Source organism: Drosophila hydei, unplaced genomic scaffold (genome assembly GCF_003285905.1).
Source record: "Drosophila hydei strain 15085-1641.00,03,60 unplaced genomic scaffold, DhydRS2 tig00008114-arrow-pilon, whole genome shotgun sequence".
NCBI classification, from domain to species: Eukaryota; Metazoa; Arthropoda; class Insecta; order Diptera; family Drosophilidae; genus Drosophila; species Drosophila hydei.
This window is the reverse complement of record NW_022045827.1, coordinates 4,286,293-4,347,240: the sequence shown is the minus strand read 5'-3', so window position 1 is coordinate 4,347,240 and position 60,948 is coordinate 4,286,293. Positions and strand designations below refer to the sequence as shown.

At 36.5% G+C, this 60,948-nt stretch overlaps 4 protein-coding genes across 6 annotated transcripts; 2 read left to right on the top strand and 2 right to left on the bottom strand.

Annotated features, from left to right (window-relative positions):
- Positions 1-1,670: 1,670 nt before the first annotated feature.
- LOC111599494 lies at positions 1,671-30,719 on the bottom strand. 3 transcript variants are annotated; one of them, XM_023315162.2, is made up of 12 exons: positions 30,689-30,719; positions 16,422-17,111; positions 16,286-16,366; positions 16,117-16,230; positions 15,319-15,515; positions 15,126-15,246; positions 14,926-15,060; positions 14,605-14,784; positions 14,068-14,211; positions 12,166-12,752; positions 10,692-10,858; positions 1,671-1,785 (listed from the first exon to the last, which is right to left on the bottom strand). In XM_023315162.2, the coding sequence occupies exons 2-12, from the start codon at positions 16,821-16,823 to the stop codon at positions 1,715-1,717; spliced, it is 2,199 nt and encodes a 732-aa protein (XP_023170930.2). In that variant the 5' UTR covers positions 16,824-17,111; positions 30,689-30,719; the 3' UTR covers positions 1,671-1,714. The 3 variants fall into 3 exon arrangements, with proteins under 3 accessions (XP_023170930.2, XP_023170929.2, XP_023170931.2); XM_023315161.2 differs by lacking the exon at positions 30,689-30,719 and adding an exon at positions 21,668-21,803; XM_023315163.2 differs by lacking the exon at positions 30,689-30,719 and adding an exon at positions 21,668-21,803 and having other exon boundaries at positions 14,605-14,736.
- On the top strand, positions 24,851-25,509 carry LOC111599495. Its single transcript, XM_023315165.2, has 2 exons — positions 24,851-25,119; positions 25,173-25,509. The coding sequence occupies exons 1-2, from the start codon at positions 24,859-24,861 to the stop codon at positions 25,281-25,283; spliced, it is 372 nt and encodes a 123-aa protein (XP_023170933.1). The 5' UTR covers positions 24,851-24,858; the 3' UTR covers positions 25,284-25,509.
- Positions 30,720-34,490: 3,771 nt separating the features above from the next.
- Positions 34,491-35,278, top strand: LOC111599482. The gene is made up of 2 exons (XM_023315150.2): positions 34,491-34,974; positions 35,035-35,278. The coding sequence occupies exons 1-2, from the start codon at positions 34,573-34,575 to the stop codon at positions 35,167-35,169; spliced, it is 537 nt and encodes a 178-aa protein (XP_023170918.1). The 5' UTR covers positions 34,491-34,572; the 3' UTR covers positions 35,170-35,278.
- Positions 35,279-49,481: 14,203 nt separating this feature from the next.
- Positions 49,482-50,861, bottom strand: LOC111599464 (glutamate--cysteine ligase regulatory subunit-like). Its single transcript, XM_023315134.2, has one exon. It carries the CDS (start codon positions 50,708-50,710, stop codon positions 49,859-49,861), a length of 852 nt encoding a protein of 283 aa, XP_023170902.1. The 5' UTR covers positions 50,711-50,861; the 3' UTR covers positions 49,482-49,858.
- Positions 50,862-60,948: the final 10,087 nt, after the last annotated feature.

Genomic DNA, 60,948 nt, shown 5'->3' with positions numbered 1-60,948 from the left:
GTTTGTGTTTACCATGCAATCAGGGAGAGTGAGAGAAAAATAAAGAATGGCACAATTAAAATCGTTTGTAAGTGACAATTTGGATTTATTGTGCCTCGTTCTTTAGTGTAAAAACACACAGTTTTCACATGAAACTCATTTCGACTATGAAAGTTAACAAATTTTGATGAAATTTGGTTGTCAAGAAGCAGACTTCACTGCTTGAAGTTTTTTATTGAGCTCAGTTGAATCTAAAAGCAGAATATAAAGAATTAGTCGAGATAGCTTGAAGTGAAAGAATAAATTCAAATGGTTCTTTGGCTACATTTGAGTTTGAGAATATACATTTTGTTCCCGTGAAAGTAAAGTTCCTCAGATATAAAGAAAAAATATATTTTTGTGATCTCTTTTAACTGCTCGTTCTATGGCGTCTTTATTTGCTCCTTAGTAGCGTAGGGAGTAATTTCATAGTGTCTAGATCTGCGGTAACAGCTCTCGCAGTCTATACTATATGAGTTTGAGAAAACTTTTTTTGTCTGTCCAATTTACATCGCCTAAGTTTGATAGAAATGTAATTAAAAATTATAATAAACTTATTAAAATATTTTAAAAAATTCGACGAACTATTTAAACAAATAGCATAAAAAAGTTTATTAGGAAAAAAATGAAATGGCTTTTTGCTTTTTTTAGTGTTAACTAATGACATTAAACAGTCGTGACAATACAGCCTAAAACATTGCTATTAGTCTATCAAAATTGTTAAATTCATTAAGTTTGAATTTTGTTCGATTTGTAATTTTAGGTTGAGTCCTTAATCAAAACTGATGCATTAATTTTGTGCGCCCTTTAACTATGCGCGCAACGCAGCTCAATGCAGCTTTTCCACATTTGTTCACGTGGCTGGCAGAGCTCTAAATCTTTAAAACCTATTACATGAAATGCATTAGGCTGCATAAATATCTGCTGACTGTAACATAATTCAGAGCCTGGCAAAAGACATTACTGGCACACACACGAACACACACGCACACAGAGAGAGGGAGAGAGAGGGACGTAGTCATTGGAGTCCTTGGGAACTTGGCTGATTTTGCGCTGCTATCTTTTTGCTGGCAGAATCTTCGACACTTGGTGCTTTTGTTGCGATATGCTTTGGCCCTAAATTCACACACACACGCACATAGGAAATGTGGCTGGCTTCTTGGCACAGCTCAAACTTTACGTAGCTGCTGCAAGTGATGCGTGTGTGTGGAACTTTAACTTTGCAGTGAGAAACAAGTTTGTCGATTGTCAGAATTTAAAATATATTTATTTGGTAATATATTTAAACATATGTATGTGTAAACTTAACAATAATAATAACTTATAACAGTTAAGGGAACTAAAATATATATAAATTTATTTTTTACATTTCATTCACATTGAGCTAAAATTATAAATTAGATGAATATGCCGCTTATTCCAGGACACCAACATCAACATCTGTGCAGATTTGATCGCCGCTCACTTTGGCCGCTTTGGAGGCATTAGGGATGCTCGTCAAAACGTTACCGGAGGCCTCCACGGGGAGGAAGTGAGTCGACTTGAGACGCCTGAACAATAAGGATCGCGCTGGGTATACCCTGTAGAAGCAGTCAGCAGCAGTGCCCTATGAGGTACGCCTCCATGGCCTCCATGCGATGTTATTGCGTTATTATTATTATTATTTTTAATTATTCAGTTTTGTTTTCTTTCGAAATTAATTCAAATCATACATTAGCTTCTCAGCATTGTTCGGTTCTTCGCAATCGAATGAAGCCATCATGAGTTCTGCAAGGAAAAACAAGGGAAGAAAAAATGGAAATTAGTTGTATAAGACAAATAAAAGATAATGGATAAAATAAATACTAAATAAACATTTGCTTTGCCTTTAAAAATAAAATATAAAATTGTTGTGATAAATTAATATGACTCTTCGCCTTATTAAAACTCAAACAACCCCTTTCCCTCTATATATCTTTTGCAAGGTATACAAAGTAATTTCATATACACTCCAGAGCTTGTCTAATCGTCCCAAATATATGTATTTAGTTTTAGTAAACGGCCAACATGCGCTGCTTGACCCGTGCTTAGTTTGGGCCGTCCTCTGCCTTGTTGACTTGTGGTCAAGTGTGGCCAAAGAAACCGGGCTTGTAACATTTTAATAGTAAAACAAAAGAATGGAAAAAACATGGTTTAATAAAGTTACAACAAACTGGCGACGGGCCAAAAATAAAAAGAAAACGATGAAAGATTGAAAGATATGTGCCTCGAGTGCGTTGTGTGTAGTGTTGAGTGAGTCGAGTGTGTGTGTGTGTGTGTATGTGTGTGCTGAGTGCGGCAAAATGTGGCAGCCATGTCCAATTCACACCATGAGACCATTAAAATTCTAGAATGATGCAAAGCGCCTGCCTGCTTGTTGGTCAGCGTTGGTCAACAGATGTGTTCTTGACTTGCCACAGAATGCCAAAGAGCCCCTCCCGCCCCCACTTGCTCTATACGATTTGAGCCCGCATTTTAGTATGCTGGAGCAACGCACATGCTACGAACAATACAACAAAAAAAAAGAAGAGTTTAAGAGAGTGAGAGAAAAAAGGGTTGCCCTTGTTTGTGAAGGGATTAAAGCGTTGGTTATGCTATCTACTACTTTTTCCTTGTTCAGTTTTAATAGAGTCGTGTGGGTAAATATTTGTGCACCTCCTGCGTGCGTTGAGGATTTGTGAAGCGTTTTGTATTGCCGCTCTGCTTTTTGCACATTGTACACACACGGCCACAGCCTGTGTGTGCTCTTGACGAATATTTTGAGTGTTGGGCCTAACAAGCGGCTCTCAGCTCTTGGCCTGGTCAACAGCAAGTCGAACAAAAAGTAACACATTTTTTTGTGTTCAGGTTTTTGGCAGCAGCTGTCTCAGCTAGCTGCTAGTGCAGGCCACAGCCTGATTGCACTACAGATTCAAATAAATTGAAACCATTTTTGATTAAGAATTGTTGCTACTGATTGGCTGGCCAATGACTTGCGATAGCAACTGATTGCGAAGCAAATATTCTGCTGCATTCAGCCCAATTTTATGACATAAATTTGCATAAATAAAGTGTTAATTCCTTGATTGCTTTAATGCAGGCAAAGGCTGCCACTGTTTTCTTTGAAGCTGCTCTTCATTTATTTTACATATATTAATTGAAGCTTAGGCGTTATAGCTAACTATATTTGAGCTCTCTCAGATAACTTACTTAATTACCCAGATCCTAGCTAAAGCTTATCATAAATAACAGATTAATTAGCATGAGTCAAAGACAGACTCATAGGCATAGGCATAGGTAACTAAACATGCGTATACTTGTGTATATACACATACATTTACACATACTTCTAATCATATATACACACATACAGATGCATGCATGTGTACGTGTATCTATACAAGTGGGCATTCATAGGTATGTACATATTGACATGCGTGAATGACATACATTGATTCACATACTTATAATTATATGTACACACATACATATAGAGATGCATGTATGTGTATGTGAATGTGTATATGCGGATACGCATACATGTATACATACGTGAATGTATGTATGTATATATAGATAGTTGAATGTCTCATGATACACATATACATATACATATACATATACATATACATATACATATACATATACATATACATATACATATACATATACATATACATATACATATACATATACATATACATATACATATACATATCCATATACATATACATATACATATACATATACATATACATATACATATACATATACATATACATATACATATACATATACATATACATATACATATACATATACATATACATATACATATACATATACATATACATATACATATACATATACATATACATATACATATACATATACATATACATATACATATACATATACATATACATATACATATACATATACATATACATATACATATACATATACATATACATATACATATACATATACATATACATATACATATACATATACATATACATATACATATACATATACATATACATATACATATACATATACATATACATATACATATACATATACATATACATATACATATACATATACATATACATATACATATACATATACATATACATATACATATACATATACATATACATATACATATACATATACATATACATATACATATACATATACATATACATATACATATACATATACATATACATATACATATACATATACATATACATATACATATACATATACATATACATATACATATACATATACATATACATATACATATACATATACATATACATATACATATACATATACATATACATATTACATATACATATACATATACATATACATATACATATACATATACATATACATATACATATACATATACATATACATATACATATACATATACATATACATATACATATACATATACATATACATATACATATACATATACATATACATATACATATACATATACATATACATATACATATACATATACATATACATATACATACATATCCATATTAACAAGTGTATACATATACATGTATATACACATATATTTATACATGCATCCATACATAGACATATATATGTATAGCATACATATACCCAACATACATTCACACATACTTATAGAGGTACATCTAGAAATACATATAAACATACGTTTGCACCTGCAGACATACCTATACTTATGCACCTACACCTGCACATACATCCACACCTAACACTACTTACACCTCGCTTTAGACCTTGCTATCTAATGATATAACACACACACACACAACACTTACACTCACACACACACATTGCCACATAGAACTGTATAAATTAGTTGAATTTAACTTGAATCGAGTTTTCTGTTCTGGGCTCCTTTTTGGTGTCCGAGCAGGCAATTTGTTGCTGGCTGGTTGGTTGGTTGGTCTGTGGCTTTTGTATGCTGCATGAATAATGTCTTTCATATTTGGCTAACAATTGATTGGGATGATTGTAATGAAAATTCAACGTGGCCAAGCTCTGTCTGCTGACCTTTCCGGCCGAGTGTTAAATGGCCTCTGGCATCACATTTTATGTGTGCGCATAAAATTGTCATACAAATTGGCATTAAATTTTGAGCACTTAACAAGGCCAACACAGGCATACTGGTTGAGCATTTCGTAAGTGCAGCTACAATACTTGAATATTTCAATTTGAAATTCCTTGGCGCTGTTAAAGCAAATACACATTATTCATTTTTCTCGCCCGCTCAACGTTTTGCTGATTCATTTTGTTCAGCTTTGGTATTTGCTGAATTCATTTAGTTTTCACAGACCTTGTGCTGGCATGGGCTTCTGTCCCAGGATAACCTTAAGGCTGCCAAAGGCTGGTTGACATTAAGCAATGTAGGTGTGCTGTTGTGTATGTGTGTGTGTGTGTGAGCAGGATATGTGCTGGCACGTCCGACGTTAACGCCCTTCAGACTGACAGTTGTTACAACAGACAGGCTTACAGCCAGCAGCATGGCATGGGTCTGACCAAAGGAAGCCTCTAGATTGCTTTCATGTGGCAGCTGAGGATTTTTTTGGGCCAGGCTGCAAACTGATGTACACGCTTCTTCTTCCTTAAATTGTGGCCCAAATATATATTTTCTGAAGACAGTAATTAAATTTGTAAGCGCACAACATGACACAGACAAAGTTTTCGTTGTTTACACGAAGGCAATTAAGTATAAAAATAAAATGTGAACACATTGAATATGCATTCTTTGTAATTACTATATTTAAATGGAATTTAAATTTCTAATAGTTTTCATTTGCATTCTTCATACACTAAATGGGTTTTCATACTTTTCTTATATCTGCAATTTAAATTTCTTGCTACTGACGCCAGGTAAAATGAGCTGGAACTTATTAATAATCGGAAAAAACTGTATATAATTCTCTACTCAGCTGCTGCTAGGATTATGTGTGCAAGCCAGGTAAGCTTTGTAGAATATGAGTGGCAAAAACTTCAAGTAATCCGCTTAAAACACAGCAAAAAAACAAAGAATAAAAGAAGCGCTACGGAAAATGAATCTATATGAAAAGAAGCTGGGAATAATAGTGCTTTGGTAGCAATTTTGGCCTATTTTTTATATTGAAAATCCAATAATCAAAATACAGTAAAATATTAATGAAAGTTGGATTTTTTGTTTTTTAGAATATTCTGGGTGGAAACCAATTCACTTCTGCAGTCGCTTGAACCAATTTTAAATGCACTTTTATCACGCAGAGGTGTAGACTTCTTAAATGAGCTGTCTTAAGGCTTTTTCTTCTATTAATTGACATAAATCATAATATAAAAAAATATTTTTAGGCGCTAAATCAGAGCTGTCAGGCATTTGTTCCATTAACTCGATTTCTTTTTGAGACAACTGTCAAATCTCCTACTATCGAATACAAAAGGCAATCCTTTCCAAATCTCAGCTTCCCCTAAAATCTCAACTTTAAACTCACTTTAAAACCCAAACGATTCCTTACAATTTTTCATAAAAATTCTTTTTCTGCTCTGCTCTTTTACCTCATCTCAGTGAGTTGCTTATTGCAATCAAATTCGTTGCAGCAGAAAACTGGAAAAAAAATGTTAATAAAGCATAATAAAATGCCTCGAGTTTTGCGGCTGCCTCGCAGTATGCACTTGGCTGGCTACCTTCAGCCACTTACGGCTTGTCAATAATGCCAAGGCAAATCCTTGAAGCTAAAGTGCATTTTCCAAATTCCAGAGCTGTGCAAATTACTTAGATAACAACGAAAATGACTTGACTGGAAAAATATTTATTTATAGCGAGCTGCAGCAGCATCAGCAGCAGCAAAAAAAAAAACTCGCACTAAACGTGACAGGAAAGTTTTTAAGACGCCTTTTGCATTTCACGTTGCTGACGTTGACTTCAAGTATTTGGCGCAACTTTCAAGTTAAAGGACACTTTTGGATTTTGTGGCTCGCACGAAACTGATTTAGAAGTTCCTCTGCTAGCTGGACTAAGCAAAAAACTAACTATCACAAAATAAATGGCTCTGTGAGCGACAAAAACAGCGCCAACACAAAGGAAAAAATTGCTTTAAAGCTAGCTTCTTTTAGCTGAACATAATGTATAAATATGGTATATGCAGTAGACGAGGTGTGTTCTAAAAGTTGTGCGATATTTGATTTTTGATGCAGGTGTATTGAGTATGCTTTTACATGGATTTTTGATTTTTATGCTGTTATGTTGGTGTTTATGTTTCTCTTCTTAGCATAGAGTTTCAGTTTCTGTTTCAGTTTTTGGTTCTTCTTCGATTTTTGTCTATTCTCAAAAATGGAGCCAAGAATCTGTATCAAATTTGATGTCCAGAAACGAAGCACTCATGATGCTGCATCTACCGCAATCCCCAGAACGGATTTCCTGTGACTTTTCCATTTGACCGAAACTAAAGAGACGCTCAAAAGCTGAAGCTATGCTACGATTGAGCGGACAAAGACAGCATCAAAGTTTTTGCAGAGCTTTGAGTACAGGAAAAAAATAGATAAATAATTATAATATAATAAATCATTTTAGATAAAAAATAGGTTTCGTATTTTTAATTAAAAAAATCTATTTTTATTCCATTTCTTTTTAAGATATATTTCTCTTAAAGATATTTCTTACTAAAATTTACAGTCAAGAAATTTTGCATTGCATTGCATTGCATTTATAATATTTCAAGTTAGTTTTCAAATATGAAATCTATACAAATCTAAACTCTAGACCTAGAGTCTTCAGTTCATAAAAAGCAATGATTCATTAGATTGATTGATTCACATTGGTTCTCGTAGAATATACATGCATTTCGCTTACTTTTTATATATAAATCCCAATCTTATAATATTCTCGAGCGTACAGCACGGTCTCTAGTGCAACCCCGCGCCACAGAGCTGTTTGACTTGCTGTTCAAGCTGTTTTCACAAACTGCTTTTCCCAAAAAGAAATCAACATTTATTTATTTTGAATTCTGCATCAACTCAAAGCAAGGCAATCGCTTGAAATAAGCTTTGCTATAACAGCTTATAAATACTTTGCTTTACTTTTTTCTTATTATTATTTGAGGCACATTGTTCAACTGTTTTGGCAAAGTTTTATATCTTCGCGTAGTTGGACCATGAACTGAAATAAGTTCATAAATTGCATTCACCTCACATTAAGCTGCACATCAAGCGTTTAATAAACTTTTGGGCGACATGTTAAGTCTGAGTTGCAGCTGAGGCTTCGCTGTTTGAAGAAAATGAGAGAGCGGGAAAAAAAACACGGGAAAATTCCAAACTGAGCCATAACTTTTCATTCTTTTGCTTGACGCTGGCAGGATGCGTTTTTGCAACGAAGACAACTTCATTTTTTTGCTGTTTTTTTTATTTTGTGAACGACTTTGTTGTTTGTCGCCTGCGGCAAAAGCCTTCAAAGTATCTTACGCTTCCTGGGTTTATAATGAGTTCGGTCTATATGGACCTTTCATTTCAGCACTATGGGTCTATTTCTTCCTTTTTTCTCTCTCACTTTTGATGTCGTCTTGCAACGACCTGTTTGTGCTTGTTTCTCTGTGTGTACGAGCGTGTGTGTCTATGGGTGTCTGTGTGTGTGCACAAGCCGTGAAAAATATCTTAACGTGCTGGGCATGCTGACAGCTGAAAGAAGGATTTAAAAACTTTTTTCTTACGCCTAGGCTGCAGTGCACGTGGTGTCACTGCCTATGGCTGTTGTTGTTGCCCATGTCCTGCCGCATGAACTCAAAGGACTTCCATGTGCTTATGTATTGTGCATAAGGCTTTAAGTGCAGGAGGGACATTAATTGATATCTTTATCCTCAACTAATTCATTAATTTCCTGTTGCCAACACAGTGGGAACAGTTAAATTATATATTTAGTTTGGGAGCCATAAATTCATAAGCTGCTTAGCTAAATACACATTAAATAAAAGCTTTTGCTGAAAATTCGTTTTCAGCGTAACGAGGCGAAAATGAATTGTTGTTAAAACATAAAGAAAGAAATGTTCGAGGCAGGGGCTATGCTGGGAGAGCTAGAGTTGTAAATAACTGAACCCTTTTGTGGTCATAAAGTTTATTTCTGGCATTTTATTGCGGTTATTCATTCAAATTAATTAGCAACAAATTGCTGTGCCACTGCTCCCGAGGGATAGAAATTGCTTGCCCAGGATTGTATAATGGTTTTGCCACAACTCTCCGCAAGCTTAAAGAGCTTGAAAATGCATCTGCCCCTTGCCAGGCATTAATTATAATAGTTTTTAGCCACTTGCACTAAGTAGCCGAAAGAAATGAATTTACGAATGCAATTGCACTTAGAGATGTGCTCGTGACACGAACATGTAAAGATTGAGGAAGCACGATAGAGCAATGGTGGGAGGTTTGATAGCGAAAGACTGTGGAGCAATGGAAAATGAACTGAAGATGTAATTAGCTGAAAGGCGATGCGGGAGAGGCTCAGTCGGAAGAGAGGGGACAGCATAAAATTGCAACTTGATGCGTTTTATTCACAAAGAGCGCATATGAGCCAGAGGATCACAATCTGCAAAGGCTAATTAAAATTGCAGGATGGAAGCTGAGAGCCTCAAGCAAATTGACGTATAGCAGCAAAGTCGCCATCTATTAGGATATAGTCGTTCCAACCTTCCAAAATGGAATACCTTTATGTAGCTCTGTGGCGCGGACTGAAGTTAACTGGCTGTGAGAAACTCAGTGCTACATAGGGAGATATAGATAAGGGTATCCAAAGAATCTTGCAACTAGAGCCGAAGGCTGAAGAGATTACTGGGCTGTCGGGGAATCAGATAAATTTTCATAAAATAGAAATAAAAGTAATTAAGTCTAAAATTAAAGATATTTATATATATATATACTGTCAAACGGGCCAACTCATTAGTGACAGAATAAGCTGCAACAAATGAACTGAATGTAAAAAAAAGAAAAGAAAGTAAAATGATGCTTGAAATGCAGCCGAATTATAGCCACCCCAAATATATATAAAATTTCTGCTAAATATAAGTATTTCTAATGAAATGCTAGACTCAATTTAACTTAACTGAAATAATTAAACGTTTTCAGTTATAATTATGTAAATTGTAATCAAATAATTTGTATGAATGCGATTAGTCGTGCGAGTAATTTCATATAATTTTCAATTTCTCACGCGCCAAGCATTTGCGAGCTTTAGTCACTCTCTCCCTCTCTCTCTTACATTTTAATTGCCTCGCTCAATGTGCACTCGGCCAGCTGCAGCGCATTTAGTTTTACATTTAAAAAATGTAAGTAGCACGAATACACACACACACACACACACATACACATACACCCATTCCCCTTACCTACACACACACATACACATACACCCATTCCCCTTACCTACACACACACATATGCTCATTCATGGAGGCACTTTTCCGGGCCACTTGAAGTCATTGCCAGTTGGCCGCGGTGCACTTAAAGTTTCCACCAAACAAACTAAAATGCCGACTTGAGCCAGTGGAAAATGTGAAAAATGCGATAAAGTACGTGGAAAGTGCAAAGAATAAGTAAATAAAAAATAGAAAAGTAGAGGCAAGTGTTGCCTAGTGCAAGGTTTGATTTACAATATTACTTACCCGCTTCGCTAAGTTTTGTAGTTCGCTGCATGTGGGTGCAGAAGTGCTCGTACTCGCCGCTAGATGGCGCCTGTGTCGATTTCATCGCCTGCATGTGCTTGGTAAAGGCGCCGACAATGGCCGCCATTCGATCGAAGGCAATCACATTGATGTGGCCATTTGGTAAGCTGCAACACGCAAAAGAGAGCGGGCAAAAAGCACATTGGCTACTATAGTATGCAAAACTGTTAGCGGTATATATATGTATCAAGATGGGCGGGTGGGGGTTGCGCATGCATATGTATAATGTGTGTGCCTGGCCGATAAAATATGCCAAAGCTGGCATTTAATGCATATTTCACTCGTCTATGCAGAGTGCTATTAAAATCAGCGACTGCTCGGTAATTGTGGGTTTGATTAGCGTTTCCACTGCCCGATTTATGGCCGCACATCAATTGCTTTCAAATGCTTTGCAGCACTGTGAATTGTTGAACACATGATTTGAGATATGAGCTTAAGAGCGAAGTGGCAGTTGTTTATAGGGGTTTCTAGATAACTCAATGAGCTATATAAAAGTGAATTATAAGATAATAGGAGAGATTTTGATTGGAACTTATGGATGAGTTCAATGTTTTTGATAACATTCAGCAGTTAGAATTTTAATTTAATTTTAATTTTCAATGTAAAACTCTTGTTGAATGCATACAAATTATTTAAAAAAAATTATATTTAATTCTGATTTGAAAAGTTTGAGCAAGCCTCCTTTTTGAACCCCTTTAGAGCACCTTTGCATCTCTTTATGTTAACCTGGCTAATTCTGAAAGGGATTATATCGTATCTTTATTTGAATTGAATAAAGAAGTATCCGAAAATTTTATTAGTATTGCGTAAAGGCACATAGTTAACATACGGCGATTCAATGTGTTGCCAAATTATGAAAAATTAACTATGTTATTTCAACAATATATTAAACTCAACCTGCTATGTATTGCATGGTTTGTTCTGCATATGAGGCTTTATAATATTTACAAGTTTATCAAGCTTCAACCCAAGTTTTTGTATTATTTTATGTTTTCATGCAACAAACCTAAATTTTTTTTAGCATTTTTCATGTTTGGCCTCTCATATGGCATATGACAATGCGCTATTCGTTAATTTTTAATGCTTGAATAACAATGAATAATTGAAGCGCGCAGAGGATATGGGCGTATACTTGATATGGTTGAACATGATTTTAGCCATGTCATTTACACTTGCAAATGTTTCAAATGTTTGTTGTTTATTTTGACACTTTGTGGTTAATTAAATAAAATACACACAGAGAGACAAACGCGTGCCAAACATAGAATCAGTCAAAATTTGTGCAGGCACCATGACGTAAACGCAATATTAATCATGCAAAGAGAATTTATTTATTTATATTTTTCGTAGACTTTTTCAATCAAATGGCACAGGTAAAGTGAATTGGTTGAAAAAAATGGAGGCGAAAACTCACCATTGCAAACAGTTTTCCCGTTCGGCCAGCGCCAATTTAACAATATCCGCAAACACTGGAATAACAACCCAATCATTGGGCTTGCCACAAATAGTTGGTGTTGTTGTTGCTGTTGGTGTTGGCGTTACTGCGGCTGTGGCTGTGGCTGCTTCCACATTGCTGCTGCCAGTCGAAGGCACCTCTAGCGTTGCCTTCTCCAATGACGCTGGCATTGCATTGAAACCGGAAATGCCTGTTATGCCAACTGGCTGCCCACTGGCACTTGTCGATGTCGATGGCTGCTCAACCAAATCTTCTAGAGCACCGGATGACGTGGAGGTGGAGGAGTTTATTGTTGTTGCTGCTGCTGCTGCTGCTACTGCTACTGCTACTTCTACTGCTGTTGCAGATGATGTTGACGATGAGTTTTTCGTTATCGATGCTGATGATGCTGTTGATGATGATGCGGCCCTAGGCTGCTTATCAGTCTTTAGACTTTGCTGCTGCTCATTTAGAACGATTGCCTGCTTCTGCCATAAATGCCCGTGTCCTTCGGCATGCCGTTGCATGCAATCCAATTGTTGACATGTCACTTGCAATTTGCTCCACTGTAATAAAATGGAAATACGTACATAAATGAACAGAATTTCCTACACTCCCACATACTCTCTGTCACTCTATATATATATATGTGTGAACATGTGTGCGTGTGTGTACTTGTTGTGCTTCATCCAAATGGAAAATATCTTTAATTCGTTTTATTTGTGTTATTCGTGCCTTGTTTCGGGGCGCTGTAAAAGTTTATGATTTTGTTTGTGCGCCGCGTTTATGTCTGTAATTTGCGCTTAAGCTTTCTATCGCATTTTATGGTGCGACATTTGGCTTTAGATAAGATTTTAATTTGGATATTCTTAAATGGGACAATAATTACAACAAATCTAAACTTCAACTTCAATCATTACATTTGTATGCCATGTGCGTTCGACTTTAGTAAACGACTTAAAGTTTTGAATAATTTTTATGTTCTACGCTGACATATTTATGGTTATCGTTATGCTGTATTCCTAGTCATAAACATTTCACTAGCCTGCAGAAAATATATAAAAAATAAAGCCATACAATGCAAACGCAGCTTCGCGCCGTTGCACAACTTCTTCCATAGGTCTGTGAATTTATGCAATTCGGTTTAATATTTTTTTTCAACCATTCGTTTTTTTGTGCGTCCTTTGTGCATTGTGCAATTTACTCTTTTCACGCAGACAAACCCAAAAAAAAAGGGGGAAGGGGCGAGTGGAAGTTAAATGAAAAGAATTCTCAACCTGAATTGTATAATGAATACAATGAAAATGGCATTTAAAGTATCTAAAGCTGAGGCAACTGAATTTTTGTTAAGAGAGAAGAGTGTTAAAGGCGCGCACAGCTAGGGCAGATCCATTAACTAATTACAAAAATTGTTATGAAAACTGGCTTCATTTAGTGAACGCCCAGCCGCAATTGAAGCATTTGCGGGCGACCTGCCAAGTAAATAGGAAATAAAATAAAAAAAAACTAGAGAAATATGTAATTTTGATGAAAAATGTGCCAAAGCAACCTGGGCTGATGCAAATGCGGTTGCGTGGGCGTGGTCAAAATTTATTCTTTTCATATTTATTTGGTTTTTGCCTTGGCAAGCTTAACAAAAGCAAATAAAAAAATGCTTGATTGAAATTTGTTATTAATTTTTGAATTCTTAAAGAGAAGCTTAGCTTAGGCAGATAGTTTCTTTCTTTAGGAAGTCATTCCTAATATTTGAAGATTGATCTAACATCTCGTATTTTTAGAAATTTAAATTGAAATTCTAAGTTTTTGCTAAGTAAATTCTACTTTCACCGTAAGTTGAACTAGTGAAAAGGCAACATAAAAATAAACAATTTGGACACTCACCGTTATTTTAAGTCTTGCTATAGCAGGTGACTCAAGGGACTCCAAGATGGCCGTGGCGCTATTGTAATTGCCGACGAGCAGACAGTACTGGGCGACGCCGCTCCAGAGCTCAACCGTTCGGCTGCGGTCCTCAATTCCGGTGCACTGAAAATCAAGTTGTCAGATATTGTTTGTTTAGGAAAGTTTTGGCTGGTTGGACATGGATGGCATGACAATAGCATATGCAGACCACGTGACTTCACTAAAACTTTAACGAGTCACTTACACGGCCAACTGACAAACTGTCGATGGGAAAGTTACGAGCGGCATAAATTATATGCCAGCCTCGTCCTGCTCGACTATGCACACAGATGCGGCACATGCGTCGGTCCATCAAGGGACACGTATGTCGGTCGTTGTGCATATTTGACAGCGCATGGGATTTTAATTCAATCCGCAGGGTCGACAGGGCCGGCAGGGTCGGCAGGCGCCCATTCGTTACGAATATGTTAACTTGGCCGACTCCTAGTAGAGAGAGATGTCTATAAGCTACCTCACCTGCAGTATCTCATTGCAGACAAACAGACGTAGACGTGCCGACCAGTCCAGATACGTTTCCAGATTGCAGGTCTTCTTCGGATCCTGGGCACCCGGTGGTCCACCCGACGATATTGGTTGGTCCCATTTTTTCTGCAAAAACCAACACGACCCGACGATTTGTTGTGTTAATGAGGCTTGCTAGTGAAGGTGTGTGATTATGTTAATGTAATTAATATGCTTGTAGACCAGGCTAAGTAGTAAGCTTTGGGCATTTCACAACTTGCACAAATATTCAATTTTGAGATATAATTTTTAGTAACTTATCTCAGCTTCTCTTACCTGCTTGTCCAATAGCACCATGCTGCTGCACTGGACAAACTCCTCCGGTCCAATGTGCTTGGCCAGTTTCTTTTCCAGTCGGCACAATATTTGTGCATATTGAGTGGCCGTTGGGCAGTTGATTGGTGCAACGACCTGGCGTAAAGTGCAGCAGTAAATTTGTAATGTTAACTGTTAATATGAGGGTCAGCTCAGCTCACCTTGTCACTGTTGGTCTGGCAGGCACGTAGATCGGCCTCGTGCTGCTCTAAATCAGTCAAACGTTGAAGTAAGGCACTTAGTACTTGGGAGACTATGGCTTCTAAATGTGAATTGGAACATCTACAAACACGGTGGGTGTAATCCATTAAGTAGATTTCCTCGATAGTAACAATCAAATTAAATCCTGCTCACCTAGCAACGATATGTTTTACATGATTCATCATGCGCTCGTCACGATAATCGTATGGAAACTTCTGCGTCCACTCGGCCAGCAGGGCAACTAGTGTCTCCAAACACTTGCCCTCGGCCACCGATGCCAACAGCTTGCCGAGCAGCTCGTGGGGTCGCATAAACAGACGTGACGATAATAAAAATGAGAACAGAAATTCCTGCAGAAGATAAACACAAGTGCGAGATTAGCGTAACTCAAATAGGACCCACAGCCACAACAATTGAGCTGCGAGAGGGAAAAGTATTCCATTAGCTTCATTTGTTGGTTATCGCCTTGAGTGTGTGGGCTTACTGCCGTTTCCTAGGGCTGTGCATACTCAATTTCCTTGCAATGAACTAATTATTTTTTGCTCTTGCTGCCATTTCCTTTTCACAGCAATGTGTTCTGACTCTTACCTCTGTCCCTAGCTCTGCCTCTCTCTTCGCTTTCCCTCTCTCATTCTCACTCACTTTCTGCTCGTTTATTGAATTATTTTCTTATCTTTCTTTCACTAGTTTACGGTGCTGCGCACTATCTGCTCTTTGTTTTCAGCGTTCAGCTTCTGTCATGAAATTAGATTTCAACTGAACTTTAAGTTTGGGCGACTTTTGTTTTAAAGCAAAATAATTATGAACGCTTAAAAAATGTTAAAACCATTTTTTAATGGGACTCTGTATATATGCGTGTATCTCTCTATATATAAATATCTGCTATAGGAACTCAAGAGTTGAAATCTCAATATTGAATATAAGCTATAAATACATATTCATAATTCTTACCTTATCTAAATCCATGACATTTTTGGGATTGAGCACCTCGGGGAATGAGTCAAGTGGGCCGGAAACAATTTTACCATTTATATACATGATGCCGCCGGAACCCAAAACAGAGCTCTGCAAATCAGCACAAATTTATGCACAAGCCATAAATTTATTTTTAAATAGGTACCTCAAAGTTGATATCACATTGGCTGCGCTTGTGCGTATTTTTGGGCACATCATATTGAACCGGATCATCTTTGGCTGCAAGCTGCAAATGAATCATAATCAGGATCAATTCATTTCGAATCAATTTCAATTGCCACCTGGTAGTGCTGCAAGCCCAGCTCCAAATCGTGTGCATTTAGCTGCTCTGCGCTGTGTCGACGTCGCAGCCGCATGCCCTCGTTGGTGAAGCCCAGCTCGAGACCGAGCTGTGCGGCCTCCGCATTCGAGTTGCTGGTATTGAGCAGAAAAATTCCCACATCCGGATGCGCAGCGGCGTCCAGGTCGTGTCCACAGCAGGCATCATCGGCGCTCGTCTCGCTGTCAGAGCTGCTCTCCTGGCATCTGCTGCTGCGTCTTCTGCTTCGATGACGCTGCCGATGGCGCCGGCATTTATCCTTATCACGATCCCGCGACCCACGCGACTTTTGCAGCACGGCTTGCTTGCAACGCGTGCCGCAGACAATGGCCGATATCTTATTGGCATAAAAGTACATCGCCATGTGTCACGTTCTTGGTGCCGCCCGTAGCACGGTCATGTGTGTTTGCTGCTGGACTCTGGCTCTCGCTCGGGCTCGGGCTTCTGCTCTGGCTCTTGCTGGTTAATCGGGTTGTGCGATGCGCGAATTTAATGCACAAGCACGCCCAGTACACCTGCGAGGCTGTCGCTGCTTCAATTCGTAATTCAGGCAATTCTATCGTACGCACGTAGCTAAATTCGTCAGGTGCTGGCGGAATCACATGTCATTTGCGTCGAGCGCAATTTTTCATGTTGGGCAATTTTACACTCTCTGAAAAGACCGAAAAATTCAGACAGTGAGAAAAGGCTGCAAGCAGTTTATGACTCGCTGACGCGGCAACAAGTCAGCGTTGTGGTCAATCGAGCCACATTACTCATACGCCGCATGGCCCATAAAAATACACACACACAGAGAGAGAGAGAGAGCGATTTTCTGGCAGGCAAGCACTGAGTAAATCACATCCGTTAGGCTAGCACTATTATCCCTTTGGGGCCACTTGGCACTCATCAAGCCACAGATTTCTCTATGTGTGCGTGGGCCATCAATAAGGGCGTTACTTGTGAGGGTGGACAGCCTTTCAATTCAATGTTTTCCCATCAACTTGCTTCGATAGGAATCATTGAATTGAGGCGAGAAAAATATTTCAACTATGTAGATTCTTACACTTTAATATTCACTTTTATCTAAATATATTTATTGATTAACATCAACTTAGAATGTAATACAATTTTTTTAACAGATTAATGCATAATTGAGTTCTGAACTTTCACCTGCAGGCATTAAAATTCAACAGCGCGCAAAAGTCATGTGACATAATATATATATATATTCATTTGATATTCGATATGCTGTGCCATGCGTGTATTCATAAAAAGAAATCTGCACACGTGCGACTGGCAGTACATATTTATTTATGACTTAATGGAAACGTGTGTGTGTATATGATTCTTCTCTGTTTTTTGTCCACCTGCCCACCTGCCTGCCAGCCCACGTGCCCAGCAGCCCTCCTGCTTATGCAAATGAGTTTTCGCATTGCTGCCTGGGCAAGAAATCAAATACATCTGTTTACGCTCAAGTATGCGGAGGAGTTGAACAGTGATGCGACTTGACAGCTCAAGTATGACATACAATCGGCGATAAATTAGAAAGCAGCTGAGTCTAATTCTGCTATCGGAAGTCTAGCTAGGCAGCAGCTATTTATTTTGTTTATCAAACAACGGCAGCTCTGACAGTAGACACGAAAAGGGTAGGTCTAAATATGCAGGCATATTATTGAAAAAAGGCAGTTGTTGCGTGGCTCCGGCTCTATCATTGTGTACATCTAAAACTAAATATATATATATATATAGATTTACACATTTACATATTGTGTAGCCTACATTTCGGGGCTGGACATTGTGATGCTCAGGCAAGCACATAACTCATCATATGATATGTGCCATAAGCTTGTATACTTTCCGCTGGGCACGCTGCCAAAAACTTTCCCCTTTTTTTCAACAAAAAAAATAGAAGAAGATTGGCAATAAAATAAATCTTATGACAGAAACTTATTAAAATTCCAATCATGCTTACGGCGAACAGCGAACTCAACATGTCGAGAGTAGAAAATGAAATAATATATATATATATATATATACATTGCTTTTCAAGAGGCTGTCGCCTGGAATGTTTTCAATTTGAATATTGACAACGCACTTGTCCGGCATTAAGGCAGCTAATCCCAGACTCAACTCATTTCAATATTTTCACGATTGGTCGCATAGCGCAGAATAAAGAGGGAAATCAAATTTGCTTGACATATTTTATGGCAACGCGTCCAACATTGTCTACACTTATCTGCTCAAGAGCATGGCAAAAATCAATCAATTACATATGTATGTATACACTTTACATTTGAATATAAATATATATCTAACAGCACTTGTCCAGCCCAAATTGTAATAGCGTAAATAATGTAGGGGCAAGTGGCAATGGGCGTGTCATTGCCAACTGCCTGATTATAGAGAACAACAGCATGGGGAATTACGAATCCCAAAATATTGTTCTGATGACTTTTGAATATAAATATGATTTTTAATCAAAATAGCTTCAATTTTTAGGGTTTTAAAAAATATTTCAAAATACTTGTCGTAAGGGGAGGAGAGGTTCATGAGCTACTGCAGTACAGCTACTTCAAACTGCTGCCACAGGCAATCTCTTTATCAATAACTAACATATTTAAAGACACTTTTAAAGAATATTTTCGCAGTTGCAGAAATATCAACTGCATTTAAGGAAAAAGACATACTTAGTCTTAAATAACTATAATTAAATGAAAATCGTAGGTTGAGCTCGTAGTTTGAGCTAGAAAAGCTGAATAAAGCTCTATCAGTTATTATATTTATGCATTCAAGTCAGCATCTAATAGCCAAAAACATTTGCTGAACTTTGCGCTTTTCTTCATAGTATTATCTTCATGTATTAGTTGCATTGTATTTTCTATAGTTTTATGTGTTAAATTTTCCTCTTACGAGTTTTAATAAAATTAATTAAAGTTCTGATAACATGGCAAACATATATATATATTATGCCATGACGAAATGTAAACATAATCAAAGTGAAATGTTTGTTTTAATTAGAATAATTTTCTTTTTGATCTCATTAACTGCATTTTATAATGTGCAATGCATTTTGAGTAATAATTAAAACCGAATTAGCATATTTGAAATTTTTTTTATTTGTATTTAACTATTTAAATATAAAAATTTCTCAAAATATATTTAAAATTTTTGTTTTGCTCTTATTAGATTTTTGTTAAAGTATCTAAATTAATATTTTGAATAAAATATATAAAAATTGATATTTTGATTTAAATATTTAAAAATTTATATATTGCTAATAATCAATATAAAATTATAAATTTCTTAAGATTTCCAATAATGTAGTAAATACATTTATTTATACATTAAATTTACGTTATCTCTCGTGAAAGTGTTAGTTTCTGTTGAATCTGGGAAATGTTATAAAAAATGCAAAATGTTGATTGAAAATTTTAAATTTTTATGTTAAGCTGATTTTTCAAAGAATTCGGCGAGCTTGTACCAAACTTCAACAGGGAATCATTATGGCTGGCAGGAAGGACAGCAGCTGCTGTAAATTTGTCGAATCTATTAGCATAAAAAGCGAAGCTCAAGATAAAATCAAACTTATGCTGACGATGTTGTCAACAAGGCTAACAACAAGGCAACTGTGCCAACAACAACACCAACAACAACGAGCTGCTGTAAACAAATGATAATAACAACAAATTGCGTGGTTTTTCTTGGCAGCAAGAGAAACTTTTTATCAGAAATAAAAGATAAAAGTCTTTGTTTTTTCTTTTAGCTTGCAGCATGCAACGATTTTAGTCGTGTTTTTGTTTTTTTTTTTTTTTTCAATTTGTTTCATTAGTTGTTATTTAAATTGTTTCAAAGACTCGTATCGCCTGGTCTTGACTTAACTTCTGACTCTTGTCTGCTGTCGACATAAACAAGTTGAGGTTCTTCTCGTTGCGCAATGTGTTTACAGTTGGGCAACATATTTCCTTTACGCTCACATATTTCAGAAAGGTTTTCCGTTTTGTTACTTGCTTTTGTTATGCTTCCACTCTGTCGATTATCTGACTCGATTTGTTTTCATTTCTCTTGCTCACTTATTGTTATTTCTAAATCTTTTTGCTTTTCATATTTGCAAACTGTTTTCTCGTTTAGTGGTTTCAGTTAGCTTGATAAGACCAACATGAAGTGTCGCCTGCGTTGATGCGTTTTACAATTAAATAAATTATTTAGTCACCCTTGTTTAATTTGTCCTGCGTCTTGTTTGATGGCTCAAGTCCTTGACAATCATCATTTGCATTAGATTTAATTAGCATTCTTTAAGTTCCCTCTTTTCTGTCTTTGTTGTCTTGGCCACTCGAGGGCGCCAAATGAGTGCTAATAAAAGTTGAAAAGTTCTAGAAGTTTCATTGACTTTGTCTCGTCCTTACGCCATTTAAGCGCTTTTAATGATGCTGGCCTTTTTTAAAGTGTTAGCGCATTGCGAATTGCACCTTTTACAGTTTGTCCCTGACACATTTCGGGCTGCGGCTGCTGCCATTGAGGCTTGGCCGACAACATTTTATTAGGAAAAAACATTGAAAAAGTTGTCGTAACTTTTTTTACATGAAAAAAAATGCGAAAAATGAAAATTTTTTCGCTTTCGTTGAGTTATGGCAGCCGTTAAAAATATAAAAAAAAAAATTAAACAAAAGGCTGATTGAATCGGAGTTTCAAGGGTCAATTTTAATTGAATTTTAAATTAAAATTAATTCTTATTGATTTCTAAATAATTTTAAAAGAAACTAAAATGTCAGTTTGAATGTAATTATATATAAATTTTTCTTTTCATATATTTAATTAAAATTATTCTTCTCACTTGTTTTTTCTTAATTAACTTAACCATAAAATTTCCACTTTCTTGCCTTTAACCAATTTTTTACTTAATTTCATTAGTTTCAATTGGCATACTTTTACCATCCAGTGGCTATATACATTATTATACATATATACATAAGAAAATAAGTTAGGCTTATGACCAAACAAATAAGCAAATTGTGTTCACTTATGCACAAGCATAGACCCTAAGCATTTATCTCGCAACACAAATTTCTTTTAACGCCTGCTTCAAGATTCAATAGACTTTAATCGAAGCTTAATATTATCTTTTTTATATTTCTTTTTCGCACATAATCTGGCCAACGTGCGCCATATGCGGCGTATGCGTGTTTTTCTCTGCTGAGTATACGGGTTAATCGCATGTTGCATACTTACAGGCGCAATCGGTTGGAAAGAGCATTTTTCGCTTATAAATTTATTTTTATTGTGTCAATCGACTCTTGATTGCAGCTGCCAGCTGTTGTTAATATTCATAACGGGCACTGCTTTAAGAATTCGGAAATATTTTTTATTGTACTTGAAAACCTTGGATTATTACTTTATTATCTTTAAATTATTTAACTTTTATTTGGAAGCAACTTTTTCTGACATTTATTTCACTGATTAGATTATTATTGAGTAATGTGCAGTTTCTGCTTTTTTTGCGTTTGGATTATTTAATTAGTTTAGTAATTTAATTGTTTTCATATGTGTGTGCTAAGTCTTATCGCTGTGCCTATGCTTTAAATTCCTATTAAAGTTGTTCACTCTAGAGGCTGAAATGCTTTTGGATACCCGCCAAATCGAACCGCACACTTTGAAAACCGACAATGGACTAAAAGTGGCAAATGTCTTGTGGCAGCTTATGTAGTTGAAGTGCTCGATGATGGCCTAACAGCCTTGTTGCATGCGGCAATACTGGGAAATTTCCCAAAGGAAGTAACGAACAAGTTGCAAGCCAACATTTCGTCTGCAACATGTCGTACAACGGCTCGTATTTGTATGTGCGGTTTGTAAATTAGTAGGCCTACGTCTCAGATCTTAACTCTTACGTGGGCCATCTCACTAAACTCTGGCAGCTTAGCTTTTAAGCATATTATGTAATTGATATCTGTGTTGCCAAGTGTCTCCTATTGTATTTGCCCCTTTAGCCAACTGTAACGGTTCACTTATTACCCACGCAAGCTGCCAGCTATGAGGTTGTCAAAGATTTCTCTTAACTAAATAAATAAATAAAAAATAAATAAATATTACGATTCATTGTAAATAATATTTGAAAATAATTTTACAGTTTTGACTTATTTTGAAAATGTTAAATGAAAACTCTGGAAGATTTTTGTTTTGTATTTTTTTATTATAATATTCGCTAATATTCTCTTTTATTTGCAACTACCAAGCGTTCTTTGTTACCCAGTAAGTTAAGCGGGTTATGCATAAGAACTGTTAAAGCTTAGGTGATGTTTAGGCTTATATTGATTAACATATGGACAAATGATATTTGTTAGAAATTTCATGTTAAATCGCCCTAAAGCGAAGGTCTGCAGGCTGTAATCATGTTAATTGCTGCCTGATAGGTTGAGGGGTAAATAATTTCGACGATTATTTGTTCAGCTCAAGTATCGATTGCTGGGCTTGCAGACATGTTCGATGAACTGTTGGCATGTATTTATATCTTTATGTGTGCAGATCGATTATATGTGCGTTAAGCAGTCTTCTGAGCTGTGTTGACTGAACCATATGATGTTGTTTCCCATAAGTGCAAATGGAAGCTCTAAATGCAATTTAGACTTATTTTGTAGAGTCAATGTGGTATTTAGTCTTAGTATCTAGTTTTCCATTTATTTTGTTTATTCTCTTTTTTGAACGCAATAAATTAATTCGGGGTTTTGAAAAAATTTAAATTTATTTTATTTACTTATGTTTTTAATTTATTTGATATCTTAGATTTATATAAAAAATGTTATAATTAAGAGTATTATAGAGAAATAGCTAACACATTCTGATATTAAGAACTTAAGAGCGTTTAGTGTTGCTCGGGAATTTTAGTATAACAATTTCTTTAGTATGAAACGTTAATCATTTTCAAAAATATGAGGCAGAAAAACTGTCAGATTATTGCCTCTACGGTTTAAGCTAAGCTTTAACTCTAAAGTGCAGTTAAAGAAGTTTGAATATATGTATGTTTAATCCCTGGACTGCAGGCGCTCAGATATTTAATGAATGAATGTATGCAAATAGCATTGATATGTATGGGTAGGAGCATATCGTGGCGCAGTGTCTAATCCAAATTCAATTGCTTAATCTGGTGTGACAGACGGCGACTGGCGAGCGACGTTGAAAGATGCTTGATGGACTGACGGGTGGCTGGCTGGCTCGAGGGTGGGCCGATGGCTCTCAACAAGCTTAACGCATCAGGGCATTTGCTTGAGTTAGCTATTGAATTACGCAGATAACTAGACATACATACATCATTGTATACAAACATATACATATATATGTATACATGCAGACACAGCACTCTGATGTGTCAACATATCATGTTGCAATTGGGTTTCGGGCGCTAAGTAAGTTGTACTTGTAGTTTTATCCGTGCACGAATGTCAAATGGAGCTGGCTAAGATGCTTACATAAAGTCACACTGTTGACCCTTTCATTTTGAGCAGAGCTGCTCTTCACTCAAGTTTTATGTGTGCACAGATTTTTATTGTGTGACCGAGAGAAGAACGTGCTCCAAAGCTGCGTTGTCTTAAGCACATTTTGTCTTTTCAGCTTAAAAGCTTCTTTTCTTTTTTTTTAAGATATTAATACCCAGGTTTATATATCTACAGTAACGTGTCTTTATAGACGTTCACTTCACCTTTGCTATAAACATGTGTTAATTAATTAAAACGTGTGCGTTGGCATTTAAGGATAACAAATACTCAAAGAGTGCTGCAGTGTGGTTTAATTAGTACGGATGACAGGATGTGTGAATATTCAGCTTTATTAACTCCATGCTCTTTGCATAAAGTCAGAGCGCGGTTGGCTTTGAAAACATTTTTTCAATTAGCCCAGCGAGTGGCATCTGGCACACAGGCAGCTAATAATGAGTTGACAAATATCAGATGCCAGCCGAATTTTCGCTTTTATGTGAAGTTCTTTTTGAGGTGGGACAAAGCTTTGGCTCACTCGCGTTGCCTGCGATACGCAGTGAAAATTGCTTTTTTGCTTTGTCGTCAGCATTTTCAGCTTTTTCCATTGTCATAAACAATAAGCACTGAATGTGCAATATGAATATTATTATTCTTATTGTTAACATTCTGCTTGAAAGGAGCCAGAAGACAGCAAGAGGAATTGCGAAGGTTTCCTTAATCATAACTATATATATACATATATATATATATATATATATATATATAAAATTAATAACAAGCAATCCTTACCTAGCCATGGCGTAGCACAATTGTTTCTTAAGCCACCAAATCAGCTGCAAAGAAATTTAATATGAAACTGCAGCTACATATGGTTATTTATCATGCAAGCTCAGGCAGTATATAAGAAACTGAATTCACTCACTTTTTCTATTAATCGAATACTTTTTATACAGAATGCATTTAACTGTCAGCACAATATATTTGATCCTGTGCCTGGTCAACTTGGCAGTGGCTGGCAAGAAGTACAAGGAATATCATCTGCCTGCCAAATATTCAAGCAGAGACGACGTGATTATTGAGCCGTTCCTGCAGACCACGACTACCAAAATTGAGAAAGTGACATTCATAGAAAATACGGTGGAAAATGTTGAACATGTTGGACTTCCCGATGTCATTGAAACTTCATCTATGCGCATGGAAACGCTGTTGAGAAAGGTATTTAGCAATCGATTTTCATGTACATGCTCAGCCATAACTATTTTCCTTAGATGAAACTGGACTCTTTCGCCCAAAAGTGTCTAAAAAAGGGCAGAAGCTGCCTGCATATGCTGGATTGCTGCTCAGTCAACTGCTCACGATTGTTGAAAAGGTGTGCGTAGTATAACGAATGAAATTCCAAGACTCTTTCTGTACTTTATAACTGAAAAAACAAAACCATATACTACTCTGAAAGTGCAGTAGTGCAGCTGTTACTCTACCTACGTATTCTAAATGTTGTTATTCGTGTTACAAATAGGCTACATTATGTAAACATATGTGAACTGCAACGAAGCGTGCAATAGAAATAAAGCTGAAAATTGAACTTAAGCTAAATAGACAAATCAAATAAATACAACATTTGTTGGAAATTTCTTAAAAATCACCCTTTGTAAGCAATGCAAACTTAATATTAAGTATACGCTATGTACACTGATATTCAAGACTGAAACCGTCTCTGCTTTCCTTTATTAGCTGGATGGCAGAGCACAAAGCGTTAATGGCAAGCGGAAATGGTGTGCAAATCAAGTTTTATGGCCAACAGGGACAACGTACATTGAATGCCCATTCAGATGGACGCAATGGGCCAAGCAGCTGGCGTATGATAATCAAGACAGGTCGGACCAGAAAATGCATATATAATGGGCGAATAAGCTGAAGTGTGGAGTACATGAAAATTGTGAAGCAGCTGCTGCTGCTGCTGTTGCAGATGAGTGGGCTAGGGAAACATACACTCGTATTTCAATTGTGCCAGTTCGGGCAACAGTTTTATAAATTAATAACAATAATTTATACACAGCAGTGAGTACAGCAAATCATAATAAATTCAGTAAAACTTTCAACATGCACAACTAGAACTACAATTACAGCAACAATAAGTTGCATTTGGGTCCTAAGTCGACAATTCTCACCCGCCGTGCTCTGTTGCCTTGCCTAGCCTTGCCTTGCCTTGATTTTCCATGTAAATTTATAACCATCCCCCTGTTTGGCATTGCTTGGGGTTTGGCTCAGTGTGAAAAACTTGTTTATGAAAGCGAAAAATGAGCGCTTCGAGTTAGTTGTTGTTGCTTATGGGTTTTCTTTCTATTTTTTTTTCGTTTTGCTGCACCCCCGCACCAATGTTGCCACAATAACAACACGTAAATCTGGCACCAGCTGACAAGCACTGAGTTTTCTCTTGTTATGCCTCTCGGCAGCCCGTGGCGCAGCTCAAAAGTTGAAAAACCCAGCCCAGCTCAGCCACACCCGGATCTAGCGCAATCCCATTCATTGAAATATTAATGCTAATGGCTAGAGGGAAACATTTGCTGATTGTGTTCTCCAGTTTGAATTTTGTGCGGTATTTCGGCTCGAGCCCAGCACCAGCCATAGCTGCCAGGCAGCGCCCTGCTATGACGAGTTTTCCAATAAATTAATGAATCTTGCAATAGCTGCTGCAGTTGCAGTTGCAGTTGCAGTTGCAAGCAATTTCCGGAGCACATGCCAAGTATCGACAGCCAAAGAAGATCTACAACAAGCGCCCAGCCATGTTGTGCATGCCAAAGTGCTTCACATAATTTCTAATGTTCCACAAATATTGATGAAAAACTTTTTGCCTACTAGCTGCTGCCCCATGTGCCATTGAGCGCACGGCTCAATCATAATATGCACACAAAATTCATAAGTTTTTGATGAAGAAATTGATGAAATTACATTGCAGTGTTTCTAATTGGCCACATTCCTTAGAAGCTAAACAAAATGTATGAGTATTTGCATTTGCAATTGTGAGAATAACCCAACTCTTTTCTCTTTCGTTTAGCCACACTAATTCCACAAAATTGTATGTTATTGCAGCCTGGGCAGAAGTCTGTGAGCTCAGTGATGGAAATATATGGATATTTAAAGTAAGTAGAATGCTAACTTTGCAGTAAATATTTTTTATTGTTCTGACTTTGCATTAAATAATTTTCTGTAAAAAATGCTTTTGATTTGATACCTAACAATTATTTGTCATATTCCATGCTCACTTCATTATGGCATTGATAATCATCACTTGAGGCCTTCAAGTGGACTGTGGACTGTTGAGCATCGCCAACAACTGAGTACTTCAAACACTTGTGACCTATGATCTTAATACTCATAAGCCATTAGATAACAATTTTAAGTTCAGCCCAAAGTGTAGTAAGTCGTATGAGTAATCATCATAATCAATTGTTGTTCAATCTAGTAGCTCAATCTAGTTCTTCTAGTCGCTTGGAGTATCAAATATTTAGTGACAATTCGCCATGAAGAGTTGTAACTCATATGGCACAATTCAGCACAGATCGCTTCAGCTCGCTCATATGAGTGCAGCAACGATCGCTATTCACATGCACTCCAAATACATATTTTTGTGGCCACTGTTGTTGACTGACCAATTGAAGTTGCTTTTTGCTGTCTTTTTTAAAGTTTACACAGAGTATCCTCAAATGTCACTGGTGTACATGTTTTGTGTTTTGTGTTTTGTTACTTGGCACTCAAGTGCGACAAGGCCACATTAAAATGGCTGACCAACAACCGCACGGTCACGTGCCGGCGAGTAAGTTGGGCAACTTGTGCTCCACTAAATAGAGTTGAGTGAAGTAACATAGTGTCAAACATCAGCGCTCTAAATGGCTAAGTCGAGGGACCATGACAAGCAGTGAGAGTCGTAAAGCTGGCATATCTTGACTGCTGCTCTCGGAGTCACCTGCAGCAACTCTAAAGGAAAGAAAAACTGTTCAAGTTTCAGTGCCAAAAAGTATGCTGCACACTTTTATGGACGAACGCATCAAGTAATTGAATTTTGATGAATTCTGTTTTATAACATAGTTGTTAAGAATTCAAAAGCCGCCTCCAGCTGCTGCTGTCGTCGACGTCGTCTTACACATTCGCATCATTTTATAGCTGGCCCCTAAATTTGTATAAAAAATGCACAATTGCCGCCAGCTGTGGCCTGTGAGAGACATCAAACTGGAAACTTTAGTTGTCGGACTGCCGAAAACCTTTGCCAGCTGCTGTCGCAACTCCGTGCGGATCAAGTCACGTGACATTTGTCAGCGCTCCTAAGTGCACATCAGTAGGTGTAAAAGTTTTCGCCAAAGTTCACGAATCTTGGCTCATTTTAATGAGCTTTTGCAGCAAAATTAAATGGCAGACAAAAGTTTTTATAATTAGCCCTAGGATTAGTTTAGCCATAAGGAAACTAAAACCGGCAGCTGCAGCTGAAAAATTTCCTCTGCCAGATTGATGCAAGTCGCATTTTCCGTAAGTTCGCCTTCCAAAATAATATATCAAATTAAAATGTATCAAAGCATTTTTAAAAAGTCTTGAAAAGAGTTAGACCTAGTCTCTCTGGGTAAACTTTCTAAAAGCAGCCAACTAACATTTATTCACTAAGAAAATGTTCGGCAAGCACGAATGAATTTGACAGTCAAGTAAAATGTTGTAAAGTTTGCCTTGGCTTGCCTAAAACATGAAAATTTACCTAATTAGCCTAGTTTATTTCACCTGATGACAGAGATAAGAGGAGAAGAGCTTTGACTCTAAATAACTTTTTAAATATTACTATAAATTATAAGTTGTTAGAGATATTTTTCATTTAAGCCAAATATGAATCTTATTTTTAACTAAGTTTGCAGATGACGGGGTTTTTAAAATATTTAATAATAATAATAATAACTATTTTTATTCAAGTAATTCTTCATTTAAACTCACTGTGAATCTGATTTATTGCCAAGTTTATTTTACCTGATGTCAGACGTCAGAATATATAATGTATAGAATATATAATATACAGAAATATATTTTTGAACTTAGGAAATATGTATTTATACTCAAAAAAAAAATGTTTTTAAAATATGATCAACAAATATTTTTTTATTTAAGCTATTCTTCATTTAAATACAATATTAATTTAATTTTTAACAAAGTTTATTGTTCCAATTGACAGTATTCGGATTATATATACCAGAGCATATTTTACGGATTTTTTGTTTAAGAGTTCTTTGGCTCAAAAAAGTGTTTTTAAAATATAGTAAGAAAATTTAAGCTATTCTTTATTTTATTGATCAGCTTTTTGAGGCTCATTTGCATTCCATTGGATATTTTATTCATGTTGGCATTGTTGGGCATGAAAACTACAATTAAATCCATTTTATCTGGTTTTTAATTTGAGAATTATTTTTGTATATATTGCCTCTTCGTTAGCTGATTTTTTTTGGTCGTGCAAATTAATGCCAATTGCAATTCGTAAAAAGGGAAATTCTTTTTATTCAACACGTGTGCGAGCGACAAACGCCCAATAAATTTGCATGTAAGAGACAGCAAGGAACAGGGAGCAAGGAGCAACGAGCAAGGAGCAAACAGTAACCAGGAAAAAAAGGACATTTACAAATTTAATTAATTCAATTGAAATGCGACTATACGACATGGCGAATTGCAATGTGAGTCCTCGCTCTATAATTTATTTGGCTCTCTTTTTATTAAATTCCCCTTTTCGAGGTTAATTTGGACTTCTGTTCTGTTATTGTTTCAGCTGAATTTTAATTGCAATTAAAGTTTAATTGGATTTGCAATAGGAACAAATATGAGTCGAGAGTAAACGAAATTAGGAGTGCAAAGAAATGGCTTCAAACAGATGATGTATGATGCAGGTATAGCCAACAGAATCCGCTTTAAATTTTAACAGTTTCCATTAAAAACAAACAATTTACATAGTGTAATTAATTTTCTATTAAATAGCAGCTCGAGTAATGCGTAAATGAAATAATAAAGGAAAAATTGTATTTTGCGCAGTAATAAATTAAATGAATTTACATTAATGCAAACGCTGTAAATTATATTGACACTATAACAAATGTCCGTCTGTCTGGCTGGCCGATAATTGAATGCATTATTGTTTCGGCGAGTCAATCAAGTAAAATAAAAACGAATTAAATACTAGGTACCGGACTAATTACCATTTAAGTTTCTGCCAGAGTTCAATAATCAACTCGCATTCATATTTATCTTAAATATTGCCGCTGCTCCCTTGTCTCCTAATGCAGCATTGCGTCAGATAGATGCAACAGATTATTATGCTAATTATTGGAGTGTTAATAATGAAGCCTCTCACTGCACACGAAGGCTGACGTCTACCTTTACCTGACATTCCCGACATGTAATTAGACAGTTAATTATCAGCTCTGTGTGATTTATATGCATTCGGATTCCATTTGCAAATGCAAATCGGCAAGGTAAACAGAGGAAGCCTATTTGGTGTAATTACCTTTACATTAGCTGCACACGCGCTAATTACTATGTGGGCATCATAAAGATCATAATACAAAGAGATGATATCGTAGAATTTCCCATTGTTAGTGGCAGTCGGGGCAACCTTTGTGTTCGACTTCGTTTACAATTAAGCGAAGCGCTAAATTGAGAAACCCTAAAAATGTATTGGCAATTAAACTGTGACTTTTAAGGATTCGACAGTTCAAAGCGAACCAAAAAACTTTTCATTTCTCATTAAAATCATCTGAGAGCCTACCTTAACGAATAACCAGTTGCTAGGCAGCCTCTGCATTTGCTTGGATAAGCACAACTTTAATTGTAGCTGTGCTCATGGCGACTATACCCTGGATTTGGGACTTAACTATGTTGGTTTCTCTCTGCGAAATTGATTGATAATCCCTTTCATTTGCACAGCTGCTTATCGAGTTAAGTCTTTCAATTCTGTAAAGTTATTGGCTGCAGCCACTTTTGGTTGCTTTAAGCAGTTTTCTGTGTTGAGCACTGTTTGGAGTAGGGTATCGTTGGAAGCAAGCTCGAGTGTCTTAACAATTAGTAGCCAAGATTGAGGCCTTGCTACAATTTAGTAAAAGGTTTTTAAGGTGATGTAAACTAATTTAAAAATAACTAAAATAAATAAATAGGTATAGATGTTGGGTCAGATATATATTCAAAATATCAAAACCTTTTGGAAAAGTAAAGTCTGATTCATGACTCATGATTCGCTCGTAAGTCTGTGCGGATTAAGCATATAGTATAGCAGATATATTCTATTCCCACTACAGGCACATCATTGTAGATATATTCTCTTCTATCTATAGGCACAGTTTTCATTCCGTCTTCTTCTCCTCGCCATAAAAGCCGAAGAAAACTGTGGCAAAAAAAATGTTTTTTCCTCTCTAAATTGCGCTCAACGACAAAATGCCCATTCAGCAACTTGACACTGCCTGATAAATGGTCAGAAATACAAAAAAATGAAAGAAAAGAGCGAGGAGGTAGACTTTTCAGTTTGAGTTTTTTTTTGTGTGCATGCAGCATGTGGATATTATCGGGCGAGCAACCTACGCCTCATTGAAGTGAAAGTATTGCAACATATAAGCCAGACAGTAGCAATAACCATGACAGTTATGAGTTTTTCGCAAAGCGAATGCGAATCGAACGAGCTAGCGGTAGCTATTGAAATTAATTTGACGCTTGATATGGACTCTTGAAAGAAGAGAGAACATAAAACTCTAGATGCAATTTCGAATCATTTCATATAGCCTCGGAGTAATTCTTGTGCTTCATTGATTTTCATGGCCGCGCTACGAATGACAAAATATGACCACTGAAGGGCGTTGCCATCTGCCTGAGTGCTGTGGCACTCGACCATTAGCTGGGGCAATAATGAAAACCGGATAAGCTCATATGCGCAGACAGCCACTAAATCGCCTGAGTCAACACATCGTGTTGGACATAATATTGCATTTGCTTTCGGATCAAAATTAGCCAGGCCAAACAAAGATAATTGCCTGAGTGGCAGCCGGCCAACTGGCCAACTTGTTTGTGGCAGCAATTCGGGCACATTTCATGAAATCCTAACCAATGAACCCTAAAGCTTAATTCCCACTGAGTTTCATTCATTCAAGTAGCAATGCAATTTTCTAGCATAATAATAAGTAAAGACTTGAACTTGATATTCGACAGATATCTGGTGCAACAATTACATCAAAAAAGTCTGCAATATATTAAGGTTTTTAAAGTCTGACATTTATGTATTTTTTGCCTGCTTTGCTTACCTAAAAACTTGGTCCCAACTATGCAAATGACATAGATTAATTTAAAATTTAAATTGTTTTACATTAGTTTCCAGGTGTATTTAATTATATGCAAGTTGTTGCTGCAAAAATAAGTTGGACGAGATAAGTAATGGACAACAAATTCCATTTTAATTTATGTAGATTAGTGACATATTTTACTCTGAGTGCTTTTTATCTACATTTAGTAAGCTTTGTACTTTAAATATATGTATATGTATACAAATAAATATGTATATATGTATATATATGTATAAATATATATATTGTTATATATATGAGTTTCCTTTAGCTGCATAGGACAACTAAAAAACTTTTTAATATATCGCTGTATGTGTATGTATTTTGACCAGGATGTAGTCCCGACGTATTTTTATACGTATTTTCTTTGTGTAGAAGGAGAAAGAGAGAACCACGAAGAGCCACAAAGATAGAGAAAGAGCGCGAACGTGTTAATTAAATAAGCTAAAATGCTCGAGGCTCATAAAATCCAATCAGAAAATCGATGTCAGATAACGCAAAGGCAGCCAGATAATAAAAGATGAGCTTGAAATGATTGCAAATACATTATAGGATTTTCGCTGTATCAACATAATAAGGGATATGGTTTTATGACATATCTTTGCTGTTCTTGTTTCAGCAAAACATAAACAAAAGCTACACATTACTTTAAATACAATATAAACAATGATTAGTTATTTTAAAAAGCATGTTTACTATAACACAAATATTTAATTATATATGTATCTGATTAGTGATGAAGTTATGTTGCCCCAAAGGCATTCAAGAATGTTATTAGAGGCTTGTCCGAAATGAGTTTAAATAATTTAGTTGAATCGCCTTTAATCTGCACATGATACAAATAAATGTGTCAGAGCCGCTCACAATCTATGTCAAATTTATTTGTGTCAAAGTAACTGAGTACAATAGGAAATTGGCCACTTCAAGTTCGAACCCAAACGGCTTGAGTTTGAGTTGAGTTGGGCCATCGTTTGTGTGTGTGTGGCCTAATTTGGCATGTAACCAAAGTCATTAGGCATTGACTTTGGCTTTGGCTTTGGCTTTGCCAATGGCACAGCCTTTGGCATTGGCATTCAGGGGATCAATTCGTGTGTGGGAATGGCCATATCGACTGCAAAGACTCCTATAATCTTGGGGTACGCAACCCGTAACCCGAATGAACCAAACAATCTCACACATGTTTGCATTTAATCCACTTTTATTGCAGCTTTGGGGCATGCGACCCTCAGTTATTATGCTGATTGTGTTGACACACCCACACACACGCAGTGATTTCATTGTTTGTTGTGCGTTGTTGTCGAGCTGGATATTAAATATTTAAAGGGCTCTCAGGTTGTTTTTACCTTGACCAAACCGTCAAGCACACTCACTGTCTAAGCTAAATTTATAAAAATTCAATTTGATTTGTAAACACATTAAATTGTACCCGTACATGCCTAGAATGCCGATTTATAGGCCAAATTTAAATGCATTTAAATGTCAAACTCAGTCGTCGCTGTTGCTTGATTACCTCTGTGTGTCCGATAGTTTGGACAAAGTTTTAATTCATTCGCCAGCTGTCGGACCTTTCACCTTAATTTAATCAAAGCTGTTTGTCTGTTAGCCATTGACTGCCCCAAACTTTGCCCACAACTATGAAACTAAAATTCCATATGTCTAATTTTGGGAGTGCATAAAATGTAAAGCTTGTTGGCGAAGAAAAGTTGCTGGCTTTTTGGTATCAACTACAATCGATGAAGCCATTAAATATATATAGAGAACAGGTATTGCTTAGATGTGTGGATGAATATAGAAAAGTTTCCTGTGTATATGAATTTTTGTTTACAAAAAAATAAAAGTTTTAAAAAATGCTTTAATTCTAATAGAAGCAGAAAAGAAACTAAAAATAAAAATGAATTGTCATATTTTGGTTAATTATTGTTCTTATAATAATGAAAGTAATTTTAGAAATATTAAAATAAATATTAATGTTGAACGCGAACTGCTTATATTATCAGTATTTATGGCAGAAATTCGAATAATACTTTAAAATATTTTTTCTTTATTCGTTAATTTAGTTACTTGGCTATTTATAAAATTTCTTTTTTAAATTATTAATAAATATATTTATTTAATTCTTTTTTAATTTTTTTATTTATTCTTTTTATTTGACTTTAATTATTTTATACAAATTACTACATTTATTTTTCTCTCTTCTCTTATGTTAATAATCAAATTTAAATTGAAAATCTCAATGAATTCGTCCGAATCTAGTAGCCAAAACACATACGCTTAGGTTTCTTTATAAATTTATGTAAACAAAATTTTGGTATGGTATAATTTGGTCATGCAGCCCAATGAATCTAATCGAAGAACTGTGCTTAAGTCCCCTGACCTATTGGTCACTGGCAAATCAAACCTGAAAAAGTGCGACCTTAGCAAGGATACACAACGTATGCGTCAAGAAGGTGGCGAAAATCAACGCAAGTTAAAGAATCTGAATAGGCAATTCGAGCGTGATATCTTGCGTCTGGAAAACTCAATTAACAGTATGGACGTGTCCGACAAGACTGTAGCTACTGAATGGATAACCAAACTGAAGGCACGACCACCCAATCTGAATGAAGCACTTGCTCGAAATTATATTTTGACTCATCTTCTGCAATTAACACATCTGCAAATATTCAAGTGCAAACCATTTTGTCGACCGCCCCCTCAAAACTCGCTCTCGAAGATCAAATCAAGAATTGTAAGCTACGTAGACTTGAGCTATCCGATAAAAAAATACTATTAACTTTCAATTTTCTAGCCCACGATTTGTGGCAGAACGAACAACATTGATGATCTCTACGAAAATATAAGGGACAACGGCAAGTTCCTTAATAAATTACCCTTGCCACGTGATGGGGCGTTCTTCGTAATACATCTGCTACCAAATATATGAGTATTTCAATTAGTGACATTTGCAAAATGCACAATTTACTCAAATACAAAATATTTTTAGTTTTTAAAAATGACATTGATACCATATTAAACTCTAATCTTAAGCGAAAGCCTTATATCTCTAATTGGCAAATATCTAAGGTAGTTTATACACATTTTCTGTAAGATTGCTTTCACCTTCAACTGCAGCAACTGGAATGGAGCATATGTTGATTATTTAATCATAGTTTACATTTCCGGAATATCGAAGTTGGCTTCGTAAATATTAACGAACAATCAAACTCGCAATTATTTGGCTGCAAATATTTGCCGTCCCCATGGCCGGAGATACATGTGTGTGTATATATTTAGCATGCACTGTTTCCGGTTGATAGTTTGAATATTCAGTTCAAATCAGTATTTGCTGTGCACTGGAGCTTAGATGCAAAGTATTTTATAAAATAAAAGAAGCAATTGCTGCTGCTGTATCCTACATTTATTTAAGCATATGTAATTTTAGTTAACTACATATATCGATGGTTCTACAACTTTTTCAGTATATTTATTAGTTTGCTTGTAAGATCTATCAAAACATTTAGCTTAGCAAAAGGGAAAAAGTCGAAAAAGTCGTATTACTAATTGCAACTTTTAATTAAATATCGAGTTTCCATTTGAAGATACGCATCGAGTGCAATTTTGGTAAGAGTAATGGCCGTCTGGCCGGGTCCTTCCAATTCGATTCTGGCAAAACATTTCCGTTTTTGAAATATTGCTTTCCATTTCTTTTTGCTTTTTATATTTGCTTTTTTCTGGCTGGTTGGCCAAGTTGCGTGGCGGTGACCCAATGTAACCCACAGAGAGGTAGTCCCTTGTTGTTGTGGCTCTGCGTTGCACCCACTGGGAAACAGAGCGAAGATAAACAAACTGGCTTTAAGCAATCGATATGATACTGAATGTTTTCAACAACAAGAAACGAGCTTTATTTCTTCTTCATTTTCAGTCACAAATATTAATTAGCCTCAGAGTCAAATGACACGAGTGCTTAACTGACATCGCGCTAATCAAATGTCAATTACCTGCCCAGCTTCTCTTCAATGTCAGCAGTCACGAATGGGATTTTTGCAGCTTTCGGCGCCACACATGGTTCACTGACAGTTTTCCAATTGTGGAACTTTGGCATTCAACCTTTTGCGCTCGTTGGTTTTAAGTTTTTGACATTTTTCCACACTTGCCAGCGCGCCGACATGAACTTTGAAGGCAGGCTTCATTGTCTTCGTGCTCTTTTATATCGCGGCCTTAATGGAGTTTCGCCTCACATGTCTCTTTTGTTGGCTTACGTATTTCATAGCCTGATTGCTTGTTCCACAGAAAAGTTTCCTCCTGAAATATTCAGCTGACAGTTGCCAAATTTCTGCTAAATTAATTTTGAAAGTGTGCACGATGAACATATTTAAATATCACTGTTTAATACATGCCTCTAAGCTGACTTTAAATACATTAATTAACGAAAGTTAATTAATATGTAAATTGCCTCTGCCTTAAACAAATTGTCTTACTGGGCAAATTAAGTTTGATGCAAACTTATAGATACATATATAATTCTATTATTCTATTCCAATTCTATTATATATAATTCTATTACCGGTCAATCCGGATGGAAGTTCGACAACAGATCGCCTGCAAAGCATCGTAGAACTAACAGTTAGGCTACCATAAGAAAACAAATTTTTGTTGATAAAAATTATTTTTTTATTCAATACAGTTGGTTTTGATAGCGATACAAAATTATAAAGATTCTCCCATTTTTCAACAACAATTTTATAGTACATCTCCTCTATAGCCTTAAAAAAAGGCGTCAGCATTGGCAATTGCCATTTCATCGGAACAATATTTCTTTCTAGCAAGCATTCTCTTGAGTTCCATGAAAAAGTCGCTGGGCTCCAGGTTTGAAGAATGCGGTAGTAATTCATGGAAATTTGCCATCGTTTTCTTTGATTTGATTGTCTTGAGCAACACTTTCTTTTACTTCAAGTAGGGACGTTTTTCTTCCAGTTCCCTGTTGTTAAGCGAAGCCTTAGCTTCAACAATGTGTTTTCGCTAAAAAGCAATGAGCTATTAACGCAGAAAATTCTTTTTTATTGAAATTCTTCCAACTATTAAATGTTGCTTCATTCAAAATGCTCTACCCCACAAACAAGTAGAATAGCAGCTGAAATTAGAAATCACATAGATGTAATATTGCAGCATTGTGTGTGTGTTAGCCTATGAACTTTTCAGTCCTAGTTACCTCTACAACTGTGGACGATATTTTAGCTTTACTTCCAATACGCCACGCTCTGCTGAGGAGGTCATCTAAAATAATGGAATGAAAGTATTCCGAAGCAAAGAGACAGGAGAAGGGATTGTATACGGTGTATTGTGTTAACAGCAAAGTTTATAAATAATTTGTTGCTTTTGCAGCTAAATTTATACAAGCCGACGATATATATGAGCAGAAATCTGTAAATATTTGTTAATGAACAAACATTCTGTTCATCTTTCATTCAATGTTTGTATACCCATTTAGTCGTCCCTTAAATATACATTTTCCTGCTAAAGCATTAAATAAAGAAAACTTCTTCTTGTTCTCTTATATGTCCTTTCTAAGTATTTTGGCTTTTCGCTTTGTTTTCCTTTGCCTAGTTATATTTATGTTGGGTCTAAATCTAGCTCAGCTGTTTAGATAAGTGCAGCCTAAATTTGGGATTAAATTCATTTCGCTTACTCTACAAAGCTGTCGCACAAATATTTCACAGTCTTTTTTCTGTTTTCTCTGCTCTGTGGGCCCAGACCCAATTTCATTGCCAACAATTTGCAGTTCATTTTGGGCTTTCGCTTTCGCTTTGGCTTTGTTTTTTGTAAATTGTTTTGAAATGTAATTTTTTAGGCTTTTGTTCGCTTACCTATTTAATTTATACGTATTTTATTTACATTTGCTCTTCCTTTTTATTCATTTTATTTCAAGCCGCAAATTAGCGCAATCAATTTGAAAATACGTTCCATTTTCATTTGGCTTTGGCTTTAGGCATTCCGTGGGCCGACGTAATGAAATCAATTCGAATTTAATGCTGCCCAGTTCACAATTTGTTTGTTTCTTCATTGAAATTCGTTTCAAATTTATTTGCGGAATTTACGTCGGACGAAAACAAATTAAATTTTTGCACTTGCCACGAACCAATATTTATCTAGGCCTCAAAGGCTGTCTGCGCCTTCCAATTTGCTGTCTAGACTGCAGATGCAAAGCAAATCGTTATAACATTATTGAACTTTGCACAAGCTGCTGCTTAGAATAGAAAGGTCGTTTCCCAAAATAATCACTGAGAAAGCGAGAGGGAGAGAGAGGGAAGCAAATCGATTCTCTGATAAATTACAACTCATTATGAGTGTTAAAGCAATCGAAAGAGATTTACGCTTAGCAATGTCTGAATGTTGATTTAATAGTCAATCATTAAAGGTTCTGATTGTTCTTTATATTTTATACAAGTTTTGTATGATGACTTCTAGGCCACATGTTGCTGTTGCTGCTGATGCTTCCACCTTGACCAAAAAAGTACCTTGTGGCATGCCCGGGTAACAATTACAATTTAAACTTGGCAAAAACGAGTTTTTGGAAATTAATTTGCCATTTGCCATTTGCCATTTGCTGGTGTGGCACTGGCATCACGTAAATAGAACGCAACGTGGTGTCGCAAAAGGAGACGTGCCACTTCCTGCTTTGTTCTAGGAAGCATCTTGTTGCTTCTTCTCCGGCCCAGGCACATGTGGTTGAATGGCAATTTCAAAGTCATTAAGATGCGAGGGTAAAAGCTTCGGGAAAACGTTATTTGAACTCATATTAAATCTTTATGGCTTGCCACAAAGCCATCATTCATTTTTTCGGGCAGAGCGTTGCACGTGCCCGGCCATTCCATTAAATGTAGCATACTTTTTAGCGCTCGCTTCAAAATAATTGAAATCACCTGGTAAATGGCAAAGCTAAATTGCATTTTAATGAACGTTTTTGCCGCTGTTGCCAAAGCACAAAGAAATAAACAAACACAAGCATTTCCAACTGTCGAATGGACAACTGGGCAAACCCGTCTAAACAAGAGTTTATGCCCCAACCGGGCATCCTTCATTGTGTGTGTGCCTAGTTGATATTTGCTCTGAGCAAAGAGACAACACGACTGTCGACAAAAGCAAAGACTTCGGACTTCGATTCGAGCTGCTCTGCCATGCTAGTTAATGGAATTTTCTGCCACAGATGGACATCTGTGACACGAACGGCCTGAGGCCAAATGGGTTTTTTCTCTGCATATTTCAAAATTTGCAATCCTTTTATTTGCGGCAACAGAAAGGCGAGTACTTGAAGGCAATAGCCTAGGGTGTGTGCATATTACCAAATACTGCGTTGGTCAAAAGATGTTAAGCTAATTGCATATTTAATGCGAGCACTTAGAACGCCTCAAACCACAGAGCAATTAGTGCTGTCATTAAAAATGCAAAATAAATAATTCAAAAATAATTCGAAAATTTTCTTATTAGTTAATTTGCTTAATAAGATAAGTTTACAAATCCTGACAGGTAGCCAGCCAATTTGATCGACTCTTATATTATTCAATTTAAGCTTTAATTATAAATGATCTATGGCCACACCGTAATTCCAGTTACAAGTTTTGTTGTCGAAATTGTGCAAACAACTGGCAGCTGCCTGATTATTATTACAAGCGCCATTCCGCATGGCCAAATTGTAATTTGAATGCAATTTGCATTCAAAATGCAATCGAATTTTGTGATTAGAGCGCGTTTCATTTTGCAGCCAATATGGAAAAACAGGTGCAGCGCGAATGGGAGTGGGCTGCGATCATAGAGCTAACCAAGAATTTTTGTTTTACTTGATTAAGTGGCAAACAATAGATATAACTTTGTTGACGTTTTATTCTTTGCCAAACTTTAGTTTTTACTTGACATTATGATAAATGATGCGCTATAAATTCCTATAAAAATATCGTGCCTGAAGTTGACGGATTGGCTTTTCGAACGGCAATAAAAATATTCAACTAAAAAACTTTAAATTTATCGTAAGTTAAAATATTTTGAGAATTTAAAAATATATAAGTAAATTCACTTAAATTTCTCTTGTTAAAGCTCAACTTTGATTTCTCTCATATTTGGGGAAATGATTTATATTAATATTTAAAAGTCAACGCTTCAATTATTTCAATGCTTGCAAATATTTTCCTCGTTTCCGAATGCGAAAGAAGAAATGTTTTCCTTTGGAATTGAAAATGTTTTGATAACGAGCAACCGCAGACTGCAATTATAATTATTTTTTGCAAAAAATGTGTCGTTGTCACAACAATAAAAACCTCGCAATAATAACCAGCATTTTTATAAAAAACCAGAAGAAACCAAAGCACTGAAAATGTCGGCACATGACGGCAAACTGTTGATTTTTTTCAATTTTTTTTATTTTTATTTTTCCTTGTGCGTCTGACTTTTAAGTCTTTAATTCAGAACACAAAGTGACATTTTCTGTTGCTCTCGTTTTTATATTCTTGTTTTTTTATATATATTTGGTTGTCAAGTTTTTGTGCTATGCTCCAATCATTTTTGAATATTAATCGAGCGTGAGAAGTGTTCTCGTTGCCCCGCGAATCGAAGCGCGGAGGCATAAGCAGAGACAACAAACGCAGTATACGCAAAACGTAGCAGCATCTCTGTGAACGACTAACAAATGCTCTATATAAGAAATAATAAAAATCGAATATGTTATATGAACAGCAAATGTCTTCGAGTATATAAAGAGTAGTTACAAATTTGTATATTATATAAATGATATATAAAAAAATTTGTTTTTATTTTTTATATTATATTTTTTGGTTTTAATTATTGATATTTATATATATATATATATTATATATTTATTTTCAATATTTTAAAATGAAGCCAAATTTGTATGAATTACATTAGTAGGCGTTTAGGTTTAATATTAAAATGAATTTATGCTTAAAAAATTTTAAGGAATCGACTTTGACGTAATCTGCTGCGTGTGAGCTCTGGATTTGTATATGGATTTGTGAGTGTCTTTTGTGATTTCTTTCTAATGACTTCAATGAAATCTATTGCGCATAAAAATAATTCAAATAGACTTCATGTGCACAAGATATTTCTAAACTTGTGGAAATAATGCAGAGCTTTTTTGACTAACTGACACATAATTGCTTCATTTAATGATTTAGTCTTAAATATATTTAAATGATTTACCCAAAACTCAATTAGTTAATGCCCTTCAGCTACTCACATTCTGCCTTTAAGGCAACTTTTGCTGTTCATATTTAAATTCATTTCCGAGTACTGTTTGCTCGTGTGTTGTTGTTGTTTAATATAGCGAGGCTTCAACAGCATCCAGTTTGTCATACGGCTGATGTGCGGCATTCAGACTGTCAAGTGTCACTTATTGAAATGTCAATTACCATTTGCTTATGCGGCTCGAGTGTGGCTGTCCGGAACGTCAAAGGTTGTTTGTAACGTGTCAGGTGTAAGCAGCAGAGCTACAAACGCTGGTTTGGATAACAATTCACAGCGGCTGATGGGAGTGAGGCTTGTATACTGAAGCATTGCTTCATACGCGAATGATTCATTTGCTCTCCATGTTTGATGCCAACAATGGACTATAAATATAATTATAATATATTTGCTTATAGTAAACGTGAGCTCGGTTCTATCAAATGTTGTCAGTTGAATGTTTAATGTTTTACATTTGTTTTTTAGCTCAACAAGCTGCACAATAAACTCTAATTGGTTAAAGGACCAGCTCCTAGTTGACCAGGCACTAGTTCCACTCAATGGTTATGTTCGTTGTGCCCTACAGAAAATGATGTTGGCTCTAGCGACACACCTCGAGAGACTGCCACAAGAGCCACTTGCTAAATACATGCATGACGGCATAGCATTGTGGCATTGTGGCATTGTTGTGGCCCCTTCAGCTAATAGCATGAGGCAGGTGCAGCTTGGCTCGGCATGGTTGATATGACAGCTGCCCAGTTTTACTATACAAACACGCAGGCAGCCAAATCAAACCAAACAGAATCGCCCACTTTCAAGCAGCTTTTTTGCTGAGCTCTTGCGGACGGCGAAACATCCCATTTTACAAATGCAATTGTGATTCAATTGTTGATGGTTCGCTGTGGCACTTTGCTAAGGGAGTTCATTTGAAGTTGCTAGCCTGACGCTACCCTGTGATTGCTCAACGGGGAAGTGTCGGAGTTGCTTTGACCATCAATTAAAAAGCCAATTTAGAGTTGATTTATTTATTGATTCAGGAAATGAGCCAATGCAGCACAACCGTCCAGTTATTCTAATTTTGTGTCAACAAGCACTCGTCGTGTGATTACAAGCGTTAAAATAAATACAGCGAATTTGTTTGTACAAAATCAAATATTAAAATGTAGCTAAAATGTTTACACATATTTCATTTATTTATCAAGTAATGATAAATGAATTGCTATTTGTTCAACGAGTGGAATTTAATATAAATTTAAATTGGGTTCCCATTCAACATGCGCTACGAACCCCATTCAATCTTCATTAATTGATATGCTATGTAACCAAGTATTTTATCAAATCTTTAAGGTAATTGATAAAAAATGTTTTACATTTGTCTTTCACACTGATTTGCCTTTGTTTCCAGTGCTAAACTTGCCTTGAGCAGTGCAAACATTTGGCACGCCATTAGCGAACGACGTCTGCTTGCCAAAATATTTGATAGACGTTGCCAAAAATGTGACTAAATTAAGCCTATTACCCGACAGACAGTGTTTTCGCTTAAATTGTTGGCAAGCGTTTTATAAAACACGAAAGTGCACTCACAGCAAGCGCTGACGGGCAATTTTCAACTTTTTCTGAAGGCAAACAAAAAAACTGCTGCGCTCAAATGTAGGCTACAAAAAGTTAATGCAATGATTAACAGTCGACTGCGCGATACTTTGTCTTAAGGCTTAAAAATACTAACTATGAGATAGCATAGACCAGGCCAATAATAAACGCGTTCAATACGAGTAAAGCGGTTGATCTTTCATAGAAGACAATCAAATATGAACTCTTGGAATTCAGCTAAGGTAAAGGTCAGCAAATTAAGCAAATTAAATTAAGCTGCGGATCAAACTGGCTGCCTACCTCTAGATTCCGATTTATTCCGATTTATAGACTACGGTCCAAGGCTCTTTAAAGATTTCAACTGACAGCTCTGACTACTCCAATCCTATTGCTTGAATTGGCCATTTGAATTATATTAAAATTTATATTTATTTTATTATTATTATTATTATTATTAATTATTAATTATTTATAATTAAAAAACTACCTTTATTTTCGAGTTAATTTTCAATTTATGTTAATTTGTTGCTGCAGCTATAAAAGAGTTCAGCATATTTGTGTTTTTGATTGAACTGGCATCGGGGTCGCAAAGCCAGTTTGTACTTTGTGTGGGAAAACAGCTCGTTAAAGAACGATTATTAAAAATATCAATTACCATCGCTCTGATCAGCAGCTGCAGCACAAGCATAACAACAGACTTAACAGCGCCGTGCCACAATTTTTAATTGCAATAAGCAAAAGTTGTGCCGCAGCTCATTCATTTGTTTGCACTCGACCTGATTAAAACATTGCTGCGCAGCCATTGCCATTGAATGCGGATGAAATATTTCACGGCTGCCGCCTCTGAGCTCAGTTGTGCACATTTTAACAGCGGGAAATAATTTATCAAAATATTCGAATATCTTTACCTTAATATGCCTTATTCTGGGCACTGATGTTTGTGGAGAATGCAGAACAAAATCAATTTAGCGTCTACTGTTTGGCATGCTAAACAGATCTAAATGCTTAAATGGCTACACGATTAAGGGCTACGGCATTGTCTTATATAAAAAATATATATAAGTAAAAATATATTCACAGCGTGCGCAACGTGGCGTATACGTAACGTTCTCTCCAGCTGTGTATTTGGTGGGACTTGTGCTCGACTCGTAAGGGTGCACACTCGAGTTATTAGCATATTCGCAACATGCTGAGCTACTTAATGATGCAGAAATGTATCAAAGTCATGAATGGAGCTTAGATTCGGAATCCGTGCCAGCTTTAGTCATTGATTATGCATATGTCGCGCATCTGACACAGGATTTTGCCAATTGCTTACATTGAATGTGTTGTGTGGTGGCGTGACGCTGCGCTTTGGCTCTGTGAGTGAGTGCTCTGATATTGCTGCCCTTAATATTTCGTTATTTATTCATGCCAAAAACGTGCAACGTAATACAAAGTAAACTATTTTCGCAACTCGATCGAAATTTAATGGAAGCAGAGCGCATTCCTCTAGCTTTAACCAAGCACGTCTTATCAGCTGCGCTGCCAATTAAAATCTAGCCCAGTCATAGACGGATTTAATGCTATTAAGAATTTAATTAATGCCCAATCAAACTCAGCCTTTTATTCCCATTGCTTTTCTCTTTCTGGTTTTATTTTTTTGTTCGTTCACTTTTGTTTGCAAATCACAAAGGATTAAATTAATTCAGTTAATCAAGCGAAAAGATTCTTTCCGATTTGATGTCTTACTTCCCTACTCAGCTTGTCAGTTAAAAGAAAGAAAAAAAGGATTTCAAATTAAATTTGCAAAATGTCGGACATTTTATTGACGCTTGCAGCGCGAGGATTTCATATTTAGATACAGAAGAAACTTAAAACTTTTGAAAGTTCAGGGTGAGCACAGAACAGAAACAGAAACAGATAGAGAAACTCATTATAGTCGTAATTCAACAAATGAGTACAAAGCGCCCCGCATTAAAACTGACACTCAAAATTACTGAGCTAAAAGGATTAAACCATACAGCAAAGCAGCCGTAAATCCCCGAGCCGTGTAATATGTGTGTGCCAGCATACGCTCAGCTCAGCCAGGTGCAAATTCCCGACCCGGCGCTTCGGCGACTCGGCGATACTTAGAAAAGGGTTGTACCTAGAAAATAAGTGGCAACCGCTTAACGAGCTGCCAGGATTCTTGTGGCTTTAGCGAAAATGTGCGCTATGCCAGAGCCTAGCACAGCACGACGCACACACCATTTAGGGGGCCTGTGGGGGAGGGCAAACGCTGATTTATGCAAACAGCCAACGAGATGGGAGTAAATTAACGCCTCTGCAGCCCCAGAAAGTCTGCTAATGGAAGTGCCAACGACTGAAATGCCACATATCTTCTGAGGAGTACTATCTGTACCAGATTTTTTACTGCTGCCTGGCGCTAGAGAGTGTTAAGAAGGAAATTCATTTACGAAACTAGCAAATTTATGAAAGAATGCAAAGCGTCTCCAATAATCAAATGAAAGCAAACCGCGCTAAGAGAAGTTTTAAAAGATTTTCGCTCCCTTTTTTATTGCATTTGCACACAAATATAATTCATGGCAAAGTGCTCCATCAAACGAGCGCAGAAGCCTTTGTACCTTCTAAATCGAATAATCCAATTTGAAATTGTCAATATAGGCAGACCTCTTATCAAGTTCTTTTTATCAAGGATTATGCTCCAGACTGGGCATATTTATGGCTAAAGTTTTGCGCACTCTGTTTGCCTTCGGGCGTCTTCTACTTGTTGTCTGCCAGCGTATTGATATTTATTGATATACATATAATCCCTGGATTATTAATCAATTTGGTAAACAAACTGGCGTAAGTCCGTTTATATATGTATTCATTACACTTTGCGATTGTTCGAGGCATCTTAACTTTCTTTCAGCTGTCGTCGCAGGCGCTGGAATTAATGTCAGCAGCAACAGTTGCTTTTGTCAGGCTGTGTCATCATTATGGCACTCACTTTGTTCTCAAACTGACGTCCAGACAGAGCTGCCAGCTGCATGCTTTTAGCTAACTCACAAAAGAGTTTTTTGTTTCTGCTGTTTAGCCGGCCCAGGGCTGAGTGACAGCGCCTGACGTCTGAGCGAAGACAAAAGAAATGCGAAAAGTTATGAAGGCGCGTCCACTTAAAATGCCAATTGTAATTGCAATTATATGGCTCAAGGTACGTGCCATAAAACGGTTGAATGCATAGCGAGTTCAACTCAAATAGAATGCATCGAGCGGAGGCCCAGCCTTAACAGTTGACTGGCTAAACAAGTAGAAAGTGCAAAGCACTCAACAGCTCGGCAAATGCCGTCCTTGGCCTATGCAGACAGCTGAGATCACAATAAGAAACTGCTTAAATATGAGATTAGCTTTGGGGAAATGGCAAAGGACAAAGAAAGTGAAACGAAACTGAGCCAAGGATTAGCTTTAAGTAAATAGTTTTCAATTCTTTTGCAGCTTCCACATAAATAACTCATACGCAGCGTATGCCAGCAGTGCTTGAGGCTAATCTGGCCAAATGCAGTACATAACATTTGTCTAAGCCACGTTTGTACTTATCTATATAGGCCACAGCAGCGCGTCCCTCTTGCCATACTTCCCGCTGGCATTTTTATTTGCTGCTGCCATTTTTATTTTCCAACTCAAAGGATTCACAACTTGATTTAATTTTGCGAGCGCTCGCACAGCATGATGCAAAAATTTCCACACATTGTCGCTGCCATATATATAGCATATAGTCGCTGATGCCAACGCATGACTCAGCGCGAGTTGCAATGCGAACACAGTGAGTCGCCAAAAAGAAAATATATTTATGTGAATGACACCAAAAGATAAAGCCACATTTTACAGCTGTTGATCGCTAGGCGATGTTGAAGGTGCACATCTGAAAGCACTTCTAGAGTCTGGCGTAATAATGATGTTGCCTTTGTGGCACAGCTACCAAAGCCACAGCCAGCTGCAATAACTTTCTGCCGCGTAGAACTACAATTTGGTTAGTTCTTTGATTTGGTTGGGGCTTCTGTTGTAACTACGTGTCAAATTTTTATAACTCAATTAAGACTCATCTAACAAATTGCATTTTATTTGAACTGTCTTTAAAAGCGCTTCGAGCTCTTATCAAGCACTGACGCTGTCACTCTTCGCGTGCCTCGTAATCATCTTAGTCTGGTGCTCAGTAACATATTTAGGGATTTACTCACCTTAGGTACATATTTGTGCAACTCTTGGACCGCATCAAAGCAACCGCAGCTGAACTATTACTTTCATAGCCCCAGTCAGCTGCCGTTGCCGTTGTGGATGGCCCTGCCGATGTCCTTGACAGGTTGAATGATGGCCAACAGCATCGGCTGCTTGTCTTCAGCTCTGTTTGTGTTTCTTTCTTTTCTGCTTTCATATTTACACAGTGGCCGAGTGTCTGGGCCGACGGAAGCTAAATAAATGTGGCCACAACTGAAATGCAATAAGGGAATAGATATGGACTCCATGTTGCTGTTGCCGCTGTTACTTATTCGCTTACAGGTTGTGACCACAGCCTCATCAGCTCATCGTTGCAGTGCCCGCCTGGCTTTAAGTTTATTTTCAGGCAAAAACAGAAAAAAATATAGTCATTTGACGGACGTTCCCGACTGTTGGCCATTGTCGAGCTCTGGTAGCTGAGGCGCAAATGAATTGCTGTAAACACTCGAGGCGCCACTCTGTTGCCGTTGCAAGTGCTTTCTGTTGATTTCTACTGTTTAGAACTGCTTCCTGCTATTTAGCCGGCAGCGCTTAGACAATGGTTAAGCGTTCCCTCTGCTCAGTGGCACGCTGCCTGGCGAGGGGTTGCCCTTTTGTGTTTCATTCTTCATTGGAATATTCATTCTTTTTTCTTGCTTTTTTTCATAGAAAGTTGTCAGGCGCTGGTGATGCAGTTTTTAATTCATCTCTTGGGGAATTGAATGCACGCATTGTTCGAATACGAACAGGATGCCGTAGCAGGATATTGCGACATTTGGGTAAATACTCAGCAGCGCTCGTCAACTACTGGCATAATTGTGGATCCTGTTGCAGCTTGTGTCACTCGCATTAATCTGGCTACCAGCACATGTTGGCCCAGAAGCATGAGCCCCTGGCTAATGACTTTGCCCAGTGGAAGGTTTATTTAAGTGCTAAAAAAGTCTGGATTCACATGCTTCTATTATATCGGACCAACTTTGTATTTAATGAACATACTTAAGCTTTAATAACTCTTCAAGGTGTTTATATTATTTTAGAATTTATGCAATATTTCTACTGCCAAAACTTTTGCTTTTGGCACAGCCATTCTGCTGTCACCAACAACTCGTCCTACAGCATCAACAACAAGTGGCAGAGGACGTCCGAATTGCTTTTAATTATGCGGCGTAGAGCATCCACAGGGCATCTTCCAGCTCTTGGCAAGCCTGACCAACGGGTCAGAGCCGGAAGGGCAGTTAGTTAGCCTCGCCCCCCAACAGAGCAACAGAGCGGAAATGAATTGTTTAAGTTAAATGCACTGTGGGGTGCTGAAAAAAATTTAATTTCTTCTATTCATTTTACTTTAGCAAGTTTAAAGTAGAAGAAATATTGCAATTGTTAAATAAATTATAGCAGATCTTATCTTTTAAGCTCTGTATAAAAAATCGTATGTGGTTGAACTTGTATTTTATATCAATTGATTTTACTATAGTCTGGGCTGTGATTGTACCTCTTTAATGTTCAGTTTCCAATCTGTTCTGTTTGTAATTTACAAAAGGTCAACTGCTGAAATACGTACTTGGAAGCAACTCTATCGTCTGCCTTTAAATATCTGCTGACAAGAGGATTATCAGCAATGAAAGAAAGCACAAAACACATAAGACTATATTTTCGTTGTCATCCTCAGAAGCTTGCCAGTCTTACATATATTCGGCATTTACTTTTGGCCAAAATCGAGCGCATGCAGCTGTCACCATATTGAGCAAGTTGCTTGCTGCTTGGTGTCAGGTCTCAGCAGAAGTCGGAACGAGCAAGGCTTTGGCAAATTTACAGCCCAAGCAAAAAGCAGAGAATGGGAATTTATTGTTTTAGTTTAGTCTGTTCACGAAACAGTTGTAAGTGTTAGAATAAAGTAGATGTTGGTTGAATAAATCTGCTGAAAGAGAATGCCAAAGATATGGCAGACAGGTAAGCAGAAGATATGTATAAGAAAATCTATCAGATATATATTTTTATAAATATTTATGTGATTTTAATGAAAATATTTTATATAAACTAAGCTATATAAATATATAAAGTAAATATAGAAAAGTAATTTGATTTTCAGTTTTCTAATCTATTAATAATGAATTTCCTTTTATTATAAATCTACTGTTTAACGCAACCAAACTGCTCAAACGCAGTTTATCTACATTACAACTTGTCCGCAGCAAACGTGTTTGTTGATCCCAATGTCAAACTCTTTGAAGGTTTGACTGTGTACACAACATGCGCACCTGTTGCACTTTGGGAGCCAACATGTTGGCGCTTAACAGAAATCAAATTGTAAGTTGATACTAAATTATAATGCACAAATTGTTATAGGCTTCAAAGTTTAAATTTTTCATTTTACCGCCGCTCACTTAAATTTTTATTAAAATTTATAAAATTTATTAATGAACGAGAAAATCTATTCACAATCTAATTGTTTGAACTGCTCACTCGCTGCTAGAACGCCACTCACTTCTGTTCTTATCTCGATCTTGGCTTTTGTATAACAAACAATAAATACAGTTTTGCATGTACATACAAATACATATACATATAGATATATATACAGCAATATACTAATCAAAAGCTTAGATTAGATTATGAGGGCTCGGTTGCGAGGCACCCACTATGTAGCCCTTGGCAGTGAGCACGCTGCGACAGCGGACGTGCACCTGGTAGCGCAGAGACCAATCGATTGTATAGCCGGGTGCCAAGCAAGAGAACTGCTCCTCAGCCAGCAGCAGTTCCGGATCGCTGTGTGTATTAAGTACCAATTCATGTTCGCGGCAGAATTCATTCAGTTCGTCTGGCACTACGCAGCAGGCGGCCAGATTTACCTGCGCTATGGTAGGCGCCACCTCAGCCGAATTGTATAGCTCAGCCAAAGCCTTTGTGTCAAGATCGGCAATACCCAACTGTTTGATTTGTTGCTTGAGTGCGTATTTCTCTAAGCCCTTGTAGAGTAACTTTAGCTCGGCTATGCCCTGCTCACCGTTACGTGCGCTCCAGCTGTTGGCTGCATAGCTAACGTTGGGGCAGCTACCGCAGTCGTTGCTACTGGCAACGGCCGAGACATTGGGATGGTAAGCCAGCACCACGTTGTCCACATGCGTCACATTGAGTATGTTGAGCAATGCGTCGACCGCCTGATTGATGCACTCTAACGAATTTTTGTTGAGGAATATCTTGGCACCAATGCTAATCTCATTGCGTCTATTCTCTGTAAGTCGGTTGTTCAGTTCCTGCGTAGCACAGAGCACGCGGCCATGCCGCTTGTCAATCTCAACCACCACGCTCTCGGAATTTGGATCGTTGTGCAGTGTGACTTTCAATCCGTCGTAAAGCTCCTCGTTTGACTTGCGTTGTCCTATCTCCTTGTTGATAATGTTGCCCGTGCTGATGACTACGTTCTCGTAGTTTTTCGTTATTGTTGGCATCATTCTGCTGCTGCTCACTGCTCACAATTTTACTTTTCAGCTAATAATCCGATTTGCTGATAACTGATGATTATCCCGACTGCCCTGACTATCGCACTCAGTAATATCTGTTGTTTTTTTTGGCTCGACAGCTGTGTGCAGCACTAGTGATGTTAGCACGCAATATCGATGTATATCGGCTCATCGATTATTGACAAGTCATTTGCGCAAATATCGTTTACTAATATATCGAATGAATTGAGTTTAATTATTATAATTTCATTTAATGCAGTTTAATTCTATTAGCTGCATATATTATTTAATTTTAATAATTATGTATTTATCAACACTGATATATTTTGACTCACTTAAAAAAAAGTCATATTTTCAGTATTTTTTTATTAATATTTATAACTTGTCCGCAGCTAACGTGTTTGTTGATCCTAGTGTGAAACTCTTCGAAGGTTTGAGTGTGTACAACATACGCACCTGTTGCACTTGACAGCCAACATGTTGGCACCTAACTGAAAGCAAATTGTTAGGTGATAGAAAAACACATTTATAAATAAAATATATACTTGTAATTGCGCTAGAATCAAAATCAAAATTTATATAAGCTTAAACATCCGAGTTTAATATTTCACATATTACATAATCGAACGTACTTAAAATGCACTTAAATTGTATTTTCAGTGTACATAAATCGTGTGTGACACGAGCTGTCATAAAGCAATAAGGATTCATTAAGTTTGCTAAAAGAGCGAGTTTTTCAGATAGCTGCAATGCATACATACAGCCAGCTTAAATGGCGAAAATTTATTAATGGAGCTGAAAGTACGTGCTTGTGGTGACTACGATTGGGGATTGAGACACGGCAATTTATGGGCAGCAAACTCAATTTCAATATCGAAATGTTGTTGTTCAACAGTGCAACAATTAATGTCTGACACTGTCAGCTTTTTAATTGAAATTTATGTCGGCGATTACAGTCTGAGATTAAATACGTACATGCGATGACAGCTGACGTGTTTCCCCCTCTCTCTCTCTCTCTTTCTCTCATTCTCTACGTCCACACACAAGCACTCTGGCGCTTACTAGCTTTTGCTCTTAAGCATTAGCATTGTTTGCTTAAGGAAATGACAGAGTTGAGTTGGCGTACTTACATAAGTAAGTCTGATTGTTGTTATCTGGTGTTAATTGAAAGTATAAGCCTTTAAGCTGTCAAGAGCTCATACACTAAGTTTTTATAAGCCTCAAGTTGGCTTAAAATAATTAAAAGATATAAAACTTTGCATGCAAACTAACGTATCTTTATCTGTTTCTGCATCTTTATTTTTTTCCGTGTCTTTATCTATATCTGCATCTGTATCTGTACTTGCATCTGTCTCTGTATCACGAATTCAAATGTAAAACATTTCATCATCAATTTAATGAACTGAAATTTAAAAATTTAAATTATTTCCTCAAGCAAACACGCACATTGCGCTTAACACATAATTATTAAATTGCGAAATAAAAAACAATTATCTGAAAATACCTTCAGAGCCGCACGAACTACAAACCAACTGCATAAAAAGTTTTGGCACTTTTAATGAGTGTTTCTTTGGCCACTGGCAATGGCAATTTAAGAGGTGGCAAAAAGTTTTGCCACAGCGCCCGAGGCATCATCAGCTGCTGGTCCGACAAAACATGCGCGTAATTGTGGGCGAGTGTTGAAGGAAATGAATTTTATATGTGTATAGCAATGAGTGCAAATGGCTGTTCCTTGGATTATAGACCCCACTTTATCTGAAAGCAAAGATGATGACGCCTTAGCTCTGGTATGTCCAGTAATTAATTAATGAATATCTCTTTAACAATTCTCTTTGCACAAATTTAAAAATTTATTAAATTTCACACCTAGAATCTGGTAAACAAACGTGTAATAAATTTTGCAGCAAATTCCCTAATGCGATTGCACAAACAGCAGCCACAATGCGCACCACAAACACTTTGAGAGAGAAATTGCCCGTCCAAGAAACGAACAAGCACATATGTCTATGTGTGTGTGTGTGTGTGGGTGACTGTGTATGTATGGAATATGCTACATATGCACTAAGGATATCTGATCTACCAACTGGCCAAGGAGTCCTGCTTGCCTCTCGAGCATTGTTAGACACGATTTATGGCTGCCCCGCATTGGGCAGTTATTTATTTTATTTTCTTGTAACAGAAAAACTGCACATGACGCCATATGTGGGAGCTGGCTACGTTTACAATTTTTTTCACAATTATATCATTTTCTAAGAAATTTAGTTTTATTTTGAATTAATTAGTGAACTTTGAATTGTACAAAAATAAAATAAATCTAGAGTTGACAATGAGAAGCCAGACTAAAGATTAAAAGTAAAAAACAAAATTAAAATAAAGATTAAAGTATAAAATGACTGAGTAGTAAAATTTCTGTCTAATAGCTATAATTATTATTTGCTAAATGCCTATACAAGAAATACTAGAAAAAGTATAAAATCTGCTGTTTAAGCAGTATCTTCTTAAATTCCTTCGGGCTTAAGTAACCCTAACCTAGAACATAAAAAAGTAAGTATCCTGTCCTCTAACAGTTGTCCTGGACAACTGTATCAAACGAGTGTTGCACACAGCTTGAATAACAGTAAAATGATCCTAAATATTTTTATGACTCTTGCCTCGTTATCCAATGTAGACATTCTTGAAAGGGAGTAAAATATATACTTTGGATGTTTCAATATAAATCTTATGACATTATTTTCTGTTGGATAAACGTTTTTTTCTGAAATGAAATAATAATATGAGATACTCTTATATATCTATGTAATACTAAATGAATATGCATTAGTGTGTGCAGCATCAGTTGAAGTGTCTATAAATATATAATTTATTGCCATAGCAAATTCTCAGGGGTTTATTGAATAAAAATGAAGTCTTTAGCTTGAAGCTCTTAAAGCTTTTCAGCTCAATTGAATTTCTCTGCTTTTTTTTAACTATCTCAACATTCATACATTCTACCCACAGCATCGCAGCATTCAGCTCAACCACATCTTTGATATTTCGGCCAGAGCTGTTTACTATTTGTAGGCTCAATAATCACCTCTCCAGCGTCCCGCATCCGGGCTCTCACGATGGCAGTTGAAGAAAAGGAAAAAATGTTTTTGCTAGATATTGATTTACGTTTATTGTGAATGGCGCCAGAAACAGGAAGAGGCCACCTTATCGGCAGAACCATTTTTTACAAATTACCCAGCATTTATTGGGCTGCTCGCCATAGATCAAATAGCATTGCATCTACTCTCAGCCATATTTAAGATAAATTTGTAACTTTAATAAAATTTCCAGCTGCTGGGAGTGCAAATGGCCTAGAAGTGTGTAAATTTATTTATGTTGGAAGCAGATAAGTATTGCAATTCCCGACAATGCAAAGCAAATATTATTTTGCTGAGTTTCGTCACCCTTGTCTTGCATTGGCATTTCCTGCATATTGTTTGCCCCCAAAGACTGCGTGTTGGCATTTCTCCTGTCTCTGTCTGCACAGACGTGCGCATTTGCAATAGGCATTGCTGGTTGACATTTAACCAACATCATGCATGTTTGTGTGAGTGTAGCTGTGTGTGTGTGTACGAAATGGAACGCCAGACATTCGCATCCTTTTAGCTAGCTTAAGCAGTCAGCTTCACAGTCCCAAACCTATTCTGCCCAAGCAGGCTAAATATCATTTTAAAGTGGAAGATAAAAGTTTTATGCAGCTTTTGTCCGGCTTATCTGTGGTATAAGTCGCAGAGCTTATACAAGATGCTCATGTATTCTGGATAAGTTATGCAAAAGCTGAATAGCTAACATTTAAATGAAACACGTATACTAGTTGAACAATAGAGAAGTAATAATACAAATTCCACATTCATAGTAAATACTGAAGCAATTTTCAATACAAAGTAACTTAGACAATCTCCCACCTCTTAAATTCTCTCATCCATCCATGCTAACCAGCTAAGCCAGCCCAAAGCAAAGTCCGAAATTCCAGCGGCTTTCGCTTTATTAGGCCCTTGTATTAACAAAGCCTTGCATAGTAAATATAAAAATAGTTTTGGAAAACAGCAAAAATAAAATGTGAAGCAGACAGTGCATTATTGTTGTGTAGCCAACTCGACCTGGGTCGAGTTTACGTGCTTGTTATGCCAGGTAAAACTTATGGGAATGTAAGTCAGAAAGCTTACGGAAATCCGCTTGTAACAATGTAAACGGCAACAAGAGGAAACAGCGGAAAACTTTTGTGTGCTCTTTAGAATATAAGAGAAAATAAACGCTTAACAAATTAAATTAATTAAATACTGCTTAGGGAATGCGCAAACGGCATTATATAGAATATGCTATTAACGAGTTGGATGAAGAGTATAGAGTATAGAGTATAGAGTATACAAGTACAGTTGTGTCATTTACCCTACAATGCTGATACTCTTTTGAAAGCATGTTCTCATTTGACATTAATTGGCAGATCTGAAATGCATTTCTTGTGGTTAAACAGGCGATACGAATGTCAGCTCTTCGCGGCCACAATCCGCAAGCCACAGCCCTCAGTCAATGCAATGTAAAATTTTTTTGTTGTCAACTGTTCTGTCATTTTGGCCGACAGATGGCGCTTGTGCGCAAATATGCATGCCATCTACCTTGCTGGCTTTATAGACTTACTATTGTTTTATTTGCGCTGTCCACTCAGAAAAATGTTGTATCAGTAAAGGCGACAACAAAATACACTGAGCTTTTAATTATTGCTGCCTTTTTATCATAAAACACAATATTAAGGTAAACGTGTAACATGTATTTTCGCAAATTAGCAAAATACCTTAATACCGTACCGCATAAGTGTTACTATTCGTCGCTAGATGGCGCCTGCACAGCTGTACTGACCGTAATTGGAGTGCAAGCAATTGTAAACTAGTTCAAATCGCCCAGGAGATGGGGTAAAAAAGCATTTGCTGAAAGCCATCTACCATTGCGCTAAATGAGCATTGTCTGTCCAGACTAATAAAGTATTCGCAGCTACACTTTGATGCAAAGTGCCCGTTTCTATGCAGTGCAATTAAAATCAGCGCCTGCATTCTGTGCTTGATTTGCACATAGAAATATAAATTTATGCACACGGATCGCTTCATTTCAAATCCAATGCGGAATTGAAAAGCATTGAACAAATGAATGCGCTCGCTGGAAAATAAATGACTTTGATTGTGCCTGATTAAGTGTGAACATTGCAGTGGTGTTCAAATAAATTGCAATTCGATACTTTTAGCTAAAAGATAAAAGATATAGATGTGGTCATGGAAGTTTTTTCACTTATTTTTAAAGTGATTACTTGTTTGAAATTTAATATTACAAATATTAAATAATGATAATAATTATGACTGCTTTCAAATATTATAATAAATTCATGTTGAACTTATAATGATAATTTTCTTTTTACTTATTACAACAAATTTAGACTTCAATTGTATGTATTTCACAAGTTAACCAAAAAACGGATTTTAAATAAAATAAAATAACAAAATATATAAAAATATATTTCTATTTTATTCGCTTTTTTGGCCTTATAATATGGCAATTTAATAATAAATTGCGTCAAATAATATTAAAAATATATTAATTTGTAATCTACAACTCAGCAATGTTCAACTGTGCGTATGCTTAATAATAAACAAGTAAGTCATTCCATACATTCATTCATGGTTTGCCGAATGTCAAAACCAAATTATCATTTATCGCCATTTGCAAAAGTTATAGGTTTATCCAATAGGCTGAATACCTGCTAAATTATTACAGCAAAAGAACGTAGGTGCTAACTATATACGCAAGGAAACATGATAGATTATGTACACTTCACACACATTATAATTCGAGCGACTAATAAATGTGTTAAAGATTTCAGCAAGTATGCCAAGGGATTACCATAAAATGGAATTCGTTTCATTTTGCGATACATAATTCCGGCTTTGATGGCGGAAGACTTTGCTCCCTGCTCCCTGGAGCTTCAGTTTTATGAAATTTCCGCTAATCTCAGGCCTTGTTTGTGGCAAATTAATTAGATTTCCACGTGTGCGTTTGAGTCGTTAGTCCTGCTGCCTACCTGTTCAGTAAAGCTTTGCCAAGTACCTTGAGTTTAATGGCACATAATTAGAAATTAAATATATAAATATATTTACTACAGAAAAAACTGTTAATAGGGGTTTAAGAAATTGCATTATTAATTTTTATAATATCGAAATAGTTGAATAAAATTATACAAATTACAACAATGAATTTAGTATAGGTTCAATGATTCTCATCATTTGCCATTTACTATTTGTATTTGTCCACATAAAATCTTAATTAATTTTTCATTTGCATTCGTCTGTTTGTTTATTTGATTATATTAATGCGGCTTTAATTAAAAACTCGCTTTATTTGCTATTATTAATTATGTATTATATATCATGTCTGCTTTTTGATGCACGCTTCCAATTCAAATAACACAAAAAGTAATTTAACTAAATGAAATCAAAAACTAAACAAATTTCAAATTATTAAATTTGAATGAGGCGTAAATGGCCACAAAATGGATTTAGCTGCGATTATGTGGCTTTTCACTGTTTTACCAATTAAACTGTTCACAAAATGTTGCTGTTGTTGCATAAAATGTAAATAATATAATTTATATAATTATATTCCATTATTTTATTGCATAAAACTGATTAGCTGATTTGCTGTTAGTTTGAATCATCAACTTGATGCAAATTAGCATGAAGTGCCCTCACTCCACATAAATGTTGTTATAATATTGATTTTAGATGATGTACTCAAATGTATGGGTTTTTTAAGAACTCAGAAAGGCATGTAATTCAAACATTTTCATTTCAATCTCATTTGCAAATAGAATTAAGCTTGAGAACTTATGTTCCTTCTTATCAATCAGTCATACTTGGCTTGTCCCTCATTTAATGCGCTTGCTTATTCAATTTGGCTATTCAGTGCTCTTTTGATCTGCTTATAATTCATTTCCAGCGACAGATTGGAACACACCAGCCGCAAATCGCTGCCCCACTTCACACCAAATGCAAATTGAATGAATTACCGAGCTGCCCTGCTGGCTCTAACCAGTTTACTTGCTCGCTGCCTCCAAATTCATGGACGAGCGCCATAAATCACAACTGAGCCCAAGTCACGCTACACATATTGGATCATTTACATGAAAACGGATATAAACTCTAGCACATTGACACTGATATTGAACGAATAAGTCATGTAATCAACTTAAATGTGTTATTAGTTATACTTAGTCTAGCAGCCACTGAGAGCAGATTACAGAAAATAATATTTATGAATAATTCTTTAGTTTATTTCCGAGTTGTAATACTGTTGCTCAATAGCAAAAATCTGTCGATATGCTTCATGGTTCTACGCTTTATATATTCCCATATCAATAAAATATTTTCTGTGTTTGTTCATCTCGGTCCATTAGGCCAACCTTTTCGCTAGCACAAAGAAAAGGGAATATAGCTTGGAACGCAGACATATTTAAATTCCAAACATGTGCACCGAAACTCCGACTGCTGACAATGTCGAGATGCTCGATACACATAAATATATATACATTAAGTGTATATATTTGCATTGCTAAGGTCGTCAATTGAAATATTGTCGTTGCCGTTGCCAGGCAACGCGGAAACGAATTCGTCCCCAGGCACGATTGGTTGAACAAGAAGAATATCATAAAAGCTGACACATTTTATGCCATTCGAGCCGAATTAGCAACGCCTTCAATATTGTCTACATTTTTCTGCTTAAAAGCACAATGAAAATCAATCAATTATATGGCGAAAGCAGTGAGAAAAGTTTTCCACTTTATATTATTTATTTTTATATTTACTTACAATTATGCACAGGAGGGGTATATTGGTGTTGGTTATCTGGTTATAATACTTAAATTGGTTAAGTCAATATTGTGTATTGCAGCTCATAGAGTATTAAGAAGTTGAGAAGGAACAAGAAGGAAAATTGCCGTCGACCGCTATCGACTATGGATTATCAAAAATTTGGGTACCCACAAGTCTCTAGTTACACAAAGCCAAATACCCTTTCACTTCGTGAATGAATAAAAAACAGTTGAAGGTCAGACAGAGCTGAGTGTGCCGCAAGAGGAGTACACCTCGCTATTTGTGTTTGGATGTCAGGTATTTCGTCGTCAATTGAAAAAAATTTGATAAAAAGAATCATATTTTAAGGCATAACAATTTATATTCACTATATAAATACTTTATCTATGCACGGCAACAGCTTCCGTTACTAATACTAACTCAAGCTAATGTTGTTCCCCAGCGTCTGTTTGATAAGCCTAACTTTGCTTTGGAAACCGAGCCGAACCCAACTCACTTGAAAGTTTGCTCAAAGTTAAGCAATTCCTTTGTGACAACAAATTGTTTTAAATTCGAGGCGAAACTTTGCAACTGGCTCTTTTACAACTTGGCCAAGAGTAGTGGAAAGTGGCAAGAGAAAGACTATTTACTTTACTTATTGCACATATAACTCATACGCCGCGTGCGCACATGAACGTAAAGCCTTGTTTTTATCAAAATCATGCAGAACGTTTTCTTAGTCAGTTTAAAATTTGGCTAGCCAACGTACGTGGCATAATTACTGTTATGCAGAGCTCTTGCCAAAATATGGGATTTAAACGCATTTTCAATTAGCACCGCAAATGTCATCAGTCAAGCAACCAACCCAACCGCAGCTAATAATGAGCTGACAAATTACAGGCATCAGCAAAACAAATAAGACAAACAAACAAATAGGACAACAAACATCACGTGCCGAGGCAGACATCTTACTTCGGGTGCGTGACATTGTATGAAAGCAGGCAATTCCTGCCCGACAGCCTGTATGAATAATGTCGTCTGCTTGCAACACAAACTTAAACAGAAGTGCCAACTCGCATAGCTTGGCTAAAGTGTCGCGTAATTTATTTGCCACCTCTTGCGTACGACTGACAAATGGCCTGATAATTTGGCCCCCGCTCCAACTGCAGTATTTTATGCTATCTTCTATTGTCAGCAATGACATGATGATTATGGGAAGATACAAATGTGTATTCAGCTGTTGACAGTGCTAATTAGTTGAACACCTCCGTGGACTCAAACGGGCTTAAATCAAATCTTAAAATTCAATTTATTTCAAATTAAAAAAAATACTATTATTGAAGTCAAGAATGTCATCTCTTTTTGTTAGAAGATCAACCCTCTTGTAACTCAACTCGTTTTCAAGTTTCCCAAGTTAAAATGTTTGGAATGGAATCTAGTTTTTTTGTTTCCTAATTTATTAAGTCGTTAGTTATTCAAAAAAAAAAAGGAAGGCGCCTGCTGTTAATGCCATTGCTGTTCGCATTTGCATAATTTTACAACTGCCCTGAAAATTTGTCATCAAAAAACTATCAAACAAATGTCAACAGCTGTGGCGCTAAAGTTTTGCCTTTCAGCGAAGACATGCCCAGCCCCAACCGTTGTTGCAGTCTTTAATGTTTCTTGAGCTGCATGAAAAAACAGCTAAGGTTGACAAGGCTTCCACAATGAAAGGTGTAAGCGCTTTCAATGAACTTTATAACAATGAAATTCCGACAATTCTAATGCCTAGTCAAAGTTCTTATAATTAGCTGAATAGAAAGTTTAGTGGAAGTAAAATGTAGTCGTTGGTTAATTGGGAGTTGAGAGAGTGTCAGAATTGTTTGACAAAAAATTGCTAAAAAATATTTAAAATATATGAAAATAGCTTAGCGTATAAGAATTAATTTAATTTTATAAAATACATATATTTACATAGTTTCTGTATAGTTCTATTAGCTATCTCTTAGGCAGAGAATTCGCAAAGCTAAGCAAAACAGCCCATTTCCGTCGAGCACTAGCATAAAATACGTTTAACATATTAGTTTTTGGAATTAATGGGAAGCCGTGACAGCTAAACTAAGGCTGTCAAACGAAACTTCCTGTGACTGTCAACATCAACGACGCATAAATATATGGTTATAACAATATATTCAAGACAAGTTTAATTACGCAATCCTCGTGGATGTGGAAAGTCTCACAGATATTAGCCAACAAGGAACAGAACAGTGAGATATTTGGAACTGATCATTGAAGTTAAGCGTTCTCCACATTCTTGAAATTTAAAAAAACGTTTAAAAATATAGAAATAAAATAGAATATATGAATATAAATAAAAACAAAAAAAAGAAG

Coding starts and splice junctions, on each gene's coding strand:
- LOC111599495 (XM_023315165.2), top strand. CDS start 24,859: ATGCATTTAACTGTCAGCACAATATATTTGATCCTGTGCCTGGTCAAC. Junction 25,120..25,172: donor TGGAAACGCTGTTGAGAAAG/GTATTTAGCAAT, acceptor TATTTTCCTTAG/ATGAAACTGGACTCTTTCGC.
- LOC111599482 (XM_023315150.2), top strand. CDS start 34,573: ATGCAGCCCAATGAATCTAATCGAAGAACTGTGCTTAAGTCCCCTGAC. Junction 34,975..35,034: donor CGAAGATCAAATCAAGAATT/GTAAGCTACGTA, acceptor TCAATTTTCTAG/CCCACGATTTGTGGCAGAAC.
- LOC111599494 (XM_023315162.2), bottom strand. CDS start 16,823: ATGGCGATGTACTTTTATGCCAATAAGATATCGGCCATTGTCTGCGGC. Junction 15,061..15,125: donor GCCAGACCAACAGTGACAAG/GTGAGCTGAGCT, acceptor ACTTTACGCCAG/GTCGTTGCACCAATCAACTG. Junction 12,753..14,067: donor TAGCAAGACTTAAAATAACG/GTGAGTGTCCAA, acceptor ATTTTATTACAG/TGGAGCAAATTGCAAGTGAC.
- LOC111599464 (XM_023315134.2), bottom strand. CDS start 50,710: ATGATGCCAACAATAACGAAAAACTACGAGAACGTAGTCATCAGCACG.